The sequence below is a fragment of the Sapajus apella genome, unplaced genomic scaffold, assembly GCF_009761245.1.
Source record: "Sapajus apella isolate SASKATOON/1434 unplaced genomic scaffold, GSC_monkey_1.0 scaffold98, whole genome shotgun sequence".
NCBI lineage: Eukaryota > Metazoa > Chordata > Mammalia > Primates > Cebidae > Sapajus > Sapajus apella.
In genome coordinates, this window is record NW_022437038.1 from 7,620,288 (window position 1) to 7,692,376 (window position 72,089).

A 72,089-nucleotide genomic window follows, 5' to 3' on the forward strand; every position below is an offset into this window, starting at 1 on the left:
TTATATATTTAGATTTTCTCTCTTTTTTTCTGAGTTAATCTGGCTAAAGATTTGTCAATTTTAACTTTTCAAAAATCTGACTTTTTATTTCACACTTATTTGTGTTTTTTTTATTTCAAATTCATTTATTTTTGCTCTGATCTTTATTGTTTCCTTTTTTCTACTAATTTTGGGTTTGGTTTGCTCTTGCTTCTCTAGTTCTTTAAGATGTATCATTAGATTGTTTATTTGAAGTTTTTCCCCCTTTTTTGATGTAGGCACTTAGAGCTACACATTTCCCTCTTAGTACTGCTTTTGCTGTGTCCCATAGGGTATGGTATGTTGTGTTTCCATTATTATTTGTTTCAAAAAAAGTTTTTCTATTTCCTTCTTTATTTCTTCCCTGACCCAATTACTGTCATTCAGGAGAATATTGTTTAATTTCCATGTTTTTGTGTAGTTTTCCAAATTCCTTGTTATATATTTCTAGTTTTATTCCACCAGAAATTCATAGTCAGAGAAGATGCTTGATACAATTTCAGGTTCTTAGAATGTTTTAAGACTTGTTTTGTGACCCACATATGGTCTATCTTTGAGAATGATCCATGTGCTGAGTAAAAGAATGTGTATTCTGCAGCCACTGGGTGAAAAGTTCTGTAAATATCTATTACATCTATTTGGTCTATAGTTCAGATTAAGTATGATGTTTCTTTGTTGATTTTCTGTCTGGAAGATCTGTATAATGCTGAAAGTGGGGTGTTGAAGTCTCCAGCTATTATTGTATCAGGGCCTTTCCCTCTCTTTAGCTCTAATAATATTTGCTTTACATATCTGTGTGCTCCAGTGTTGGGTGCACATACATTTAAAACTGTTATTTCCTCTTGCTGAATTGAACATTTTATCATTATATAGTGACCTTCTTTGTCTATTCTTAAAGTTTTTTTTTTTTCTGGAAGTCTATTTTGTCTGATATAAGTATAGCAACTCCTGTGTTTTTTTCTTTCCATTGGCATATAATACATTTTTCCATCTCCTTATTTTCAGTCTATGTGTGTCTTTATAAGTGAAGTGTGTTTCTTGTATGCAACAGATCAATGGGTCTTTTATTTTTATCCTTTCAGGCAATCTATGTCTTTTGATTGAAGAGTTTAGGCCATTTACATTCAATGTTATTATTGGTAAGTAAGAACTTACTCCTGCCATTTTGTCACTGGTTTTCTGGATTTTTATGGTCTTCTCTTCCTACTTTCTTTCCTTCATGTCTTCCTCTAGTGAAGGTAATTTTCTCTGGTGAAGTGATTTTGTTTCTTGCTTTTTATTTTTTGTGTATCCATTGTGTGTTTTTTGATTTGAGGTTCCCATGAGGCTTGCAAATACCTTCTTATAACCCATATTTTAACCTGATAACTACTTAACACTATTTGCATAAACAAACAAACCAAAAGAAAACTAATACAAATTCCACACTTTAACTTCCTCTTCCCTTTGCTTTTAATCTTTTTGTTATATTTATCTATATCTTATTTTACTGAGTATGTCTTGAAAAGTTGTTGTAGTTATTATTTTTTGATTGGTTCATCATTTACTTTTTTATTTTATTTTATTTATTTATTTATTTCCATTTATTTATTTTATTGCATTTTAGGTTTTGGGGTACATGTGAAGAACATGCAAGATTGTTGCATAGGTACACACTTGGCAGTGTGATTTGCTGCCTTCCTCCCCATCACCCACCTCTGGCATCTCTCCCCTTGCTATCTCTCCCCAGCTCCCCACCCCCCACCGTCCCTCTCTTATTTCCCCCCAACTGACCCCAGTGTGTAGTGCTCCCCTCCCTGTTTCTACTTAGGATAAAAGTAGTTTATATATCACAGTTACAGTATTATAATATTCTGTGTTTTTTTGTGGGTACTTACTATTGCCAGTGAGTTTTACACCTTCAGGTGATTATTACTCATTAATGTCCTTTTCTTTCTGATTGAAGTACTTCCTTTAGCATTTTTCATAGGACAAGTCTGGTGTTAATGAAATCCCTCAGCTTTAGTTTGTCTGGAAAAGTCTTTATTTCTCTTTCATATTTAAAGGATATTTTTTGTCAGATATACTATTCTAGGGTAAAAGTTTTTTTTTTCTCTTTCAGCACTATAAATATGTCATGCCACTCTCTTGTTCTGTAAGATTTCCACTGAAAAGTCTGTTTCTAGGTATACTGGAGCTCCATTGTATGTTTTCTCTTGCTGCTTTTATAACCCTTTGTTTATCCTTGACCTTTGCGAACTTGATTATTAAATGCAGTGGGTTAGTCTTCTTTGGGTTAAATCTGCTTGGTGTTCTACAAACTTCTTGTGGCTGAATGTTGATATTTTTATCTAGATTTGGGAAGTGGTCTGTTATTATTCCTTTTGAATAAATTTTCTACCTCTACCTCTTTGTCTGCCTCTTTTTTTAAGGCCAGTAACTCTGAGATTTGCCCTTTGAAAGATATTTTCTATATCGTGTAGGTGTGCTTCATTGTTTTTTATTCTTTTCTCTTTTGTCTCCTCTGACTTTATATTTTCTAATAGGTTGTTTTCGAGTTTGCTAGTTCTTAATTCTGCTTGATCCAGTTTGCTATTAAAGGATTCTGATGCATTCTTCAGTATGTCAATTGCATTTTTCAGCTTCAGAATTTGTGCTTGATTTCTTTTAATTATTTCAATCTCTTTGTTAAATTTATCTGATACAATTTTGATTGATTCTCTGTGTTATCTTGAATTTCTTTGAGTTTCTTCTGCATAGCTATTGTGAATTCTCTGAAAGGCCACATATCTGTGTTTCTCCAGGATTGGTTCCTGGGCCACATTTAGTTTACTTGCTGAGGTCATGTTTTCCTGGATGGTACTGATGCTCATAGATGTTCTTCAGTGTCTGGACATTGAAAAGTTAGGCATTCATTGTAATCTTCACTGTCTAAGCTATTTGTAGCTGTCCTTCTTGGGAAGTCTTTCCAGATACTTGAAAACACTTGGGTGTTGTTATCTAAGCTGTATCTGCTTTAGGGGGCACCCCAAGCCTAGTAAAGCTGTGGTTCTTGCAGACTCTTCAAGGTATCACCATGATGGTCTTGGACAAGATCCAGGAGAATTCTCTGGATTACCAGGCAGAGAGTCGTGTTTTCGTCCCTTATTTTTCCCAAATATCTCTCTTTCTCTCTCTCTCTCTCTCTCCCTCCCTCCCTCTTTATTTTGAGCTGCCTAAAGCTGGGAGTGGAGTGACACAAACACCCCTGTGGCCACCACTGCTATGACTGTGCTGGATAAGGCTTGAAACCAGCATAGTGCCTGCTGTAACCCCTCCCTGACTACTGCCCATGTTCATTCAAGGCCGTGGGGCTCCACAATTAGCAGGTGACAATGCCAGCCAAGCCTAGGTTCTTCCATTCAGAGTAGCAAAGTCCCCCAGGCCCTGGGTGGGTCCGCAGGTACCATCTGGGAGTCAGGGACTAGGGCGAAAAACCTTAGAAGTCTACCTGATGTTCTATTTTATTGTGCCTGAGATGGCACTCAAACCACAAGGTGCAGTTCTTCTCACACTTCCCTTCCTTTTCCAAAGGCAGAGAAGCCTCACCCCATAGCTGCTGCCTCTTCTGGTCATGAGGAGTACTTCCAGACTACCAGTGATATTCTCTTAAGACCCCAAAGCTCTTAAGTCTGCTTCTGGTGAATGCTGCCTGCCCTAGGACTCATCCTTCAGGGCAGTGGGCTCCCCTATCTCCCAGAAAGGGTCTAAAAATACCTTCCCAGAGTCAATTCCTAGAATTGGATGCTTTACTCCCCTGTGGCCATGCTGGTACCTAAGGTACAAGACAAAGTTCCCTTGACTTTTTCCCCTGCTTTTCTCAAGCCAAAAGAGTTTTGCCCCATACGCACCACAGCTGATAATGTGCTGAGTCTCACCTGAAGCCAGCTAGTCTCAGAGGCTCACCCAAGGGCCTCAATTTAGTACCTGGGTATCACTGCTGGTTATTCAGGCCCCAAGGGCTCTTCAGTTAGCAGGTGATGAATGCTGTGAGGACTGGGTCCTTTCCTTCAAGGCAGTGGGTTCTCTTCTGGCCCAGTGTGTGTCTAGAAACATCATCCAGGACCTAGGGCTTGGAATGGGGGCTTCATAACTCTGAGAGGTGCCCTATCCTGCTGTGACTGAGATGATACCTTAGGTGGAAGACAGAGCCCTCTTCACTCTTCCCTCTCCTCTCCTCAAGCAGAAGGAAGGAGTCTCTTTTGAAGCCATTAACTGTTAAGCCTGGGGTTAGGCGAGAGGTGATGCCAGCACTCCCTTGGCTGCCCCAGCTGGTGTCTCAGTTAGTTGCATGCCTCCCCAGTCCACTGTCACTGGGCCTAGTTCATCACTAGGAGTTGTCTAAGAGTTGCAGTCATTATGACTTAGACTGCCTTTCAAGTCACTTGGAGACACAGAGCTGCAGCCCTTGATGGTGAGGTTCGTGAGCACTCCAGTTCTGACTTCTGCGATGGGTGATTCCCACTCTAGCTAGTGTTGATTTAAATGCTCTCTTTGTCAGCTAAGTTTGTTCTGGTTTTCCTTTCTGCTCCACTATGACAGCACTGAGTTGAATGCCTTATAATCAATTGCACATAATTGTGTTCTCCCTCCCCCAGTGCCCAGAGATGCTTTCTACACCAAACCACCACTGACCAGGGTTGGGGAAGGGTGGAGTTGGTGATTCAGGACTGTTTTGTCTATCTCTTCGGTGCCTCTTCCAGTGATATGAATTTAAAACTATATACTGTGAGTGCTCATCTGATTTTTGGTTCTTGTGAAGGTACTTTTCCGTGTAGATTTTAACTTCATTCCTTGCTCTGGGAATGGTCAGTGGAGCCTTGTATTCTGCCATCTTGTTCTGCCTCATTTCTACTGAGTTTTTAAATTGTTGGTGCAGAATCATATGTCCATTAGATCAAGCTTGTTAATTTTGTTTTTCAAGTTTTTTGTATCTTTACTTATGTTTTTCCCTGCTTGATCTATCAATTACTGAGAGGAGAATGTTAAGAACTCTCACAAATGGTAGATATGTCAATTTCTCTTCATAATTCGTTGATTTTTGCTCTGCAGTTTTGAAGCTATGTTAATAGGAGGCATAAAAGCATATAACTGTGATACTTTACTGGAGAATTATACCTTTCATCATTCTGTGCTGACCACCATTATCCTTAATAATGCTTTTTGCCTTAAAGACTGTTTTTTTCCTGATAATAATACAGCTATGCTGTTCTTTTTTTGCTCAATATTTTGCTGATGTCTTTTTCTGTCCCTTTACTTTAAAAATTTCTATGCTGTCATATTTTAGCTATAAATCTTGTTAACTCAGAGTATCTAAAATTATTTTCCCCTTCCTGTGTCATTTCATTTTAGCTGTATCTCTGGTAAATTACATATAACTGGACTTAAAAAATCAATCAGATGTTGTCTTTTTAAAAACTGGCTGAGTTAGTTTATACTTGGTATGATTTCCTATACATTTAGATTTATTTGTATCACTTTATTTTGTGCTTTATATTTTTCTACCTTTTATATGCCCTACTTTTTTTCTGTTTTCCTGGCAGTTTTTGAATTCTTTCAGGCTTTTTTTCTCCTCTCAAATCCTTGGTTTAATTCTACTCTTCTGTAAATTATGCAATAAGTTATGATTATTTTAGTCATTATAATTAAGATTTTTTTTAAAACAATATACTTATTTTAAAACCAGAAAGTTTGCACAGAGGGGAAGGGAAATAACCAAATGTGAACTGTTGCTGTCTTAGCTATTTTTAAATGTTTCCTGTTGTTTCTGACAAGTGTTCTTCTCTCAATGTTTCACCAACCTCTTCAACTGAGGACTAGTCTTAAATGTGATCTGTTTCCGCTCCGCTCCCCTTCTACCCAACTTGGGTTACTGGGATCTACTTTACTTACTGTCAGTCTGACTGTTTTTAGGTATTCAGTTCTATAACTTTGAAAAATGAATATAGTTGGCAACCATGAACATCACAGAGGCATAAACATTTCTATCACTGGTAAAGCTCAGTTGTGCTCTTGTAATGAATCCCCTTCTGCCTCCCACCAGTCCCTGGAAACCTCTGATGATTTTTATCTCTATAGTTTTATGTTTTCCACAATGTTATAAAAGTAGAATTATACAGTAAATATTCCTTTGTTTTGTCTGGTTTATTTCACTCAGCATAATATTTTTAGTTTCATCTGTATTATATCATATATCAGTCACTTAATTTCTTCTTAAGGCTGAATAATATTAATATTTCATTGTACGGATTACAGTACCATATATTGTTTATCCAGTCATCAATTGATAGACATTTGGGATTTTTCTACTTTCGTCTATTATGAATAATGCTACTATGAACATTCATGTACACATTTTGGTGCAAACATATGATGTTTTCAAGTCTCTTGGGTAAAATACCTTGGAGTGGGATTGTGGGTTAAGTACAATCTTTATGTTAAATTTATAAAAACTGCCAAATTGTTTTCCAAGGTAATTTTATCATTTGAATTCCTGCCAGTGCTATGTATGACAATTAAGTTGCTCTGAGCCTTTGTCAGCCTTTTGAATTGCCTTTTAAAAAAATATATTTAGTCCATTTCTAGATCCTCCTTCCATCAAAACAAAGCTAGATAAAAATTTAGTCTGTCTCATAATTTCCACTTCAGGGAATTTATCTTATCACTTATTTTTTTTTCAGCTATAGTACCTTTATTAAAGGAACTAGATCAAAACAATGGACTTTTAGAAATTATTTTTCACCTCAATTTTACAAATACTGTATCACAAATATTTTACAATACAAACTTAGGTAAAGCATCTTTTCACCTTCTTAAAAGATTCTTCACCTCCTAAATAGAAATAGAAGGGAAGCAATGCTATTAAGTATCATATAAACTAGTTGTTGCAGCAAAATAATCTATTAACATTCTCATAACACTAGTCTAGTGTCATTATTATTATTGTGAGAATTTAATAAGAATAGATGTCACTAGTCTAGTGTCATTATTATTATTGTGAGAATTTAATAAGAATAGAAGGAAGGGGCCTAGCAGATAGTAGAAACTGATTAAAATATCACTAACTGGTCAGGCACTAACTGGCTCATGCCTGTAATCCCAGGACTTTGGGAGGCTGAGGCATGTGGATCACCTGAGGTGAGGAGTTCGTGACCAGCCTGGCCAACATGGCGAAACCCTGTCTCTACCAAAAATACCAAAATTAGTTGGACATGGCAGCAGGTGCCTGTAGTCCCAGCTACTCAGGAGTCTGAAGCAGGAGAATCACTTGAACCCAGGAAGCGGAGGTTACAGTGAGCTTGTTATTTGTATTTTCTGCTACATTTATGAATGTGTTTTCTCCATTGTTTAGATTGAGGGTGAATTCCTGTTACATTCAGAAACAAACTCACGAAAGTATATACCGTAATCAAGATGTTCTTCAGTGTCTGGGCATTGAATAGTTAATTATTCATTGTAGTATTCACTGTCTGGGCTTATCTGACCTAAGTTGTTCATAGGTCCTTTGTGTGATGCCACAGCCATGAGAAATTTTGAGTGCACACTCATTGGACCCTTTCCAAATGAGAAAGTGTATCTGAAAATGGTGAAGCTGGTGGAGTTACTAGGTGGGTAAAGTTAATAAAACCATTAGAGGTTGGGTGCGGTGGCTCACACCTGTAATCCCAGCACTTTGAGAGGTCGAGGTAGGTGGATCATCTGAGATCAGGAGTTCAAGACCAGCCTGACCAACATGGTGAAACTCCGTTTCTACTAAAAATACAAAAATTAGCCAGGCGTGGTGGCGTGCACCTGTAATCCCAGCTATTTGGGAGACTGCGGCAAAAGAATCACTTGAACCTGGGAGGCAGAGGTTGCAATGAGCTGAGATCATGCCATTGCACTCCAGCCTGGGCAACAAGAGTGAAAGTCCATCTAAAAAAAAAAAAGCAGGATTATAGGATTAGGACTTACTGGGGAAGCTTCCCACAGGAAATGATGTTTAAACTGAGATCCGAAGAGCAAGGAGGCATTATCCAGGGAAAGGGTAAAAGGAGGAGATAATCTGAGATTGTAGCCAGATATAACAGACGGGAAAGCCTGTAAAACCTGGTTCATCCCTGGAGAAATCCATTGTGGAAATCCACTACTAAGTTGGGCATGTCCAGAAAACTGTGTGAAACTTAATGAAACAATTATAGAAAGTGGCTGAACACATTCTCCTCTCTTTGCTCTGACCCCAGCTCTCACAGCAGTGTTACCAACACTATTACTATATACTGTATGGGATTTGGAGATCTTCTCAGGATAGTGTGAAATGGTGGATTTTAGAATCAAGTTTGGAAAGTAAAGATGCTTGTGAGAGTGGCAAGAAGAAGAAATATTTATATTTGTGGAACCATAGAAAAGAAAACTTCTGAGTAAAGGGATTTGATCATTATTTTGATTTACACACTCTTGCACTATTTGCAACGCAAAATGACTTTTAATAGATGATTGTTTCATTTTCCCAAATGATATTTTTCATTGGAAAAACCAGAAATTAGAGATTAGTACCATCTAGTGATGAGTTCCAAAATGGCTACTTGTACATCATTTAGCAGAAACCATGGGGAGGAGAGGTCCCATCAGAAGGAACTTTCTAGAATTTACTCGGCAAATAAAGTGGCCCAGACAGAGCCTACGGAAATTGAATTATATTAAATCATGTGCCAGGAAGTTTTCTTCAGCCTCCTCCATGATAAAAAGAAAGCTCTCTGTGTATGTATGTTTGTGTGTGTGTGTGTGTGAGAGAGATGATGGTTATATATACATACACACACATACATAAATGCCTGCATACAGATGTATATTACAAAATGTTTTGTAACTTCTTTTTAAAAATTATGTGTGCATATATATATGTATATTTGATATATATATTTTTTCATGTCCAGAATTATATTTTGACAGAATTATTTTTGTGATCAAATTTCTAATGGGAAATATACAGTATTATAAAATTTTATCTCATTTTAATTTTTGCTGACTTCAAAATTATGTATTTGTTCCAAAAATAAATGCAGTGGGAAAATAAGTATTCATTGGAGACAATTTTTTAAACTTTTCTCCTGCTATGTAACAAGATGCCCATCCTTAGTAATGTAGTTTCTATTCTCCATATATATTTCCATGTTCATAGTAGTACATAGGTAGTTTCAGATGACATTATATATTGTTTTAGAAAATTTTAATCACTATATGTATAGTATAGTTACTAAATTCTACTGTTTAATATGCGTTTTTTACATACATTATACTTTTGTTCTTCCTTAGTCTTTATATGTTTGTGATACAGAATTATTACTTGAATTATTTCACTTCAGACCTTTGAATAAAAGTCTTTTAGGTATTCAGACTTATTTATATATTAAGAATATTAAATACCTGCCTGTAAAATATGCTGAAATTGTCCCATAATTCATATTTCTTTAAAATTATTTTTATGTTTTTGGATAGGCAAAGTCTTCTTTATCTTTCCCTTATCTTTTACAATTAAATTAATAATATAAATTTCTGTAAAGAATTTGGAACCAGTTAAAGTGTATTTATAACTTTATGATCATTGTTAAAAAGAAAGTTTTCCAACATATCTACAACCATCTGATCTTTGACAAACCAGTCAAAAACAAGCAATGGGGAAACGATTCCCTGTTCAATAAATGGTGTTGGGAAAGCTGGCTAGGCATGTGCAGAAAGCAGAAACTGGACCCCTTCCTGACACCTTACACTAAAATTAACTCCAGATGGATTAAAGACTTAAACATAAGACCTAACACCATAAAAACCCTAGAAGAAAATCTAGGCAAAACCATTCAGGACATAGGTGTAGGCAAGGACTTCATGACCAAAACACCAAAAGCATTGACAACAAAAGCCAAAATAGACAAATGGGACCTAATCAAACTCCACAGCTTCTGCACAGCAAAAGAAACAATCATTAGAGTGAATCGGCAACCAACAGATTGGGAAAAAATTTTTGCAGTTTACCCATCTGACAAAGGGCTGATATCCAAAATTTACAAAGAACTAAAACAGATTTACAAGAAAAAAACTAACAAGCCCATTCAAAAGTGGGCAAAGGATATGAACAGACACTTTACAAAAGAAGACATACGTGAGGCCAACAAACATATGAAAAAATGCTCATCATCACTCGTCATCAGAGAAATGCAAATCAAAACTACATTGAGATACCATCTCACGCCAGTTAGAATGGCGATCATTAAAAAATCTGGAGACAACAGACGCTGGAGAGGATGTGGAGAAATAGGAACACTTTTACATTGTTGGTGGGAGTGTAAATTAGTTCAACCATTGTGGAAGACAGTGTGGCGATTCCTCAAGGACATAGAAATAGAAATTCCATTTGACCCAGCAATCCCTTTACTGGGTATAATCCAAAGGATTACAAATCGTTCTACTATAAGGACACATGCACACGAATGTTCATTGCAGCACTGTTTACAATAGCAAAGACCTGGAACCAACCCAAATGCCCATCGATGATAGACTGGATAGGGAAAATGTGGCACATATACACCATGGAATATTATGCAGCCATCAAAAACGATGAGTTTGGGTCCTTTGTAGGGACATGGATGAACCTGGAAACCATCATTCTCAGCAAACTGACAGAAGAGCAGAAGATCAAACACCGCATGTTTTCACTCATAGTCGGGTGTTGAACAATGAGAACACGTGGACACAGGGAGGGGAGCACTACACACTGGGGTCAGTTGGGGGGAAATAGGGGAGGGACGGTGGGGAGTGGGGAGCTGGGGAGAGATAGCAAGGGGTGAAATGCCAGATGTAGGTGATGGGGAGGAAGGCAGCAAATCACACTGCCACATGTGTACCTATGCAACAATTTTGCATGTTCTTCACATGTACCCCAAAACCTAAAATGCAATAAAATAAATAAATGGGGGGGGAAAAAAAAGAAAGTTTTCAACCCTACTGAGAGTGTATGGGATTTGGGGATATTGTCAGGAGAGTGTGTGAAATGGTGGATTTTAGAATCAAGTTTGGAAAGTAAAGATGTTTTTGAGAGTAGTAAGAAGAAAGAAGTTAATGTGAGAAAAATATTTCATAGTAAGAATGAAATATTAAAATCTTCTGAAGGGCCAGATGCTGTGACTAACACCTGTAATCCCAGCACTTTGGGAGGCTGAGGCAGGAGGATTGCTTGAGCCCAGCAGTTCGAGATTACCTTGGGTAAAGTAGTGAAACCCTGTCTCTACAAAAAAATACAAAAATTAGCCTGGTCCAGTCTATCATCGATGGGCACATATACACCATGGAATATTATGCAGCCATAAAAAACGATGAGTTTGTGTCCTTTGTAGAGACATGGATGAACCTGGAAACCATCATTCTCAGCAAACTGACACAAGAGCAGAAGATCAAACACCGCATGTTTTCACTCATAGGCGGGTGTTGAACAATGAGAACACATGGACACGGGGAGGGGAGCACTTACACACTGGGGTCTGTTGGGGGGAAATAGGGGAGGGTCAGTGGGGGGTGGGGAGTTGGAGACAGATAGCATGGGGAGAAATGCCAGATATAGGTGATGGGGAGGAAGGCAGCAAATCACAGTGCCACGTGTGTACCTATGCAACAATCTTGCATGTTCTTCACATGTACCCCAAAACCTAAAATGCAATAAAAAAAATTAGCCTGGTGTAGTGGTGTGTGCCTGACTAGTCACAGCTACTTGGGATAGTGAGGTGAGAAGATTGCTTGATCAAGGGAGGTCGAGGCTGCAGTGAGCCATGATTGCACCACTGCACTCCAGCCTGGGTGACAGAGCAAGATCCTGTTCCCCCTCCAAAACATTCCCAAACAAAACAAAACTAAAACAAAACTTGGAGGAACAGAATTCATCATTGAAACCTTTTTATTCTATGTGTTTTTCTGTCTTTGTCATTTCGTCTTTTAGTTGAATGTTAAAGAAGCAATTTTCCATTAAGTCTGAGAAAGAAATGACAGTCATGAATCCACTAGAGAATGGTATCAACCTAGGTATCAACCTAGGCCTCAGATACCAGGTTCATCACTGATCATAGGACTTTCAGTGAGTCACTGCCCCTGTGCTGGTCTCTGTAACACACAATAATCCTTTATGTGGAAATAGGTCGTTGCTCAAGTGTCATTTCCATTAGTGAGAACTTCAATGATTATACTACTTTTAAAAGTTCACACCCCTTATGCACTCCCCGTCTCCCTTCCCTGCATTAATTTTTCCACAATAAAAAAGTTCTCTTTCTTAGCCATGCACTGTTTTCAGTGCTTTGTATGTACTAACACATTTATTTCTCAGATCAAGTTTAATAGGGAGGTACTATTATTATTATCCCTAAGGCCACACAGTTTTTAAGTGGCCAGAGCTGCGACTGAAATCCACCATCATGGCTCCTAAATCCCTTCTCTTAACTGTCAATCATATTGTGCCTGTCTAAATTACCTAGACCATATCATATACTCCATATTTTGCTTACTTGTTTATTATCTTTTACCAACCCCATTAAAACATTAACTTTGAAAGTGCAAGAACTTTGTTCATTTTGTTCATGGTTATATCCTGAGGCAGAGGCATAAAATGTCCTGTAGCTACCAAGTACAATATCTGATATTAATATCACCACCACAGCTTTCTCTTATGCTCACTATTTGTGTGGTACATCTTTTTCTTTCCTTTTACTTTCAGCCTATTTGCCCTTATAGTTAAACTGCATTTCCTGTAGACAACATATATTTAGATCTTGTTTTTGCATATATTCTCATAATCTTTGCCTTTTCCTTGGGGATGTTTATTAGCATTTAAAGTAACTATTAATAAAATTTGTTTTAATTCTAATATTTTTCTATTTTAATGCATCCCCTTAAAAAATTCCTCTATCCTTTGTTTGCTTTCTTTTTTGCCTTTTCCAGCTTTTAGGTTCAGAGGGTACATATGCCAATTTGTTACATGGATAAATTACATGTCGCTGGGGTTTGTTGTACAAATTATTTCAACACCCAGATAGTGTATTAGGGTTCTCTAGAGAGACAAAACTAATAGGATATACGTGTATATGAAAGGGAGTTTATTAAGGACAGTTGACTCACACGATCACAAGGTGAAGTCCCACGATAGGCCATCTGCAAGTTGAGGAGCAAGGAAGTCAGTAATGGCTCAGTCTGAGTCCCAAAATCTTAAAAGTAGCAAAGCCAACAGTGCAGCTTTGAATGTGTGGCTGAAAGTCTGAGAGCTCCTGGCAAACTACTGGTATAAGTCCAAGAGTCCAAAAGTTGAAGAATTTGGAGTCTGATGTTTGGGAGCAAGAAGTATCCAGCACCGAAGAAAGATGAAGGCTGAAAGACTCAGCAACTCAGTTTCTTCCACCTTCTTCTGTCTGCTTTTTCTAGCCTCATTGGAAGTTGATTGGATGGTGACCACCCAGACTGTGGGTGGATCTTCCTAAGGGTGGGTTTTCCTCTCCCAGTCTACTGACTTGAATGTTATCTCTTCTGGCAACCCAGAAATACCCAGATACACCCAGAAACAATATTTTGTTTCCTTTGATCCAATCAAGTTGACACTTAATATTAACCATCTCAAGTCCACCCCTTGTAAAATTGAACCCATACGCATTTCTTGAAATCATACTTAATCTCCAAATAAAGACAATCATAAAGTCATAATTAAGCCTAACATAATACAGCTATCCTCTGCTCAGTTGGAAGTGCACTAATCCTTAACCATACTACCTGATAGGTAGATTGTCAATCCTTACCCTTCTTATTTGTTATCCCCTCAAGTAGGCCTCAGTGTCCATTGTTCCTGTCTTTGTGTCCATGTGTATTCAGTGGTTAGCTCCCACTTATAAGTGAGAACATGCAGTATTTGGTTTTCTGATTCTGCATTATTTTGCATGGGATAATTGTCTCCAGCTGCATCCATGTTGTTGCAAAGAACATGATTTCATTCTTTTTCTATGGTGGCGTAGTAGTCCATGGTGTATATATATGACATTTTTTAATCCAATCCACCTTGATGAGCACCTAGGTTGATTCCATGTCTTTGCTATCATGAATACTGCTGCGATGAACATATGGGTTGGCACCCATTTAAAAATGGGAAGTTGAGTGAGGGGCTGATTCCTTCTTAATGTCATCCCAGCAACCCCATGACTTCTGAATTTATGACTTTTCTTTTTCCACAAGAGGAGCGATCCTCAGCACACCCTAGGATGTTCATCTTTCTTTCCATGTAAGTCCTCTACTCCTTCGCAATCACCCCCTCTGATTTCCAGTTGGGACAGCTGGACAGAATAAGAATTATGTTTCTGGGGAATTTTTGCTCAAAGTCAACAACCTACCATCTGTGCGCATACAATCGCCTGACTTTTAAACCCATTGTGCAGATCTCTCTTAATTAGTTTATGTATCCCCAAATAGGAATAATAGTTCATGTTTTGCATACATTGTAGGATTGTTTTGTTTAAAAACCTGTGAAACTGCACTTTAAACTGTAAGACATCATTTAATATAAGTTGCTCTAGGGTAGTGAATGTATTTCAAGATTGTAGGTATTTGCAGTGACTAAAAAGTGTGAACTAAGGAATCTTGCTGTCTATTGGCACAAAAAATGAGAGGAAAGCAAAGCAATGTGTACATCTAATTTGAACCCATTTTTCCAAATAAAGGAAAGATCAATTTCACCATTAGCATCTCTGAGGATCTCTTACTCTGAGAATGGTAAAGGGCCTCCCATATCACTGTTTTTTGAACTAAATTCTAAGTCCCTTGAAAGCGAGGGTTATTGTATATTAGGCTTTTCTTGGCCATCTTTTTCTTTCTTAATAAACATCAGCTGCTTGGCCTGGTGTGCCTCCTGCATTTGAGAAGTATAACAATCTGTCTAGTCAGTGGCAATTATCCCCGGATCTGTTGGCTTTACCATACCTGAATAATGAAAATAAAAACCTACATCTTATTTTACTTTTTATTTTATTTTACAATTTCAACTTTTATTTTAGGTTCAGGGGGTACATGTGCAGGTTTCTTACATGGATATATTACGTGATGCTGAGGTTTGGGGTACAATTGATCCCATCTCCCAGATAGTGAGCACAGTATGTAATAGTTTTTCATTCCTTCCCCCCCCCCCCCAACTACCTTCCTTGCTAGTAGTCTCCGGTGTCTATTGTTGCAATCCTTATGTTCATGTGTACTCAGTGTTTAGCTACCACATATAAGGGAGAACATGAGATATTTGGTTTTCTGTCCCTGTTCTAGTTTGCTGAGGATAATGGCCTCCAGCTCCTTCCATGCCCCGGCAAAAGACATAATCTCATTCTTTTTATGATGGCATAGTATTCCATGATGTATATGTACCATATTTTCTTTATTCAATTAATCATTGATGGGCATCTAGGTTGATTCTATATCTTTTCTATTGTGAGTAGTGCTGCAATTAACATACACTTGCATGTGTCTTTATGGGAGAATGATTTACCTTCCTTTGGGTATGTACCCAGTAATGGGATTTCTGGGTCAAATAGTAGTTCTGTTTTAGTTCTTTGAGAAATTGCCAAACTGTTTTCCACAGTGGCTGAACTAATTTACGATCTCACTAGGAGCGTATGATTGTTAACTTTTTCTACACAACCTTGCCAGCATCTGTTATTTCTTGACTTTTTGATGATAGCCATTCTGACTGGTGTGAGATGTTATTTCATTGTGATTTTGATTTGCATTTCTCTAATGATTGGTGATGTTGAGCATTTTTTCATATGCTTGTTGGCTGCATGTATGCCTTTTTTTGAAAAGTGTCTGTTCATGTCCATTGCCTATTTTTTAAATCAAGCTGTTTGTTCTTGCTTATTGATTTAAGTTTCTTATAGATTGTGGGTATTAGACCTTTGTCAGTTGCATAGTTTACAAATATTTTCTCCCTTTCTGTAGGTTGTCTGTTTACACTGTTGATTATTTCTTTTGCTGTGCAGAAGCTGTTTTAGTTTAATTAGGTCCCACTTGTCAATTTTTGTTTTTGCTGCTATTGCTTTTGGAGTCTGTCATAAAATCTTTGTCAGGGCCAGTGTTCATAATGGTATTTCCTAGATTTCCTCCTAGAGTTTTAATAGTTTTAGGTTTTACACTTAAGTCTTTAATCAATCTTGAATTGATTTTTGTATACAGTGAAAGGAAGGGATCCAATTATAATCTTATGCATATGCGTTTGCCTTCTTTTAAGTTAAATAAGTATGTTTTAGAATTCCATTCTGCTTTCTCTATTTACTTTATGGCTATACCTTATTGCATTTTAAAGTGATTGCTTTAGGGATTACAATATAAACCACTAATCTTTCTGTGTTCTCAGAGTTCATATTGTACAACTTCACATAAAATAAAAGAACATTGGTGTTATGCATTTGCTCTTACCACTGCTCTCTTTTATACTATAGCTATCATATGTATTATACTCACATACATTAATTCATAGTATGTTATAATTTTTGCTTTAAAGCAACTTGTATTTAAAAGAAATTAAAAGGAAAATAAAATATAGTGGTTTATATTTACCCACATATTGGCCATTTTTTAAATGCTTTTCTTTCCTCTTTATAGATTTCATTTTACATCTGGTATTATTTCTCTTCAGCCTAAAAAACTTCCTTTATCATGTCTTGTATTGCAGATATATTGACATTGTACTTTCTTAGTTTTGTTTATGTAACCCTGTCTTTGTTTACGTAACACTATCTTTGTGAATGATACCTTGTAGATCCAAATTTCGTTCCTCTACAGCAGGTGTCCCCAACCCCCAGGTCACGGACCAGTACTGATTCCTGGCCTATTAGGAATCAGGCCATACCTCAGGAGGTGAGCCATGGGCCAGCAAGCATTACCACCTGAGCTCTGCCTCCTGTCAGATCAGTGAAGGCATTACATTCTCATAGGAGTGTGAACCCTATTGTGAACTGAACAGGTGAGGGATCTAGGTTGCATGGTCCTTATGAAAATCTAATGCCTGATGGTCTGAGGTAAAACAGTTTTATCCTGAAATCTACCCCACACCCCATCGGTGGAAAAATTGTCTTCCATAAAACCAGTCTTTGTTCCCTAGTGCCAAAAAGGTTGGGGACCACTGCTGTATAGAGTATGAACTTGTTTGTTGGTTGAAGCAACAAACTAATCCAATCTCTGTCTCCTGCAGTTAGAATCAGATGAAATATTTTAGCTAAGTCTAAAGAACTGAAACTTACTGTTTCCCCCACTATGTATAGTTCAGGGGTCAGCCCAGATGTTTGAGCCACAGTTTTATATAGAATTTGTGGCACTCTCTTTGTGACTTTCACCTTTCAGTGTATTATTTACTTATTTTTTGGCTGCTATGGTTATCCCAAAATGTGGCTATTGATTCTTAAACTAGTAAGACTACAGATTTATCCGAGTTTTAGCCACTGCGCAGGTAACCAGGCAAAAAGCCATAAAAGCCGTCATCTAGAAACATTTCCTCTTCCAAATTCTACTTCCCTCTGATCTCTGCTTGCTTTCAATATTTCTCAAGTGCTTTAAAGTAATGAACAAAAATGTTAATTTTTCTGTGACACAGTTACATAATATAAGCACTACTAAATCTTAGCATGAAACAACTAGAATGCAGAAATATCATTATCAAGGTACCAAAATGTATACATCATACAGTACTCTAAGAAAAGAAAATCATGATATGAAAATATGTACTATGACAATCTCATAAATATTCTAAGGAGACAAATAGATACTAAAGGGAAAGTTTTTTTTTTACGTTTTATTGACACATAATGATTATACACATTTATGTGGTACATGTGATATTTTGGTACATACATATGTGTAATGATCTAATTAGGGTATTTGAAATATTCATTGCCTTGAAAATTTATAATTTCTTTGTGTTGGGGATATTTCAAATCTTCTCTTCTAGTTATTTTGAAATATACAATAAATTGTTAACCATAGTCAGCCTACTGTGCTATCAAAACAGTATGGAGGTTTCTCAAAAAATGAAACATAGAACTGCCATATGATCCAGAAATCACACTACTTGGGCATTTATCCAAAGGAAAGGAAATTGACATATCAAAGGGATACCTGCACCTCTTTATGTTTATTGCAGCACTATTCACAATAGCCAAGATAGGGGATCAAGTTAAGTGCTCATCAACGGATGGATGGATAAAGAAAATGTGGTACATATACAGAAAGAAATACCATTCAGCCATACGAAATAATGAAATCCTGTCATTTTCAGCCACGTGGATGGAACTGGAAGTCATTATATTGAATGAAATAAGCCAGGCACAGAAAGACGAATGCAACATGTTCTCATTTGTAGGAGGTATAAAATCTGATCTCATGGAGAGAGACAGTAGAATGGTAGTTAGCCGAGGTTGGGGAGGGTTGGGGGAATGAAGAGAGATGGTTAATGGGTACAAACATATGGTTTGATGGAAGGAATAAGTTCTCATATCCTCAAGTGCTTTTAGATACTTATTTTAATTTTTTCCCCCCAGAGTTTATAGTTGCTACCTATGGGAGGTTTGGTTCAACGGGACTTACTTTGCCATTACTGGAACTAAAACATGTACTCTGCGTTTAATTATGAAAAGGATGAGCCATTGACTTTCTTGCCTGAAAAGGTTGAATGCAATTCAATTGTGAAAGTGAGGGCTGTGTACTCCAGTCGACATAGAGAATACAATTAGGGATGAATTCTTTAGTTACCATAGGCAAAATAGGTTTAATACATAGGTCTATATATTTAGAAAACTGAAACATTAATTTAAATAAATCATGTTCTTACCAGAATGCCTTGATCTGAAATATGTGAATGCTTATAACAAGTTATTGGAATTGACTTTCCTCCATAGCATTCAGTGTTTTAAACCATAACATGTTCCCTTCAGCCACATTCTCAGCTGAAATAACTTTGCTTGTGTGTGTATACATACATATGTATGTATGAGGTATAAACATATAATAAATATATAGAGATATATTTTCAAAGGAAAATTTAATCTTATAATATCTCTTTGCAACATGCCTTTTTCATACAACAGCATATTTTTCAAGTAATAGAACACATTTCTAACACGTGATTTTTTTGGTTTGCTTCACAAACAGGCTTATCCTGTGTTTTAATTATTTTGTTTACTTTCCCTAATTATAAAATTAATGTATTTTTTGCCAAAACAAGTAATATACACACATATATATATATACACACACGTATATATTACTTATATGTATATATAAGGAAAGAAAATATTTCTGAATTTTAACTTATTTATCAGTAGTTGTTATCAACCCTAAACAGTCGCTAATCTCCTTTCTGTCTCTATGTCAATGCTTATTCTGGACATGTCATACAAATGGAATCATACAGTATGTGACCTTTTGCATCTGACTTATTTCAGTTAGCATAATGTTTTTAAGGTTCATCCATGTTGTAACATGGGCCAGTACTTTTTTTTTTCCCATTTATTTATTTTATTGCATTTTAGGTTTTGGGGTACATGTGAAGAACATGCAAAATTGTTGCATAGGAACACACGTGGCAGTGTGATTTGCTGCCTTCCTCCCCATCACCTACATCTGGCATTTCTCCCCTTGCTATCTCCCCCCACCTCCCCACTCCCCACCGTCCCTCCCCTATTTCCCCCCAACTGACCCCAGTGTGTAGTGCTCCCCTCCCTGTGTCCATGTGTTCTCATTGTTCAACACCCACCTATGAGTGAGAACATACAATGTTTGATCTTCTGCTCTTCTGTCAGTTTGCTGAGAAAGATCATTTCCAGGTTCATCCATGTCCCTACAAAGGACACAAACTCATCGTTTTAGATGGCTGCATAATATTCCATGGTGTATATGTGCCACATTTTCCCTATCCAGTCTATCGTCGATGGGCATTTGGGTTGGTTCCAGGTCTTTGCTATTGTAAACAGTGCTGCAATGAACATTCGTGTGCACGTGTCCTTATAGTAGAACGATTTGTAATCCTTTGGATATATACCCAGAAATGGGATTGCTGGGTCAAATGGTATTTCTATTTCTAGGTCCTTGAGGAATCGCCACACTGTCTTCCACAATGGTTGAACTAATTTACACTCCCACCAACAGTGTAAAAGTGTTCCTATTTCTCCACATCCTCTCCAGCATCTGTTGTCTCCAGATTTTTTAATGATCGCCATTCTAACTGGCGTGAGATGGTATCTCAATGTAGTTTTGATTTGCATTTCTCTGATGACGAGTGATGATGAGCATTTTTTCATATGTTTGTTGGCCTCACGTATGTCTTCTTTTGTAAAGTGTCTGTTCATATCCTTTGCCCACTTTTGAATGGGCTTGTTAGTTTTTTTCTTGTAAATCTGTTTTAGTTCTTTGTAAATTTTGGATATCAGCCCTTTGTCAGATGGGTAAACTGCAAAAATTTTTTCCCAATCTGTTGGTTGCCGATTCACTCTAATGATTGTTTCTTTTGCTGTGCAGAAGCTGTGGAGTTTGATTAGGTCCCATTTGTCTATTTGGCTTTTGTTGTCAATGCTTTTGGTGTTTTGGTCATGAAGTCCTTGCCTACACCTACGTCCTGAATGGTTTTGCCTAGATTTTCTTCTAGGGTTTTTATGGTGTTAGGTCTTATGTTTAAGTCTTTAATCCATCTGGAGTTAATTTTAGTGTAAGGTGTCAGGAAGGGGTCCAGTTTCTGCTTTCTGCACATGGCTAGCCAGCTTTCCCAACACCATTTATTGAACAGGGAATCCTTTCCCCATTGCTTGTTTTTGTCTGGTTTGTCAAAGATCAGGTGGTTGTAGATATGTTGTGTTGCCTCTGAGACCTCTGTTCTGTTCCATTGGTCTATATCTCTGTTTTGGTACCAGTACCATGCTGTTTTGGTTACTGTAGCCTTGTAGTATTGTTTGAAGTCTGGTAGTGTGATGCCCCCCGCTTTGTTCTTTTTGCTTAGAATTGACTTGGCTATGCGGGCTCTCTTTTGGTTCCATATGAAGTTTAAGGTGGTTTTTTTCAGTTCTGCGAAGAAGGTCATTGGTAGCTTGATGGGGATAGCATTGAATCTGTAAATTACTTTGGGCAGTATGGCCATTTTCACGAAATTGATTCTTCCTAACCATGAACATGGAATGTTTCTCCATCTGTTTGTGTCCTCTCTTATTTCGTTGAGCAGTGGCTTGTAGTTCTCCTTGAAGAGGTCCTTTACATTCCTTGTTAGTTGTATTCCTAGGTATTTTATTCTCTTTGTGGCAATTGTGAATGGAAGTTTGTTCTTGATTTGGCTCTCTTTAAGTCTGTTATTGGTGTATAGGAATGCATGTGATTTTTGCACATTGATTTTGTATCCTGAGACATTGCTGAACTTGCTTATCAGTTTCAGGAGATTTTGGGCTGAGATGATGGGGTCTTCTAGATATACAATCATGTTGTCTGCAAATAGAGACAATTTGACTTCCTCCTTTCCTATTTGAATGCCCTTTATTTCTTTTTCTTGCCTGATTGCTCTGGCTAGAACTTCTAATACTATATTGAATAGCAGTGGTGAGCGAGGGCATCCTTGTCTGGTGCCACATTTCAAGGGGAATGCTTCCAGTTTTTGCCCATTCAGTATGATATTGGCTGTTGGTTTGTCATAAATAGCTTTTATTATTTTGAGATACGTTCCATCCATACCTAGCTTATTGAGGGTTTTTAGCATAAAGGGCTGTTGAATTTTGTCAAAGGCCTTCTCTGCATCAATTGAGATAATCATGTGGTTTTTGTCTTTGGTTCTGTTTATGTGGTGAATTACGTTTATAGACTTGCGTATATTGAACCAGCCTTGCATCCCCGGGATGAAGCCAACTTGATCAGGTGGATAAGCTTTTTGATGTGCTGTTGCAATCGGCTTGTCAGTATTTTATTGAAGATTTTTGCATCTATGTTCATCATGGATATTGGCCTGAAGTTTTCTTTTCTTATTGAGTCTCTGCCGGGTTTTGGAATCAGAATGATGTTGGTCTCATAAAATGATTTGGGAAGAATTCCCTCTTTTTGTATTGCTTGGAATAGTTTCAGAAGAAATGGTACCAGCTCCTCTTTGTATGTCTGGTAGAATTCAGCTGTGAACCCATCTGGACCTGGGCTTTTCTTGGGTGGTAAGCTCTTAATTGCTGCCTCAACTTCAGACCTTGTTATGGGTCTGTTCAGGGTTTCGGCTTCTCCCTGGTTTAGGTTTGGCAGTAGGCAAGTGTCCAGGAATTTATCCATTTCTTCCAGGTTTATTAGTTTGTGTGCATAGAGTTGTTTGTAATAATCTCTGATGATGGTTTGAATTTCTGTGGAATCTGTGGTGATATCCCCTTTATCGTTTTTTATTGCATCAATTTGGTTATTCTCTCTTTTCTTTTTTATTAATCTGGCTAGTGGTCTGTCTATTTTGTTGATCTTTTCAAAAAACCAGCTCCTGGATTTATTGATTTTTTGAAGGGTTTTTTGTGTCTCTATCTCCTTCAGTTCTGCTTTGATCTTAGCTATTTCTTGTCTTCTGCTTGGCTTTGAGTTTTTTTGATCTTGCTCCTCTAGCTCTTTCAGTTTTGACGATAGAGTGTCAATTTTTCATCTCTCCTTGCTTCTCATGTGGGCCCTTATTGCTATATATTTTCCTCTAGACACTGCTTTAAATGTGTCCCAGAGATTCTGGTATGTTGTGTCTTCATTCTCGTTGGTTTTGAAGAACATCTTTATTTCTGTCTTCATTTCATTGTTTATCCAGTCAACATTCAAGAGCAAGTTGTTCAGTTTCCATGAAGCTGTGCGGTTCTGGGTTAGTTTTTGAATTCTGAGTTCTAACTTGATTGCACTGTGGTCTGAGAGACTGTTTGTTATGATTTCCTTTCTTTTGCATTTGCTGAGGAGTGATTTACTCCCAATTATGTGGTCAATTTTAGAGTAGGTGTGATGTGGTGCTGAGAAGAATGTATATTCTGTGGATTTGGGGTGGAGGGTTCTGTGAATGTCTATTAGGTTTGCTTGGTCCAGGTCTGAGTTCAAGTCCTGGATATCCTTGTTAATTTTCTGTCTAGTTGATCTGTCTAATGTTGACAATGGGGTGTTAAAGTCTCCCACTATTATTGTGTGGAAGTCTAAGTCTCTTTGTAAGTCATTAAGAACTTGCCTTATGTATCTGGGTGCTCCTGTATTGGGTGCGTATATATTTAGGATCGTTAGCTCTTCTTGTTGCATTGATCCTTTTACCATTATGTAATGTCCCTCTTTGTCTCTTATGATCTTTGTTGCTTTAAAGTCTAATTTATCAGAGATGAGAATTGCAACTCCTGCTTTTTTTTGCTCTCCATTTGCTTGGTAAATCTTCCTCCATCCCTTTATTTTGAGCCTTCGTGTATCCTTGCATGTGAGATGGGTTTCCTGGATACAGCACACCGATGGGTTTTGTCTTTTTATCCAATTTGCCAGTCTGTGTCTTTTGATTGGGGCATTTAGTCCATTTACATTTAGGGTTAATATTGTTATGTGTGAATTTGATACTGCCATTTTGGTGCTAGCTGGGTGTTGTGTCCTTTAGTTGAGCTGGTACTTGTTGTTCCTTTATATATGTAGAGCCTCTTTCAGGAGCTCTTGTAGAGCTGGCCTGGTGGTGACGAAATCTCTGAGTACTTGCATGTTCCCAAAGGATTTTATTTTTCCTTCACTTATGAAGCTTAGTTTGGCTGGATAGGAGATTCTGGGTTGAAAGTTCTTTTCTTTAAGGATGTTGAATATTGGCCCCCATTCTCTTCTGGCTTGTAGGGTTTCTGCTGAGAGATCTGCTGTGAGTCTGATGGGCTTCCCTTTATGGGTAACCCGACCTTTCTCTCTGGCTGCCCTTAGTATTTTCTCCTTCATTTCAACCCTGGTGAATCTGACGATGATGTGCCTTGGGGTTGCTCTTCTTGACGAATATCTTTGTGGTGTTCTCTGTATTTCCTGGACTTGAATGTTTGCCTGCCTTGCTAGGTTGGGGAAGTTTTCCTGGATAATATCCTGAAGAGTATTTTCCAGCTTGGATTCATTCTCTTCGTCGCATTCGGGTACGCCTATCAAACGTAGATTAGGTCTTTTCACATAGTCCCACATTTCTTGGAGACTTTGTTCATTCCTTTTTACCCTTTTTTCTCCAGTCTTGCCTTCCCGTTTTATTTCATTGAGTTGATCTTCGACCTCTGATATCCTTTCTTCTGCTTGGTCCATTCGGCTGTTGATACTTGTGCATGCTTCACGAAGTTCTCGTGTTGCGTTTTTCAGCTCCATCAATTCACTTATATTCCTTTCTATTTTGTCCATTCTCATTAGCATTTCCTCAAATCTTTTTTCAAGGTTCTTAGTTTCTTTGCATTTGGTTAGAACATGTTCTTTAAGTTCACAGAAATATCTTACTACCCATCTTCTGAAGTCTGATTCTGTCATTTCATCACACTCGTTCTCCCTCCAACCTTGTTCCCTTGCTGGTGAGGAGTTGTGATCCCTTTTAGGAGGAGAGGTGTTCTGGTTTCGGGTGTTTTCATCCTTTTTGCGCTGGTTTCTTCCCATCTTTAAGGATTTATCCACCTGTCGACTTTGTAGTTGCTGGCTTTCAGATTGGGTCTCAAATCTTTCAGATTGACGTTCTGTTTGTTGATGGTGAGGTTGTTTCTGTTTCTTGGTTTTCCTTCTGACAGTCTGGCCCCTCTGCTGTAGGTCTGCTGAGGTTCACTCCAGGCCCTGCTTGCCTGGGGTTCACCTGCAGCAGCTGTTGAACAGCAAGGGTTGTTACCAGTTTTCTTCTTCTGCTGTCTTTGTCCCGACGGATACCTGCCTTGTGTCAATCTGATCTCTCTTTTATGAGGTGTCTTTTTGGATATATAGGGGTCAGGGAGCTGCTTGATGAGACGGTCTCTTCTTTATAGGAGCTCAAATGGTGAGCTGTTAGCTCTGTTGTTGTTCATTCAGAGCTGCTGGGCAGGTACTTTTAGGTCTGCTGCAGCAGAACTCATAAACTGCTTTTTGTTCCCAGGTGATCTGTCCCAGGGATTTAGGGCTTTATTTATGAGTTTCCATTGTGCTGCCGCCTTCTTTTTTTTTTTTTTTTTCCTTCAGACCTGCCCTGCCCAGCAAGGAGGCAGCCTAGTCACTGTCGGCCTATAGCAGCTTTGCTGAGCTGCTCTGGGCTCTGCCCCACTGCCGAGTGAACTTCCCTGCAGTCCTGTTTATATGGGTGTAGTTAGAACTGCTTTGGTGATGGTGGCCCACCTCTGTTGAGGCAGAGTCTCTTTGCTGTGGCTGGTTGCCTTGGCAACGGCGGGCTGCCTCTGTTATGGCGGACGCCCCTCCCCCGCAGAGCTGGACTGTCCCGGGTTCAGCTGCGCTTGCTGTGAAACTCTCAATCCAGAGTTTCTTGTTGCTGTTCTTTTGCAGGGGTGGGGCCAGCTGAGCCTGATTGCCTGGCTCCCTGCCTCAGAGCCTTTTTTAAGCTGGTGTTCCAGTCGCCTGTTGAAGAGGCGCCGGGGTCTGTTTGTTTTCCCCTGCGGCCACTCACTGCGCTGGCTTAAACAGCGGCACTGAGGTTTGTGGCGCTTTTTTTTTGCCCTGGAATCTACTAATCTACTGTCCTGGTTCTCTGCTCAGTCCCCTTTTTGAACCGGCGAATGGGCGACTTCCCGTGGCTCCAATCGCCAGCCAAAAGGGCACCCGGACCGGTGTATTTTGTATGGAGAACCGCGGCTCTGGGGCGCCGACAAAGCAGCCGCGCTGGCCGAAACAGCTGCTCTGGCCACCGTGGAGCTCCTTCGCCTGGGAATTTCCTAGTCTGTGGGCAATAAAAACGTGACTTACACTCACCCTCTGCGCTTTCACTGGGAGCTGCGATCCTGAGGTGTTCCTAAACGGCCATCTTGGATCCGACCCCGGGCCAGCACTTTTTTATGGCTGAATAAATATTCTATTGTATAGATGTACCACATTTCACGTGTACATTTATCAATTGATGGGCATTGGATTGTTTCCATCTTTAGGCTACTATTAAAAATGTTGCAGTAAACATTCATGTAAAAGTTTTTGCTTGAACATCTGTTTTCGATTCTCTCATGCATATACCTAAGAGTGAAATTACAGGCCATATGTTCATTTTTAAACAAAGCTAATAATATCTGTGCAAAATCGATGGAAACAAATAGACAAAAATAAACAAACCTATTTATGGTTTTACCAAATGGCTGCATAGGAGCAAGGACTATCAGGGAATATGGATGAATAAAATACTTGAACCTTTGAGAGAGAGTGTTTACCAGTTAATGGTTTTCTGTGGTTGCAAATAAGTATTACAAATGCAGAAGGCAGCAGGTGTTGCTTCTGCTACTGGAAATCCAAATCCATTAAATACATTCTCTAGGCTTTTAGGCACTTAGAGTTATGTTGACTATTTGTGATACAGCTCTTATAAAGGCATAAAGCATACCATTCTGAAAACAGACAAAGACTGTTCAGACAAATATCTATGTCTAATGTGAGCCGGTTCAATTGAAATGCTGTCCCCACATCACTCATTGGGTCAGTTGAAAATATCATGGCCAGAGGCAACTTGGCACAGAACTGAATTTATCCAAGAATTATTATCCTTGAATACTCCATTGTAACCTGCCCGCTGGAGGTCATTTAAGAAAATATGACAGTACTAAATATGGCAAACAAAAGTTTATTATATCCTATCAAACATTTTTCCAATGTGGTGTTAGAAAGTTTCTTCAAATATGCATTTCCTTTATTTGTTTAGAAATGGAAAAATGCATATTTATCATATTCATCTCAGAATGACTATGTGGCACAACAGTGGTATGATGTAGAAAACTTTTAACTTCAGGAAACCCAAACTCAAAAGCCTATGGAGTCAAGTTGATAATGTAGATAATATAAGCAGGGGCATATAAAAATAACAAGAACTTTTGCTACCACAAGTTATTACTCTCTCTCCAGTTTTACTGAAATGAACAGTATTCTTAGTTTTTTTTTTTCACCCACGTTTTGCAATTTTTATTTTTTAGCCGGACATGATGGGATGTGCCTATAGTCCCATCTTACTTCGGGAGGCTGAAGTGTGAGAATTCCTTGAGCTCAGGAGTTTGAGACTACCCTTAGCAACACAGTGAGACCCTGTCTCTAAAACAATAAATACATAAAATTTTATTTTTAAAGAGAAGTAATAATTGTATTATTTATGAGGTACAATGTGATGTTTTGAGATACATATATATACACACACACAAACACACACAGATTGTGGAATGATTAAATCAAGTGAATCAACATACCCACCACTTAACCTAAGTATCATTTATTTGTAGTTAGAATGTTTAAAATCTGCTCCTTTAACAAAAAATATTTCACTTTTCTCTTTACTGTAATAAAAGCAACAGCAATAACAGTACAGTAAAAACTAACATTCTGTGTATGTGTGGGGATAGGAAGTGACAGGACCCACAGTGACTGAGGGTAAGGAAGCTGCTACTCAGCTCCAGCCTGTTGTTTCCTTAAGGGCACGCAGGAATGTAGGCCCTGTGTGGCAAAACCTTCTCATTTTTCAAGATAAGCCAAGGAGCTGTATTTATATATGAAATCTTCCAATTTTTAGACGTTGGCAACTGTTTAAAAATGAAATGTTAAGTGGATAAAATTGTATTCCCCAAATCATCAATTTTTACGCTCCGTCACAAATTAATATTAATTGAAGGAATATGATATCTAAAACCAGGTAAGCTAAATTTAAAAGATTAAAGACTGAAATGATTAATGTTTTACAATTAACTTTATATAAACAAAAAGTCCACTTAAAGAATTAGAAAAAGAAAGGCAATACAATTAGGAGCAGACACACAAAGAAGCTTACATTATGCACTTTGTCCAGACATAAGGAATTGAGAAGAGTTTTTTTTTTTTTTTTTATTGCCAAGGTTATTATGGAGGTTAATGAAAATGTTTACCCAAAAGGTGGAACTACCAAGGATGAATATAATATTCATAAGAAAAATGAGGACACTATGATCAGTCCCCAAGACCCTTTCTAAAATTATAACAGCTTTCATTTTCAGCCTGCCATGCTAATATCACTGCCTTGTGTTTACAGGGATTTTCGGTTTATATGGACTCTTGTTTGGATGGCCACAGTACCCCTTTTGGCAAAGAGTAATGATCTGCATTTCATAGATCAGGAAATCAAGGGCATAAAACATGTTGCTGAAAAAAGACTAGGAATAAAAAACCTTTTATTCATGCAAATCTCAGTTGCAAATTCACATAGTGGAGGCGGAAATGTCAACCGGATGTCTAGACTATAGAAAGAACTAGTCTTTGCTGAGCCTCAAATACTATTTTTAAAGTCCTATTAATGTGAAAGACTGAGGACTCCTTGTAACCTTATTTAAAAAGTTTTATTACTGGGTATATATCCAAAGGATTATAAATCATTCCTCTATAAGGACACATGCATATGAATGTTCATTGCAGCACTGTTTACAATAGCAAAGACCTGGAACCAACCCAAATGCCCATCGATGACAGACTGGACAGGGAAAATGTGCAACATATACACCATGGAATATTATGCAGCCATAAAAAATGATGAGTTCGTTTCCTTTGTAGGGACATGGATGAATCTGGAAACCATCATTCTCAGCAAACTGACAGAAGAGCAGAAGATCAAACACCGACCTCATGTTCTCACTCATAGGTGGGTGTTGAACAATGAGAACACATGGACACAGGGAGGTGAACACTACACAATGGGGTCTGTTGGGGGGAAATGGGGGAGGGACAGGGGGTGGGGAGGTGGGGAGAGACAGCATGGGGAGAAATGCCAGATATAGGTGAAGGGGAGGAAGGCAGCAAATCACACTGCCATGCGTGTACCTATGCAACAATCTTGCATGTTCTTCACATGTACCCCCAAACCTAAAATGCAATAAAAAAAATCACCCCACAGCAACCAACTTTTAAATCGTGAAGAGCAACTCTGATGTGGCTACTAACACACATGCCACCACTGTTTCTAAACTTCTATATAGACAGAGAATTTTAAAAATCAAACAACAAATTTTAACACAGGCCCAATCTAGTGTAAAAGCTAAAACCAGATCCCTGAAGGGGTTATCCTGTATTCACAGGCAGCATTTCTCAATTTCAGAAAGAATTTAATCAATTTTCTTTTCCATCAACCACACATTTACTTGGAGCTCGCCTATTAAACTCTGCAAAGAAGGGCACAAAATAAAATGCTAATTTGTGCAATAAAAAAAATAAAAAAATAAAAAGTTTTATCTGCTAATACATGGACAGTGTTTGCTGAGAGAAATATATTTGTTATTTGACTCTAAAAAAATCACCTATGCAAAAGTTTCATTGTCAAAAGTAGACAGACAGCACACACACAAAAAAACCATAATTTTCCACTGAATGATTTTCCTTGAAATTAAACATTTTTATTTGAATGCAATCATCAACATAAGACTGAATGACAATATATTTAATTATGAGTAATATAAAGTGAAACCATACAAATTGAGAACAAAATTAAGTTGCCTTGGTAATTATTCAAAAAGTGTTTGACCAAAACAGACCCCTGTCCCAGTCTAAATACTCTCTATTAAATTCTCAAAATAAATATAGCTAACTACAAAGAAATCCTTATTATGCTTTTGAGATGACCCATTTTCATGCTCTGGGAAAAGAAATGATTTTGCAGAAGACATGAGAATGGTGTGTTATTTTAAAGTGAAGATGTGAATGTCTATATGGAAAGGCAAGATGAACTTGGACATTAAACCATAAACTGAGAATTCTGATTTGGTTCCCTTTTAGCACAGTGCTGCCGAAGCACTGCCAAGTGCACCTTGCACTCGGATGTGTAATGTATCTCTATAACTGGTCTGATCATCCTCATGGCTCCATCTACACCTGCATTTTCTGGCTCTCCTTTTGAGAATGCTCACAATCTCTCAGGTTGGCCTTGCCTTATGCCCAGCCATTTTCCGTCATAAGGTTTTGGGCACATGGTTGGTTATGGGATGGGGAAACAAGGGGCTGTGGTAGCTTGCTTGTCCCTGTGGTACTAAGTTTTTCCCTGCACTGGTGACTGTTAAGGTGTGATGAATCTTATTCATGACCTTTCTGCTTTGTTCTCAGCCCTTTCATTAGCACTGTGTTTTTATAGATAGCCAATAAATTGATCTTTACTTTCATATATGCACATGCATATAGTATCATACAAATAAATGGTAAATAATTAGAAAAGAAATAGATTATTGTGAAGTAGCAAAAATTCTGCCTAACAAGATTTTTAAAAGTAAAACAAGATAATCTATAGACAGTGTCTGGTGATATGATTGTATGCCTGTAAAACCCCATAGTCTCTGCCCAAAAGGTCCTTGATCTGATATACAACTTAAGCAAAGCTTCAGGATACAAAATCAGTGCACAAAAATTAGTAACATTTCTGTATACTAATAACATCCAAGCTGAGAGCCAAATCAAGGACACAATCACATTCAGAATAGCCAAGAAAAGAATAAAATACCTAGGAATACAGCTAACCAGGGAGATGAAAGATCTCTACAATGAGAATTACAAAACACTGCTCAAATAATTCAGAGATGACACAAACAAATGGAAAAAGGTTCCATGCTCATGGATAGGGAGAATCAATATTGTTAAAATGTCCATACTGACCAAAGCAATTTACAGATTCAATATTATTCTTAACAAGCTACCAATGACATCCATCACAGAATTAGAAAAAAACTATTTTAAAATTCATATGGAACCATAAAAGAGCCTGAATAGCCAAGAAATCCTAAGCAAAAAGACCAAAACTGAAGACATCGTATTACCTGACTTCAAACTATACTACGCAGCTACAGTAACCAAAACAACGTGGTGCTTGTACAAAAATAGACACATAGACCAAGGGAACAGAATCGAGAGCCCAGAAATAATGCCACAAACCTACAACCATCTGATCTTCAACAAAATTGACAAAAACAAGCAATGGGGAAAGAATTCCCTATTGAATAAATGGTGCTGAGATAACTGGCTAGTCATACACAGAAGACTGAAACTGGACCCCTTTCTTACACCATAGAGAAAAATCAACTCAAAATGGAATGAAGACTTAAATGTAAAATCTAAATGTAAAACTATAAAGACCATGGAACATCACCTAGGAAATACCATTGTGGACATAGATCCGGGAAAATATTTCATGATGATGTCAAAAGCAATTTCAACAAAAACAAAAATTGACAAACGGGACCTGATGAAAGAGCTTCTGCACGCAAAATAAACTATCAACAGAGTAAACAGAGAACTCACAGAATGGGAGAAAATATTTGCAAACTGTGCATCTCATAAATAACTAATATCCAGAATCTATAAAGAACTTAAATCAACAAGCAAAAACCAAATAACCTCATTCAAAAATGGGCAAAGGACATATAGTAAAATGAACAAGCACTTTTCCAAAGAAGATATACACACAGCCAACAAGCCTATGAAAAAGCTCAACATCATGAATCATTAGAGAAATGCAAATCAAAACCACAGTGAAATACCATCTCACACTAGTCAAAATGGCTATTATTAAAAAGTTGAAAAATAAAAGGTGCTGGCAAGGTTGCAAAGAAAAATGAACTCATACACTGCTAGTGATAATGTAAATTAATTCAGCAACTCTAAAAATCTTGTAGAGTTCTCAGAGAACTTAAAACAGAGTTAGCATTTGACTCAGCAATTCCATTATTGGGTATATACCCAAAGGAATATAAATCATTTTATCATAGAACACATACACATTAGCAAAGCACTATTCATAGTAGCAAAGACATGGAATCAACGTAAATGCCCATCAATGGTAGATTGGATAAAGAAAATGTGGTACATATACACCATGGAATACTACACAATCATAAAGAAGAATGAGATCATGTCCTTTTCAGCAACATGGGTGGAGCTAGAGGTCATTATCCTAAGCAGACTAATGCAGGAACAGAAAACCAGATATCACACGTTCTCACTTATAAGTGGGAGCTATATATCTAGTACATATGGATATAAAGAAGCGACAGACACTAGGGCTTACTTGAGGGTGGAGGATGTGGAGAGATTGAGGATCAAAAAGCTACCTATTGGTTATGATATGGTTTGGCTTTGTGTCCACATCCAAATCTCATCTTGAATTGTAATCCCCAGGTGTTGAGGGAGGAACATGGTTGGGGGGGATTGGATCATGGAGGTGGTTTCCCCAATTCTTTTCTCATGATAGTGAGTTCTCATGAGATCTGATGGTTTTATAAGTGTTCGGAAGTTACTCCTTCACACTGTCTTTCCCTGTCACCTTGTGAAGAAGGTGCTTGCGTCTCCTTCACTTTCCACCATGATTATACGTTGCTTGAGGCTCCAATCACCACGTGTAACTGTGAGGCAATTAAACCTCCTTCCCGTATAAATTACCCAGTCTCAGGGAAATTCTTTATAATAGTGTGAAAATGGACTAATACAGGATACTATGCTTATTACCTGGATTATGAAATAATCTGTACCTCAAACCACAGTGACACACAATTTTCCTATGTAAGAAACCTAAACATGTACCCCTGAACTGAAAATAAAAGTTAAAAACAATAAAAATAAAACATCTGGAACATACCACTCCTTTAGGCAATATTATAAATGTCAGTTCCAGAGTTCTTCATTCCTTCAATGGGGGGATTTTGATGTAAAATGAATGGCATAACTATATTAAGGATTATTTGAAAATATACACCCACATGCTGTGTACATGTATTTATGTAACTTGTGACCTTTGATGTTATTTTTTGTAGCGTATGCTTTTCTTTGGAGTTTCGAAGAGAAGAAGATATTTGTGCCATTTCTTATTATTATTTAATGAGTTATTCTACCAATTCTTTACTCTTCAGTTTAACATTGGAGAAACACACACTCAGCTCCACATATGCAGAAACAAATTGTAGTCGCCTTTCTCCAAATGAATATGTCCGGCAGGCAGTTGAAAATTAGAGTCTGGGACTCAGAGAAAAGAGTGGTATAGACAAATGGACTGGAGTTGGCAGTGTTTCTCCCTCCCCACCCTTACCCCCCACCATATGTACTGAATGAAAGAATAATTGTGAGATACCCAGCTTTGGAAGCCATTATCAAAAAATAAAACAGAAATACACATTCAATTGTTTTTCTCTTTACATGAATTTTTCAAATATATTTAGTACTATTTATTTCATAGTATCTTTGTCTCTCTTTGCAAAAACTGTTACTTTTCCATCTCAGCAGAGGTGGAATATTGAGATAATTGCCACCTGCTGGTCAAAGCCAGAACTACATCTCTGAATGTCTGGGAGGAGGCTCTGTAAGGATTTGGAAAGGGCGGGGCCTCTGATTTCACCCACCAAACAGGGCTTGCTGGAGGCTTGAATGGCACAGGCAGCCCTTCCTGCTTAATTTATTGCTGCCTGGCTGGCTGAGCTCCTGGCAGGAAGTTCCACCCCTGTCTCAAATAAAGAGAAAGCCAACAGTGTGAGTGTCTTTGAGAAACTGTATATCAGCGCATGTGTGTGCGTGTGTTGATATTTTGTATTTTAGGTTATATCCTTTTAAGCACATTTTTAAAATTGTATTTTAAGTTCTGGAGTACATGTGCAGATTTTGCAGGATTGTTGCATAGGTACCCACATGCCATGGTGGTTTGCTGTCTCCATCTCCCCCGTCACATACATCAGGCATTTCTCCCAGTGTTATTCCTCCACAACCTCCCCATCCCCCAATGTCCCTCCCCTAGCCCCCCATCCCCCAACAGATAGCAGTGTGTAATGTTTCCCTCTATGTGCCCATGTATTCTCATTGTTCAACACCCACCTTTGAGTGAGAACATGCAGTGTTTGCTTTTCTGTTCATGTGTCAGTTTGCTGAGAATGATGGTTTCCAGATTCATCCATGTCCCTACAAAGGACACAAACTCATCCTTTTTTAGGGTTGCATAGTATTCCATGGTGTATATGTACCACATTTTCCTTCTCCAGTCTATCATTGATGGACATTTGGGTTGGTTCCAGGTCTTTGCTATTGTAAACAGTGCCTCAATGAACATATGTTCATGTGTCTTTATAATAGAACAATTTATAATCCTTTGGATTTATACACAGTACTGTAATGGGATTGCTGGGTCAAATAGTATTTCTATTTCTAGGTCCTTGAGGAATCACCACACTGTTTCTTCCACAATGGTTGAACTAATTTACACTCCCACAAACAGTGTAAAAGCGTTCCTATTTCTCCACATCCTCTCCAGCATCTGTTGTCTCCAGATTTTTTAATGATTGTCATTCTAACTGGCATGAGATGATATCTCAATGTGGTTTTGATTTGCATTTCTCTAATGAGCAGTGAGGATGAGCATTTTTTCATGTTTGTTAGCCTCATAAATGCCTTCTTTAGAAAAATGTCTGTTCATATCCTTCACCCACTTTTGAATGGGTTGGTTTGTTTTTTCCTGTAAATCTGCTTTAGTTCTTTGTAGATTCTGGATATTAGACCTTTGTCAGATGGGTAGATTGCAAAAATTTTTTCCCATTCTGTTGATTGCCAGTTCACTCTCATGATTGTTTCTTTTGTTGTATGGAAGCCCTGGAGTTTAAATAGATCCCATTTGTCTATTTTGGCTTTTGTTGCCAGTGCTTTTGGTGTTTTCGTCATGAAGTCCTTGCCTACACCTATGTCCTGAATGGTATTGCCTAGGTTTTCTTCTAGGGTTTTTACGGTGTTAGGTCTTATGTTTAACTTTAGTGTAATTTTAGAGTTAATTTTAGTGTAAGGTGTAAGGAAAGGGTCCAGTTTCAGCTTTTTGCACATGGCTAGCCAGTTATCCCAACACTATTTATTAAACAGGGAATCTTTCCCCATTGCTTGTTTTTGTCAGGTTTGTCAAAGATCAGATTGTTGTAGATGTGTAGCATTGCTTCTGAGACCTCTGTTCTGTTCCATTAGTTTTTATCTTTGTATTGGTACCAGTACCATGCTGTTTTGATTACTATAGCCTTGTAGTATAGTTTGAAGTCAGGTAGTGTGATGCCTCCAGCTTTATTCTTTTTGCTTAGGACCATCTTGGCTATTTGGGCTCTCTTTTGGTTCCATATGAAGTTTAAAGTGTTTTTTTTTTCAGTTCAGTGAAGAAAGTCAATGGTAGCTTGATTGGGATAGCATTGAATCTATAAATTACTTTGGGCAGTATGGCTATTTGCACAATATTAATTCTTCCTAACCATGAGCATGTTTTTCCATCTGTTTGTGTCCTCTCTTATTTCCTTGAGCAGTGGTTTGTAGTTCTCCTTGAAGAGGTCTTTTACATCTTTTGTTAGTTGTATTCCTAGGTATTTTATTCTCTTTGTAGCAATTGTGAATGGGAGGTCTTTCATGATTGGGCTCTCTTTAAGTCTGTTATTGGTGTATAGGAATGCTTGTGATTTTTTGCACACTGATCTTTTATCCTGAGACTTTGCTGAAGTTGCTTATTGGCTTAAGGAGATTTAGGGCTGAGATGATGGGGTCTTCTAAATATACAATCATGTCGTCTGCAAATAGAGACAATTTGACTTCCTCTTTTCCTAATTGAATACGCTTTATTTCTTTTTCTTACCTGATTGCTCTGGGTAGAACTTCCAATACTATATTAAATAGCAGTGGTGAGAGAGGGCATCCTTATCTAGTGCCAGTTTTCAAAGGGAGTGCTTCCAGTTTTTGCCTGTTTAGTATGATATTGGCTGTGGGTTTGTAATAAATAGCTTTTATTATTTTGAGATACATTCCATTGATACCTAGTTTATTGAGAGATTTTAGCATAAAGGGCTGTTGAATTTTGTTGAAGGCCTTCTCTGCAACTATTGAGATAATCATGTGGTTTTTGTCTTTGGTTCTGTTTATGTGATGGATTGCATTTATAGATTTGCACATGTTGAACCAGACTTGCATCCCCAGGATGAAGCCTACTTGATCATGATGGATAAGTTTTTTGATGAGCTGTTGCATTTGGTTTGCCGGTATTTTATTGAAGATTTTTGCATCAATGTTCATCATGGATATTGGCCTGAAGTTTTCTTTTTTAGTTGTGTCTTTGCCTGGTTTTGGTATCAGGATGTTTTTGGTCTCATGAGTTAGGGAGGATTCCCTCTTTTTGTATTGTTTGGAATAGTTTCAGAAGGAATGGTACCAGCTCTTCTTTTTACCTCTGGTAGAATTTGGCTGCGAACCTGTCTGGACCTGGACTTTTTTTGATTGGTAGGCTATTAATTGCTGCTTCAACTTCAGACTTTGTTATTTGTCTATTCAGGGTTTCAGCTTCATCCTGGTTTAGTCTCGAGAGGGTGCAAGTGTCCAGGAATTTATCCATTTCTTCCAGATTTACTGGTTTATGTGCATAGAGTTGTTTGTAGTAATCTCTGATGGTAGTTTGTATTTCTGTGGAGTCAGTGGTGATATCCTCTTTATCGTTTTTTATTGCATCTATTCCATTCTTCTCTCTTTTCTTTTTTATTAGTCTGGCTAGCAGTCTGTCTATTTTGTTGATCTTTTCAAAAAACCAGCTCCTGGATTTATTGATTTTTTTGAAGGGTGTTTTGTGTCTCTATCTCCTTTAGTTCTGCTCTGATCTTAGTTATTTCTTGCCTTCTGCTAGCTTTTGAGTTTTTTTTATCTTGGTCCTCTAGCTCTTTCAATTTTGATGATATGGTTTCGATTTTAGACCTTTCCTTACTTCTAATGTGGGCATTTATTGCTATAAATTTCTCTCTAGACACTACTTTAAATGTGTCCCAGAGATTCTGGTACATTGTGTCTTCGTTCTCATTGGTTTCAAGAACATCTTTATTTCTGCCTTCATTTTATTGCTTATCCAGTCATCATTCAGGAGCAAGTTGTTCAGTTTCCATGTAGTTGTGTGGTTTTGAGTGAGTTTCTTAATCCTGAGTTCTAATTTGATTGCACTGTGGTCTGAAACGCTGTTTATTATGATTTCCGTTTTTTGCATTTGCTGAGGAGTGATTTACTTCCAATTATGTGGTCAATTTTAGAGTAAGTGCAATGTGGTGCTGAGAAGAATGTATATTCTGCGGATTTTGAGTGGAGATTTCTGTAGATGTCTATTAGGTCTGCTTAGTCCAGATCTGTGTTCAAGTCCTGGATATCCTTCTTGATTTTATGTCTCATTGATCTGTCTAATATTGACAGTGGAATGTTAAAGTCTCCGACTATTATTGGGCAGGAGTCTAAGTGTCTTCGTAGGTCATGAAGAACTTGCTTTATGTACCTGGGTGCTCCTGTATTGGGTGCGTATATATTTAGGATAGTTAGCTCTTCTTGTTTCATTGATCCCTTTACCATTATGTAATACCCTTCTTTGTCTCTTTTGATCTTTGTTGGTTTAATGTCAGTTTTATCAGAGACTAGGATTGCAACCCATGCTTTTTTTTTTGCTCTCCATTTGCTTGGTAAATCTTCTTCCATCCCTTTATTTTGAGTCTATGTGTGTCTGCATGTTAGATCGGTCTCCGGAATACAACACACTGATAGGTCTTGACTCTTAATCCAATTTGCCAGTCTGTGTCTTTTGACTGGGGCATTTAGGCCATTTACATTTAACATTTATATTGTCATGTGTGAATTTGATCCTGCCATTTTGTTACTGGCTGGTTGTTTTGCCTGTTAGTTGACACAGTTTCTTCATTGATTGAGTCTCTGGTCTTTACATTTGGCATGTTTTGGCAGTGGCTGGTACTGGTTGTTCCTTTTCATGTTTAGTGATTCCCTCAGGAGCTCTTGTATGGCAGGTCTGGTGGCAATGAAATCTCTCAGCATTTGCTTGTTTGTGAAGAATTTTATTTCTCCTTTGTTTATGGAACTTAGTTTGGCTGGATATGAAATTCTAGGTTGAAAGTTCTTTTCTTTACGGATGTTGAATATTGGCCCCCACTCTCTTCTGGCTTGTAGGGTTTCTGTGAAGAGATCCACTGTGAGTCTGATGGGCTTCCTTTTGAGTGTGACCCTACCTTTCTCTCTGGCTGCCGTTAGCATTTTTTCCTTTATTTCAATCCTGGTGAATCTGACAATTATGTGCCTTCGGATTGCTCTTCTTGAGATGTATCTTTGTGGTGTTCTCTGTATTTCCTGGATTTGAAAGTTGGCCTGCCTTGCTAGGTTGGGGACGTTCTCCTGGATAATAACCTGAAGAGTGTTTTCCAGCTTAGATTCGTTCTCCTCGTCACATTCAGGTACGCCAATCAAGTGTAGATTAGGTCTTTTCACATAATCCCATATTTCTTGGAGGCTTTGTTCATTTCTTTTCACTCTTTTTTCTCTAATGTTGCCTTTTCGTTTTATTTGAGTTGATGTTCAATCTCTGATATCCTTTCTTCTGCTTGATTGATTCAGCTATTGAAACTTGTGTATGCTTCGTGAAGTTCTCCTGCTGTGTTTTTCAGCTCCATCAAGTCATTTATGTTCTTCTCTAAGCTGGTTATTCTAGTTAGCATTTCATCTAACCTTTTTTCAAAGTTTTTAGTTTCTTTGCATTGGATTAGAACATGTTCCTTTAGCTCAGAGAAGTTTGTTATTATTCACCTTCTGAAGCCTGCTTCTGTCAATTTGTCAAACTCATTCTCCATCCAGTTTTGTTCCCTTGCTGGTGAGGAGTTGTGATCCATTGGAGGAGGAGTGGTGTTCTGGTCTTTGATAATTTCATCCTTTTTGTGCTGGTTTCTTCCCATCTCCATGGATATATCTACTTTTGATCTTTAAAGTTGGTGATTTCGTATGAGATCTCTGAGTGGACTTCCTTTCTGTTGATGTTGAAGCTACTTCTTTTTGTTTTTTACTTTTCCTTCTATCAGTCAGGCTTCTCTGCTATAGGACTGCTGGAGGTCCACTCCAGGCCTTGATTGCCTGGGAATCACGCATGGGGGCTGTGGAGCAGCAGGGATTGCTGTCTGATCTTTCCTCTGGTAGCTTCACCCTAGAAGTGTACCCACCAGGTGTCACCCAGAGCTCTCCTGTATGAGGCATTTTTTTGGTTATACAGGGGTCGGGGAGCCGCTTGAAGAGGCAGTCTGTCCCTTGTCTCCCTGCAGAGGCACCACTGGGCTGCCTCAGACTCAGCCCAGCTGCTGTGTAGGCTTCCTCTGGCTTTTGTTTACGCAGGTGAGATTAGATCCACCTTAGCAATGGTGGATACCCTTCCCTCCACCGAGCTCAATTGTCCCGGGTCGAGTTCAAACTGATGTGATGGCTGTGAAACTCTCAAGTGAGAGGGCTTCAGTTTGCTTATCTTTGTGGAGGTGGGACCTGCCAAGCCATATCACCTGTCTCCCTGCTTTCAGCTCTCCCTCTTTCTGGGTGTGGGTAGATCCATCCCACAGGCATTCTTGGTGTTAGTCAAAACTTCCTCCCAGATCTGTACCAATAACTCGTGGCACCTGGCTGGCCAGAGCTGTCGCTCAGATCTATGTTGGTAACTCGTGGAGCTTTTCAGCTTGGCGGCATTCTCCTGGACTGTGGGTTGCAAAGGTCATGGGAGATGCACAGTATCTGAACCAGAGTGCTGAAGGGTAAAGTCCCCAATCCTCTGGTCAGTTGCATTGCCTTGGTTTGCCCCCCTCGGTTTGCCCCCTTTGGGCTACACCCACTGTCCAAGCAGTCCCATTGAAATGAATATGGTACCTCAGTTGGAAATGTGGAGATAACTCACCTTCTGCATATCTCTCACTGGGAACTGCTCTCCAGAGCTGTTCCTATTTGGCCATCTTGGTGGGAGTCACTTTTAAGCACATTTGATTTATGACATGTACTTCTACACACAGGAGTATTATCAACAATAAGCGGGACCAATCATATTGTAAATACAATGTGTAATTTGCTCTTTTAAAAAACTCACCATTAAGTATGAATTCCTTTTGAAAAACTAATTTTATTGTAAATTGTAAGGTGTACAACATGATGTTATAAGATACATATATATATAGTACAATGGTTACTAGAGTGGAACAGATTAACATCTGTCATCTCACAAAGTTTCCTATTTTCCTCCTTGTAGCAAGAAAAACTGTAATCTACTCATTTAGCACAAATTCTAAATACAATACATTATTATTTACTATAGTTCTCGTATTGGACATTAGATATTTTGACTTGTTTGCTCTACATGTTTGTTGCTTTGTATCTTTGACCTACATCTTCCCATTTCCTTCTCCCACCATAACCCTTGTAATCTCTATTTTCTCATCTCTCTCTCTATATTTGACCTTTTAAAAATATTTGACACATAAGTGGGACTGTGCAATATTTGTCTTTCTGTGTCTGGCTAATTTCATTTAGTATAATGATCTCCAGGTCCATCCATATTATGGCAAATGGCATGATCTCTTTGTTTATTTTATATTGCATTATTTACATTACTAAGTGCAAATTGCTTTCTAGGCCAGTAGACTTATAAAAAATAAATTACTGAGATTAGATCATAACAAGTTTTTTATCTCATTTTTTCACAAATTTATAACAATTACTTTTCTAAATCATAAAACTAATATATGTTCGTAATGAAAAGAAATTGAGCAAAAGATATGTTTATGTGGGAAAAGAAATGATCCTGTATCTACCTCCTTCACTTTGCTGATGTATCCTTTGTTAATAGTGTGGAGCATATTCAACAGATGATTTTTTTTCTCCATAGAAAATGTTCATGATAATATATTTACATGGTTATATATATATATATATATATATACACAATATACGTAAAGATGTATAATATGTATGAACATGTGTTATGAGATGAATGCTTCTGTCTTCTCAAATTTATACATTGAAGCCCTAGCTTTCTACGTGATAGTATTTGGAGGTGGGGCCTTTGGGAGATAATTAAGTTTAAATTAGATCACAAGAGTGGAACCCTCATGATGGGATTGATGCCCTTATAAGCAGAAGAAGAGAGAGAGAGGTCTCTTTCTCTCTTCACAAGTATGCACCAAGGGTCATGTGAGCAAACAGCAAAAAAGTGCCTGTCTAAAAGCCATGAAGAGAGCCCTCACCAGACGCTGAATCTGCTGACACTTGATCTTGGACCTTTCAGCCTCCAGAACTATCAGAGATAAATGTCTGTCATTTAAGTCACTCAGTCTGTGGCATTTTGTTAGATCAGCCTGAACAGACAGCATATATACACATATTCTTCATGAAAACGGGATGACTGCAAATTTTATCATGGAATTTATCTTTCTTAGCTGAGAATAAAGGTACCTAGACTTATATTTGTGTGTTCATTACTGTTGGATATCTTCTCATTAGTTTAATTGCATTCCTCTAATTCTCTATGAGATTTTAAATTTTCATGTTTCTCTTCTGGTTAAAGAGAGTTCCTGGCATATAAAGTGGTTTCTGAGGTATATGTGGATAATTTCCCCTCCAATTTTTAATGCAACTTTACTTGTTAAAATATCATGATTTTAATGAGAAGAAATCAATACAGTTCATTGTGAAAGTTTTGAAGAATCACAGGAGCGTAGAGATTGCCACTTTAAGAGAAGATTTTAGATAGAAACCATTCAAAGTCCAAGAAGACACCCTAGTGAGAAATGGGTTTTAGAGTCCCTGGCCTGTGTTTTACAGGCTTGGCACTAAGGGCAACTTGCTTAGCCTCTAGAATCTTGGATTTTCTCATTTCTTATAAGAGATCGTTATTATCTACCTTGAATTTATTATCATATTTAGAAGAGATACAATCTGAAATTCCTTATACATAACTCAAGCTTTGATAAATAAGAATTTCCTTCTTCCATGTCACTTTCCCAATGACTAAGACCTGTACTTTCATCTGAATTATTCACCACTTCAGGAGCTGCCAAGCAACATGCCTCCTAGCCTAGGACAGGATTTCTTCTCCACAAACATCATCACTAAGGGGATTTGTCTAGTATGTTCCCATACGGGCATGACAAATCTCAGTTGCAATACCAGAAAAGTTTACAACTACCATTTCTTACCCCTGGAAGCCCACATCTGCTATAGAAGTTGCTGGGTATACTCTGGGCAGGTCCGGTGGCTGAATTTCATTGTTGCCTCTTACCTGGATGTGTGGTTTACCATTGGCAAGCCTGGAGCTGATCATCAGTAAAATGAAAATAATGATGCTGTCTTCTCAGAGTTGTTTCAGGGAAATGAGAAATCCATGGGAAGCTTTAGTGGTTACTGTCTTAGCCACACCCTGCCTTCTCTGCAGAAGAGATGTCTGTGATAAAAACTAACTCTAAGAGAGAAGAGTTGGGACCCTAAGTGTATGGAGGGAAATGTGTGCAGACTTTCTTGATGTATTAACAACCATGGTCACTGTCCAGTATTTTAGGATGAGTTACCTAAGGGGCTTTGGAAGCAAACAGAAAAATCCTCATGCCATTTTCTGCCATCATATGTGCTTTCCTGTCCTTAGTACTTTGTCTTTTACGTTGTAAGGGAAGAAAGACTGTAAGAGGTGCAAGATAAAGAGATTGCCTTTGAGTCTTGGAATGAAGAGACAATGCAGAGGAACCAGTCCTAATAACAGATCTGCTGTAGAGGTGGCTGCAGTCAAAGGAATTGTGTCCTGATAGCAATCTTATCACTTCCACAGAAACAGAAGTCTCTTATCCAGAAATGTTAGTATCTATTTTTTGTGGGCATACAATAAAGTAGAGAAAAAATACTATAACTAAATACACCAAAATGTTAATTGTGTTTACCACGAAGGGGCATGAGTGCTGGATATATTTTCTTGTCTGTATTTGAAAGTATTTTCCACATGGTCCAAAATGACCATTTATAATAATGCTTTATTTTTAACTAATTAAGAGCACCAGGTCTGGAGATATAGTGGAAGGAACAGGGCTTGGTCAGGTGAGATCTGAGAAGTTACTTTAGATGCATGAGCCTCAGGGAGCCTGGAGTTTGATTCTTCACCCACAGGGTTCCTTGGGGTGGAAGATGTGATGAAATCACCACATTGTCCACAGACAAGATCTATATTGTTATATTGATTAGTGACTGGTCCCTTCATGCTTTAGAGAGAGTGATATTATGGCATTCACTGCTTTAGTCTGTGGTCCACTGCACACTATAACCCCATTCGTTGATCCCAAAGCACCTTTACCAGCATTCTCAGCACAGTGTGATTCTCCAGGTATTCTATAAAGGGTAAGGTGCTGTTTTGTTTTGTTTGTGTTCATCTTTATGATCTGCATTGGTTGTTCTCAATGTTTGGTTCCCAGACCAGCAGTGTCAGTATCACCTGGGAACTTGCTAGAAAGTGCTAATTCTTAGGTTCCATCCTAGACCTACTGAATCAGAAACTCTTGGAGTTGGTTCTAGCAATATTTTCTTTCTTTGTTGTTTGTACAAATTTATGGGGTATATGTACTCCCCAGTTTGTCACAAGCCTCCCAAGTGATTCTGACGCAAGCTGAAGTTTGAGAACCATATTCTCTACAAAATTTAAAGTAGTAAATGAAAAGTGTTGATTGTTGAGTTAAGGAACAAATCTTGATTTTATTTCCATACTTGTCATAATATCCATTCAAAGTACAATTTATTCATTTTGTGAAATGACTTTTTTCATTGAAAAACTAAATTGAAATTGAAGGTCAGTCAGTGCCATCTGCTGACCCAATCCAGAACTGCAGCTTGGATATCACTGTAGCAAGAGACCTAGGAAGGAGGGAAGGAAGAAAAGGAGGGCTGTGGAAGCCCATCAGAATAAACTTTCTGGAAGTTACACAACAGATAAAGCATTAAGTAGAGATGGAGACAGAGCTCATAGGCATTAATTAACAGGATGTTTCCTTTGACCCCTCTCTCAAATTAAACACAGTTGAGTGAATGTGTATGTGTGTCGTTATAAATATAATATGGTATGTAAACTTCTTTTTATGCTTTAGGATATTTAACATCTTTTAATGTTCAGAAATATATATTTTTCAAAATTAGTTTTGTAAATCAAACCACAGCTAGGTTTATTTTATGCTGTCATAATTGTATCTTGGTTATTCTGCTAATTAAAAATCAGTGTGCTGTATATGTTCCCCCAGCTCTTGAAAACATTGGAGAAATATACAATTTTAAGAGTAATTATCTTGTTTTTTCCCTATTACTATGTTCTTTCTCAAGATAATAATTCAATTGATTTGTAATTATTCTCCAGATTAGTTTCCGTGGGCTCATTTATATTTTAAAATATGACACATGTGGTCAGGCATGGTGGCTCACGCCTGTAATCCCAGCACTTTGGGAGGCTGAGGTGGGTGGATCACCTGAGGTCAGGAGTTCGAGACCAGCCTGACCAACGTGCAGAAATCCCATCTCTACAAAAAATACAAAATTAGCCGGGTGTGGTGGTGTGTGCCTGTAATCGCAGCTACTTGGGAGGCTGAGGCAGGAGAATCACTTGAACCTGGGAGACAGAAGTTGCAGTGAGCAGAGATTGTGCTATTGCATTCCAGCTTGGGCAAGAAGAGCAAAACTCCATCTCAAAAAATTATATATTTCTGGACATTAAAAGATGTTAAATATCCTATAGCTTTGTGCTGCTTCTCTTAAGTTTGTTCCTACTTATTTTATTTTTTTCGATGCTACTGTAAATGGACTTCTTTCCTTAGTTTCATTTTTTTGGATTGTCCATTGCAACTACATAGAAGTGCGAATGATTTCTGTATATTGTATCTTGTAACCTTGCAGAACTGGTTTATTAGTAGTTTGTTGTGCTGGATTCTTGCAGATTTTACATGCGGAAGGTAATGTCATTTGGGCATTGTGTCATTTGAACACTTATTTACCTATACCAGTATAAAAGCATGATACCTTTTTCATGGGCCCACTTTTTTTTTTTTTTCTGAAGCAAAATATCCAGGTTGTTATTTTTCCAAATTGCACGTGAGTCTCCACTGCTCACTCCTATGATGTCCCAACTCCCCTCATCCCCATGTACTCCCAGCACTCACTTCTGAGACCATTCCAGCTTCATCCCAGACTGGGCAGAGAAAGCCTGCACCATTTCCTGCTGCTCCCGGGAGAGGGAGGGCTCAGAGCTGGAGGAGGGTGTGGACACTGGGATGGAGAAGGCACTCTGAGTCTCTTGGGGGCTGGCGTCCCTCACAAACAGCTCGTCATTCACGATGCACAGACTGGAGGAAAGAAAAATGCACCCTCAAACTGGACAGGTAGACAACTCTACACCCCCGACAACAGGATCCTTCTTAACCACTGCCACTCAACAACCAAATTCCTTCCATATCCCTACTGTGCCTGCCTCCCGGATTTTTTTGGCTGGTACCCTCTAACCCTCCCATGGAGTCCACTTTTGGAGAGACTACCAGCTTCACTAGATTTTCAGATCTAAGCCCAACACGTTTACCCTGTACGAGAGCCCAAGGAAGTGGATAGCCTTATTCCGCTTTTCAGAGAAAGACACTGAATCACAGAGAGGTCGGCTAAGTTGATGAAGGTCACACAGTTTGTGAGTGTTGCGGTGAGGAAGAGAACCCTACTCCGACTCCAGGGCCCATACTCTTAAACACTAGGCGAGGCTGCCCCTTGGATCTACCTGTTGGCCTTCCACCATATTGAGAACACCCCGAGGACTGCACCCACCACATTCCCACAACACTATCCCCAGGCTGGGATGGGTGCTCCCACCCACAACACAGAACTAACCTGGAATTGCTACCAGGGGTAGCAATGAAGGTCCGGGTGAAGGCGAGAACAGAACCCTGAGACTGTCCTTCCACTTCAAAGACAACAAACACCACCACCTTAGAGTTACACAGGCTTTACATGCTCACACGGTGATCCCCAGTCAGAGCCTCGCTTGACACTCACACAGAAGCGGGGCAGACCAGGACAACTGTTCACATGGAGTCAGGAGGATGTGGCAGGAATGGGGAGGGCAACAACGGGAACAATCTGCTCCCAGTGATAGGGCCCCGATCATGTGTGGGGCCCTGTGAAAACCACAAGTTCACTTGATTCCTATTTCACAGTAGCCCAAGAGATGGGTCATTGTTGGCCCCATTTTGCAAATGAGGAAACTGAAGGGTTAAGTAACCAGCACAAGTTCACAGGGTAAGAACCTGGGATGAGAGCTGTCAGACTCCACAGTCTGTGTCCTTAAAGCACGCCTGAGCTGTGCAGGGCAGACAGGCATGGACCTAGTTCAGACCAGGGTGGTTTGCGGGCACAGTGGGGGTGGGAAAACATGGAGGGAAGACAAGGAGGGAAAGGGACAAAATCAGGGAAGCTGGGAGAGTTCTGAGAGGGAGCCCAGCCAGAGGGGGGAAGCAGTGGGGATCTGGGGAGGGGACTCTACAGACACTCACCTTCCTTGAACACCCCGTTGACAGAAAAGCAGAGCATCCATTTCTGAAAGGGAAGAGCTCTAAGTGCTCAGGATCCTCCTTAACCTCCTTACCCACCTCTGGCTCTCTGGGCCTGCCCGAGGCAAGAAGCAGGTGCTCACCGTCTGGTACCACATGTCCACCAGGATGGAGCTGAGGTCATGCTGAGTCTTGGGCAATGCACTGAGGAAGTCCACAATGTCACGTTTTGTGTGTTTCAGCAGTTCCTCCCTCAGGTCTGTAGAGGAGAGGAGAAGGAAGGAATGGGGGGGGGCGGGGGCTGCCACACTCTGATCTGTGGCCTCTGTGATTGTTCCTGCCACACCCCCTTACCTTGCCCACTCTTCCCCCTCACACACTTACAGGGGTCCTTGAGTGTTTTTATATTCCTGCTATCCTCGAAGTACTGGCTCAAGCTCTTCCTAGGAGAGAAAGAGGAGCAGGTGTGGGTGGTCCGGCCAGTGTGGACATTTCCAGGAGCTGGCCTGTGTCTGCTGGGAAGACACACAGCCACGGAGCAGGGTCTGAGCCCCGATACTCACGGGGCTGAGTCCTCGGGGTTGAAGGGAATAGTCACGGAGAAGCAGGCCTCCTCATGGTAAGCACCAAGGAGGCCCCGTCTATCTCCAGAGTCATAGATCGAGTAATACCTGTGGGGAAGCAGTGAGGATAGGCTATCCCTGTGGCCTGGGCCCCAAATGAGACTGGAAAACTCCCGTGAACTGATCTGTTCATGGGTGGCCCAGTCTGCCTCAGCCCTCCACTTCCTCATGGTCCCAGGGATACTCACTGCTGCAGGAACCGCAGGACTATATGCTTTAGGGTCTCAGATCCATTACAGCTTTCCTGAAATCAAAAGACAATTTGGACCTATGCAGTGGACAAAGCCTCCCTTACAACACTCCAAATCTTGTCGTTTGGTCCTTCTTCCTCACCTCGCAGGGTTTCATTAACTCAGAGCTGTCAATGTCAACAGTCGTTGCTGAGGATAACTCTCGGCCGTCCTGGAGAAGGAAACAGGAAGTCGGCAGTGGAGACCAAGGAGGTGGAGCTGGATGACCCATAAGATGAACATGCCCGGGGAGAAAAAGCATCAGAAGCCAGGTGGGAAATGGCCCTGGAATTTCCAGTGGGCGGCTTTCTCATGAGGTGCCAGACATCTCTACAATTACATGCCAGCATGGGTGTTTGTGCACCTGTGTGTTTATGGACACATTTTTCCAGGCAGAATATTCTTGTCCTTTTCCAGAATCCATGCCTCTAAAATGGATGAGGGTCTGACACAAGCATGTAGTCTAGGCAAGATCCAAAGGACTTGAGGGCAGGTGTGGAGGTCATGTTCTGGAGTAGGAGACTGACGGTATGATAGATACTTACCAGGCGTAACAACTTGGGGAAACAATCCTGGATGGCGCTGTCCGAAACCAAAAATAGAATGAAGTGACTGACAGTTCAGGGTTGTGTGGCCTCTCTCCCTCTCCTTTCTCCTGGTTAGCTTCCACCTAGACTGCCCTGACTCCCTTTTCTCCAGTGCCACAAGAAGCAGCATTGGGAGCCCAGGCTCCAGGGCTTTCTTCCCCTCCCTCTCTTCCTCGCCTTTTTCCAAGCCAACATGGAAGGCTCTGCAGGGAGCAGGAAATGGGGTGGGAACCCAGGGCTCTGCTACCTCACTGGCTGTCCATCAACCTGGCCAAGAGCAGGTAAGCCCTTAGGGATGGCCAAGGGTGCTGGGACAGGGAGGTGAGTGAGGCCGGGCTCAGGAGGCAGGAAGGCGGGGGGGGGATGACAGTAGAAATGGGGTGAAGGTAGGGGTGGGAGAGACGGGGGAGACATAGGAGATGAGAGACAAAGGAGAAGCAGGACGCAAAGCAAAGGGAAGGGAAAGATGCTCTACTGTGGGGGTGGATTTCAGGGAGGAAGAGAGGAGAAAAGGGCTCCCCTGCTGCAGCCCTTTCCCTCACCGTCCCCTGGCTGGCCCTGGGGACCGAGGCAGGAAAGGAAAACATGTACCTGTTGGGCCAGGGCCCGCTGGATGCAGCTGGAGCCTTTCTCACCTGTGTGAGCTCAGTCTGAGCTGGGCATGGGAAACAGAGCAGCCACGGGGACAGGAGACCTTCTCCCAGGAGGAGTGAAGGGTCAGGCCCCAGCTCAGCATGGGGTTCAGACTCTGGGGACCCCCTCTCGCGGCCACTGCATTCTCTTCTGATGGTCCCTGGAGCCTGCGCCCCAATGTGCTGACACCTTGACCGAGGAAGGCTACCCGTCTCTGGCTACCCAGGGCTCCTCTGAGGGCCCAGGCAAGACAATGTGAGGTGTGGAAGGAAGGAGGGGCAGTGGCTTGAGAGGTCTGTCTTTCTGTCTCCTCAACCTCCTCTGCCCAGTGCCTTCCACTCCTGACTCGGGAATGTGGCCCACTTCTGGTTCCCTGACTCGTTAAAGCCAGGTTTCTCCTCAAGGAGGGCCCAGCTTCTGGCATGCGGCCAGAGGAAGAGATGGCAAGACAGCAGCCACCCAGGACCTCGGCCCCTAGCATGGGACAGGGAAGCCCTCACGCCAGCCCAGGACAGGGGCGTGGACCTTTCTGGAGCAAGAGAAGGAGAACCCCTATCGGGAGAGTGGAGGGAACTCCCATCTCACCATGGAGGCAGGAAGGCCTGTCTCAGCATGAGGCCCAGGGCCACAGGACTCTTCTCGGTCCAGGGCACCAGCATCTGAATACTGCTGGTCCTGGGGAGGTGGGGGAGCCCCACTTCCTGGAGCACACTCACAGAAGACGCGCTGGAGGAGGCCGGGCAGAGACAGGAGGGAAAGGCACCCCAGAGCAGGTGAGAGGAGCATGTCAGAGGAAGGAAAGGAGACAGCTAAGCACAGATGAGTCAGTGATGCCAGGAGGTAGGGGGGGGAGGGGGGGGAGACAGGGAGAGAGAGGGATAGATAAGGAGAGAGAGAGAGAGGGAGAGTGTGTGGTGTGTGTGTGTGTGTGTGTGTGGTGTGTGTGTGTGTGGGGGGGGGGGAGGGTAGGAGGTCTGTGGTCCTCCCAGAGGACCAAGGCTACCTCTTCCTGGAAAGGGGCACTTTCAGATACAGTTCAGTCATCCAGGGAGCAAAGGTGCCCAGGAAGGGCAACAGGGGTTGTCACTGACCTTACATAGGCGGACTCGTCAGAGAAGGTGCTGCACAAAGGGTTCCCTTCTAGCCACAGCTCTTCGAGCTTCAGCCCTTTGACCTTGCCCAACTCCCACACCGACTTCAGCTAAGAAAGATGGGGAGGAAACTGGAGAAGGAGGGCCAGGGAAAGACAGACACCCGGGACCCTGGGCCCCAAATTCCCCCAGCCCTCACAGTCACCTACAGACACCAGACACCTCTGCCTGCCTATTGCCAACATCCTGATGTGTACTGCCATCCATCCTCCACCCAAAGTTGATCTGGCTCCCCCTTCTCACCTCATTTTTGGAGAGGTTCAGGATCTTGACTTTGGGGGCCTTCTCTGTAATGTCGGACAGGCCATCCAGCTGGTACAGTTTGTTGTTGCACAAGTTCAAAGACAGTAGCTTTGGGTCAAGAAGAGTTAGTGTGGCAGCTACTGTCTTGCGCCTCAGAGACAAATCTGCCCTCCACCTTTTCTCTTCCACCCCTCTAACTAAAAACCAGCACTTGGCCTAAGGCTTCACCTCAGGGAAATTCGATTCAATGATCTTCAGGGTGGCAGCCATGCAGTTTCTTCGATTCAGGATTATATCAATATCACGGCCCGTCAAGTCTTCAGGAAGCCAAGAGAAGAGAATCAGAAGACTGGGAGGGCCCTGGCTGGACCAGAGCCAGCACCAACCCCTCCCTAAATTGCCATCCCTAAGTTTCCCTCCCGGGCAGACTGCTCTGCCCCCACTTGCCTTAGAATTGCTGCTGTCAGCCATACCTGGGTCAAAGCGGAGACTTTGGAGATCAAGAGCTTGCTGGAAGACATCATATCGTTTGTCCATGGTCAGCTATAGAGACAGAGATGAAGACAGAGACTCTGAGGCTCTGGTGGTGGTGGTGGTGGTGGTAGTGGTGGTGGTGGTGGTGACAGGGAAAGAGGGGGCCAGGGGAAGAAGAGGTGCATCCAGGAAGTGGGCATGCAATGATCCTGGAGTCTGTATTACCTTTAGCAACTCCATGTGGCTTGGCTTCAACTTATTCTTCACAGAGAAGGGCGCAGTAGAATGATTGACAAATATACATATCTGCAGGAAGGAGACGTGGGGTAAGTACCAGGACCTCTAATCCCAATGAGGATGACCAGCCTCCTGGCCTGTCCTCCTGCCCAGAGACTAAGGACAGGGAATGCCCTCCGCACACACCTTCCGGTTGTGGTCATCACAAATCGTATAGTTGACATCCTTCAATGCAGAGGCAGTACTAGCACCTTGCACAAAGAAGTGTGCCCGATTTTGGAAGTAGTGGAACTACAGGGAGTGAAGGCAAGAGCAACGGTGTCAGAGGCCAATGGCCCCTGCTGAGCCAGGCCTCTCCCCGTACCCCGTGCCCACTCATCTGGCTTCACCATGCTCTCTTACATCAAGCGGAGTGAAGGGGACACTGCAATGGCTCTGGATTGAATTCATTAGCCATGCCTTGTCATACTTTCCCCCGTACGGAATCTGAGGGTAAAAACAAGACACAGGAGAGAAGGGAGAGACAACATGGAACAAATGATGGAGAATAGAACCAACCAGCTCTTTTTTCTTTCTTTTTTATTCCAGCCTTCTACTTAGCTTGGACTTTTAAAGAAGCGACCGCTGACATGATTTCTTATTTATTTGTGTGCCAAATATGGATTCCCGAAACTCCCTTTCCCCCCATTCCGAAGCTCTCCTGCAAATAATCAATTTAGGGTGTTTTAAGTGGTCTTCCTTCTATCAGTATCAGGTTCCAGAGTAGTCCACCTAATGCAGACCTCACCAAGATACTCACTGTGACCTTGAACCAGGCCCTCGTTTTTCCATCTTGCGTGTCCTCCATCATTTTTCTCTCTGGACGTTTTCTGTTTCTCCACGTGGTAGTATGGATTTGGTCTTCACTATGCCATTTCACTAGCTTCCTGTTGCGTTCGATACTATAAGGAGTGCTGTGGGGAAGAGGCGAGAAGGTGGGTATCCATTAAATCTAAGAAAGCCTTCTATACCCGCCCCCCTCACTGACACCAGTGCTACAGTTAGGATTGCCTAGCCATTATTCCGCTTCCAGCATTCCTCAGTTCTCTAATGAGAGAAAAAAAGGAAGACCACGGAGAATAACAGGGTTGCACAGTCCCGGGGGACTGCTACGTGCAAACCAGGCTGCCTGGTCACTTACTGTCTTAGTTGGCGGTCCTTGTGGACATCCCCCATCTCCAGGCTTCCATCATTCTCCTGGCGCTCTGAAGGCGGAAGCTCATGCCCACCGTGTTCGTAACGAGGGTTCCTCTTGTCAAAATTATCCTGGAAAGAACTCCCACCTTTCTTTCTTCCTTGAAAAGTGCTACCATGGTCATGGCATCCTGCAACTGGGAAGAAGAAGACAAGTTCGAAGACATGTCAATGGGTCAATGGCCCACTTACCACGTACCATGCCGTGGGCTAACTCCATGGTAGGGCAAACAGAGTGCCAACCCGCCCCAAGGGATCAATCACACAAGCCCCAGAAAACAAACTCCTCTGCCTGTCCAGATACAAGGGCCTTATCTCACAGGTGGCACAATCAGGGGAGGAATCTTGGGAGAGGAAGCAACTGTGGTGAACCTCTTAAAAAAATGGAGCAGGAATTATACAGAACAGAGGTGCGTGTGTCCATGGGTTAGACTACATACCAGACGCACACCTGGAGGGGGTCCTAATCTTGCCTTCTCTCAGGCTTCTCCAATCTAACACACCAACCACACCAACACCTGGAGACAACCTCTCTCGCACCTCCCAAATCCAGTCCCCCAAATGCATTCTGTGAACCATCAGCAAGCTGTACTTCTTTGCCGGTGTAGCACAGGCTTTAATGACAGGTGAGACTGAGGTAACAGCTTCCGAAGCTACCCCCCTACCTCCAGCCTTGCCCTCAACAATACTCAGTTGGAAATATCCAGAGCAGGCTTTCTTTTTGTCCAGCCTGAAATGCTTTCAGCCCAAGAGACAACTCTTCCCAAGCAAGTGACAGAATTCCCATAAAGAAAGAAAATCAGCAAAGATATTGAAAACCACTACAGTAACAGGATGTAAAGGACATAAGTAAAACACTGTGCCCAACAACGAAAGCAGAGCATGCTTTTCTTTCCCCCCCTACCGTCTTGTAGCATTCACGAAGGTAGACCATCTCCTGGGCCATCAAACAGACCTCAACCAATTTCAAAATGTACCCGTCGTCTCGGGGCACCCGTATGAATAAAATCTCGGTCACTGCTGATCTCTCTGCAATGTACTACTGATTACGGCCAGGCCTCAGATGAACTTCTGTGGGGGCTGGGGAAGGCGGGTCATTTCTTTCACTGTGTGTGACCCACTGTCAGGACAGTTCTGCTCCTCTCGGCTGCTTTGGGACTTTCCCTGTGTGCCATTAGAAGTGATATTAAAGGCCAGGCGCGGTGGCTCACGCCTGTAATCCCAGCACTTTGGGAGGCCGAGGCGGGTGGATCACGAGATCAAGAGATCGAGACCATCCTGGTCAACACGGTGAAACCCTGTCTCTACTAAAAAATACAAAAAATTAGCTGGGCATGGTGGCTCCTGCCTGTAATCCAGGCTACTCAGGAGGCTGAGGCAGGAGAATTGCCTGAACCCAGGAGGCGGAGGTTGCGGTGAGCCAAGATCGCGACATTGCATTCCAGCCTGGGTAACAAGAGCGAAACTCCGTCTCAAAAAAAAAAAAAAAAAAAAAAAGAAGTGATATTAAATGTAGGCAGAGCGTTTGACCTAGACATTCCTGATGCTCGGTCCCCAGATCTTGGAGGTGGACCTGGAGTGCTCACTTTCTCTCACACTCTACATCCAACCGATCAGGATGGATGTATCTTCTCTTGGCTCTACCTTTAAAATATATCCAGAGTCTGGCCACTTCTCACCCCCTCCATTGCTACCTACCCTGGCCAGGTCACCAACATCTGTCTCCTGTATTATGCTGCCTTCCAACTTGTCCTTCCGCTTTTGCCCTTGGCTCCCTTACCATCTATTTTCAACACAGCAGGCAGAGGGACCTTTTTAACGCCTAAGTCAAATCTTGTCATTCCTCTACTCAAAATCCTTTAAACGGGGTTTGGGGCCCATCGGTATGTTAAAAAGCTATGAGTCCATAACAATACGCAGCTACAGCGACAACAACGACGACAACAACAAAGACCCCTATTGCTGACATTTGGAGGATGCCCAGAAACCAACTCATTTTCACAAAAGTCCATAAATGAAAGGGAAAAAAAATCGAAGATTAAAATGAGGGTTAAGGGCACGTGGTGAATATATGGAGCACAGGATGGGTCAGCGTCATTTTTGAGAAGCAGCATTACTTCAGAAATAATGTCACTGAGGGGAAGAAGGGGTAAAAGTGAGCTATTCAACAGCTACAGCTACAGCCTCAGGCAAGGCTTTGAGTTGGAAGAGAGCACAGATGATAAAAAGCCACAGAGGTACGCGACAGAGAGAGATGCTGAAGACAAAGCACACACAGGCGCACATCCACTTGCTGAACTCTGGCATCTCAGCACAATCCCTGTCTCGCAGTTGTGCTGCCAGAATTACAGGCGACCTCAAGGGTACTGTAAAGCAGCTAGTGCTTCTCACCCAGACCGCCTGGGCTTCACCTCGGGCCCCACCATGATGTACTGGCTGATCCTCCCACACAGACATAGTAGTGAGTGTCCTTTATGACATCACGTGCGCTCCTACTGGTACTTCCTGTGTTATTTTGGAATTCTGCCTACGTCACTGCCATGCCACTCAGTGCATCAGCATCCCTGCTACGGCACAGAAAGAATGGGGTAAGAAGAAAACCAACACTTGCCCAGTGGCAACCAACAGTTGCTCCGTGTTGGGCAGACTCACTAGGTTTCTCTTGACCTCCTCACAGAAATCCCATGACAATTGTATCCACAGTCTCTTTTCAGATCATGGATATGACGCTCACAGACGTCGGGTACATTTCCCAGCCAAGTAAGTGGCAGAAGAGGAATTATGTCGTCACCTATATTGGTCTGCCTCTACACCCCGAGTGCTCCTCCAGCAACTGCACTGGTTCTCCCTTAAATGGCAAGCTTTCAGGTCTCAAGGACAGACTTTGCTGAGCAGGCCAGGGATGATGTTTTGTGTTAGTCACTCCTGTTGGGGTGGGAACCAGGTGCCTTGGACAAGGTGGAGATCTCTGTCTTTGACCAGATGGGTGAAATCTGTTTGGGCCACGGGTTTTCAGATTAGGAGTCACTCTGGGCGGGTGGTGTCTGGCACAGAAGAAGGGCCTCATTAATATTTGTTAAAAGAATGCATGTGATGTAGGTTTGGGTTCATCGGCAAAACCACTTTTGAGGATACATCCATCTCAACCATTTCCACCGACGTCTATTTGTATTTATTCCAGACCTATTCGGGCCGCAGAACTATTTCATAACCTGCTTGCAAAACTAGAACGAACTACTTTTTCCTTCTGTAACATTAATATTTTTTTCATTAATGTATCCTTAGAAATAGAACTAAGCACCTCCCTGCAGACTAAGGCTAGAACGGCAGCTTTGAGGATCTCAGAGAAGGAGGCTTTTGCAAATAGTAGTGACGGAAATGAGGAGAGGCGTTCCCTGAATCCAGCAGACAGAGCTTTCTGGACATGTGGTCCCTGTAGGAAGAATGTTCTGGACCTACAGGCATGTTGTGTTCACTCAGCCTTCTGACAGACAGGAAGTACCATCCCTGTCTCAGGGAAAGGGAAGAGTGTGGGTCTGTGTGTCTGTGGAGCCCATGCAAGCAAGTGTTTGTATTTTGTATTCCATGCTTCTAGAATTAGGTTACAGATAGGCATGACTCCAAGTCATGTTGGGAAACGCATCGCCACACAATACTGGAGCCCACTGCACATTTCTTTTCATGTGTCATGTGTTATATATGGCCAAATTTTGTTTCTTGTTCAGAATATGCTTTTTTCTTTCTTCTTTCTTTCTTTCTTTTTTTTTTTTTTTTAAACCTCTCGGTGTTTTAATATTTGAGTTGACGGTTTTAAAATAAGAAAGTAATAGAGTTCTCTGCACACAAAAGTAATGGAACAATATCCACGGGTTGACCAGGGTTACAGAGCACCCCCAGTGGGGGAGACCAAAAAACCCAGTGGAACACAGCCAGAGCTTCAAAGTGGGTGTAAGATTTTAAGTCCCCGATCCATCTTTCCCAGGAGAAACACATGAATACTTTTAAGCGTAAAGTGATATTTTCCATGAGATTTACACCAACATACCCTGCCAGTAGCCGTGTGTGAGTCTAATTTTCTGCGATATGCCTAACCATTCAGAAGTCATTCTTACAGTTTGATCCAGACATTTCACTTTTTGAATTTATTACATAAATCGCTCTCTGTCTAAATATATACATATAATTATATGGCTGTGCCTTACAGGTGCCTTGGGACAGAAGGATGACGGGACCAGAGAGTGGCTGATATTGTCCTGGGAGAAGCAGAAATGACTGTCCTTGGAATCAAGTAGACATGGCAAGGAAGGGGCATGACTGTACAGAGTGAAAAGGCCAAGGGATGGATGTGTGGGTTAGAAAGGAGAGGGTGAGGTGAATACAGAGAGAAGACAATGAAACACACATTGAAAAAGCCCCCCAGGGAACTGAATTCATCTTGGCGATATGCTCCCCTCTGGAAGCCCTCCTTCTTTCCTGTCCATGTACATCTTGTCTGTCCCTGTTACTTCACTTCAAGTTGAACACCAGAGAAACAGTTTCCACACAGTCCAAGAAAGGAGAGATGGTACAGGGCAACAGTGTGCAATGACGAGCTTCTTGCCCAGAAGCCTGCAGTCAGGGCTCACTGGTTCCAGACACCACACCCATCATTGCCCACCAGACTCTGAGTGGGCCCTCTCACACCACTCATTTCAGCCTTGACACAGAGTCGCACAGGATTGGTTATGGGCACAGGATTTGAAATCAGATCCATCAGGATTTCAATCCTGGTGCTAAACTGCATGATCCAAAGCAAGAAACTTGCTGTGACTCAAGTTCTTTTTGCTCCTTTTCCCCTTGACTCAAAGAATTTAGTAACAGTTTCAACCTTGTGGGCTACTGTAAAAATTAAGTGAATTAATACACAGAAATACACGAAAAACACCTGGAGAAATGCCTGTGACCTAACAAGCCCTATAAATAAGTTTTCTATTGCTATGTCATGCACTTAGTACACCATCTGGCATTTATTGAGGAAGAAATATGTGTTAGTTGCATTTGTTGTTATTAATCCTCCTGGAAATGAGAAGGAAAACAGATGGGTGTATAGGGCCAAATTGTTGTGTTGGCCATTAATGTGTTTTATGAAGTGGCAATATTAAAACAAAGAAACCATGTTGGAAAATAATCTGGCATACTGATTAAGGAAACCAGAATAAGAAGCTCAGAGACTGAAATACGTATATGGAAAGCTTCAGTGGTGGTGGTGGTGGGGATTTAAGTTTCTCATTTCCAATTTCATTATTCAAGAAATTGTTCTGGTTTAAGTGGTAAACTTTGAAAATAAAGCTAGAATATTTCTCATACTACATGATACAATGTGAAAAAATGTCAGGATATAAAACTGTATATTACAGACTGATGTCAGCATGATCTTAAGCTAGAAAGCTACAAGTTGTCTTTCTATATAAATCCTGAGTTAACAATATATGGATCAGAATACCTCTGAGAATTCTAGAGACAAGTTGAGAAGCTACAGCACTTAGGCTATTGGAAAACCAAGAGGAATATTGCAAACGGGGTAAGAAAATTTGTGGTATTTAGGGCATCCATTCATGCTTCTTCTCCTGTGTGGCATAGCATGGAATGACTGTGAGAAACTTCTATACTGGGGTTCCTTCCCCATAGTGAAAACAGTAGTGGGCTATATGTCCAACGTTCTGGTTCATCTGGAAGCTTCTCTAGGAGCTAGTTTCTGTCTTGCCTGACTCAAGAGCTGATGGGACCCAGGCAATATTTTGGACACGGCTGAAAACAGAAGTAAGGAGCATATTAGAGCTTTCGTTCCACAGGCAGAAGCCAAGGGAACAATAGATTAGAAAATGCTTGAGAGATCCTAGAATCTCCAGCTGGACTGTTTATTGATGATCTTTTGCACAATGCTAGTATACAAAGGCTGTGTGAGATGGCTGGTTTTCTAAATACTCAAATTCTAACAAAAGTAAGAGGACAAACAGAGGAACATGGCCCAATCAAAAGAAGAAATTAAACTCTAAAAACCAACCTAAAGAAACACAGATCTATGAGCTGCCTGACAGAAAATTTAAAATAACTGCTATAAAGATACTCAATGAACTAAAAGAGGACACAGATATACAGATAAGTAAAATGAATAAAAGAATAGATTAACAAAATGAGAATATGAAAAAACAAATATAAACTGTTAAAAAAGATAAATTTTAGAGCTAAAAATACAATAATGAAACAACTGTTTATTAAAGGGGTTTAACAGCACAATAGATCAGGTAGAAAAAATAATCAGCAAAGGTAAATATCGGTCATTTGAAAAACCAAGTTAGAGAAGGAAAAAGAAAAATCAATGAATAAAAGTGAAGAGAACACTTGGGACATGATCAAGCATGTTACTTTTTTCTGGAATTTATTTAATCTGAATTTTCAAATTATCAGCGTATCTTTTTAATAACATTATCTTATCCTTTAACTCTCTGCTATAGCTACAAGTGTGACAGCCTTTCATTCCAAAAATGGTTTATTTGTGCCTATCTGTAATCTGTGCCTATCTTTAATTTAATTTGTGCCTATTAATAATTTAATTTAATTTGTGCCTATCTTTAATTCATTAAATTTGCTGTTATTTTCATTATTTGTTCCTTGACAATAATGGAAAAATGAGATAATTTTATTAGACATATCATAAATGAACAGTAGTCTTTTCAACTACCATTAGGTTTTGCCTTACAATGTTTATCTGTGAATAGATACACAAATATTCAATACATTTATTTACTTGGAAAAGACTTGTGGCTTACCAATCCTTGAGAGTTTAGCCAAATCCATCATGTCTATTTAATTCCATTACTGGAATATCAGCCACTGGGATTTAGAGGTTGCTGATAAGCACAGCATTACTTAGCCTCTCCTGACTCATATAATTTTTCTGTAAATTAAAATGACACCCTGTCAGAATTTTTCTGAGAGTTAAATGCAGTCACTTTCATGATGAGATTATCATAGTGCATGACATATAATAGGGACTCAAAATGGCAGCTATAATTATTAAATAATAAAATTATTTTTAGAAATTGTAGAAAATTTTATAAAATGAACAAATTTGCATCTGTTAATCCTGACAGGTAAGTTGTATCCTGATTTCAAGAGTGAGGCAGTTTATTTATTGCTATAGACAACACTTACTAATGAAATGTTAAGCACTTATTTCTTGAAGTACTTATGCACTTATTTCTTGCATCATGATATTAGAAACATGCTTGTAAGTTGGAGGTGCTAATAAAGAAAAGACAATTGGAAAGAGTCAAACAAGAGAGAGATCGACTAATAAAATGAGCTAAAGAGCAATAAATAAATTCTTAGAATAGATTATAATTATTATTTTTATAATTACTAGTAAACATACATTCCATTGTTTGTTGTAAACAAAAGTATGAAGTATTAATGTGGTAGAAGATATTTTGTTTGAACAGGATTTTCCACAGTGTTTTGTAAAGAGCAGTAGCACCTCAACTACTTTTTGGAAAAATATTCCATAACCATATAAGTTGGGGAAACTATCCCTCCTTTTGAAATTCATGTTCCATATTAGCATATTATCTTAAAAAATGCTATGATATGGAAATATTTTTACCCTCATATTTGTGTATCCTACATTTCTTTAATGGTAGAGTACAGTTTTGTTGTTGCTGTCTCTCAGACCTAGTGTTTTCCAGAACAAACCTGGAAATGCTGAGATGAGAGAAAAATAGAGTGGATTATTTAAGCTACATGTAATGTAAAATATCTCAAGTTTAACCTTATTTCAAATAACAGTTAAATCCACCATAAATGAAAACATAGTTCTTTATTTGGTGAGCTTTATTCATTTAGTACCATCTTCACAAATCTTGTGAAATGAGAATATCACCTATAATTTTGCTTAAATCTTTTCTGAAATTGATTCACTATTTTTTTTCCACATGGAGGAAAAGTGAGAGTTTTCAAGGAGTCTAAAAAGCAATTGTTAGAAAAATCAGAGGACTGGGTTGTGATGCAGAAGACAATAGTGGTGTCGGCTGGACTAGTTTAAGCTAATTAGAGATCCTAAGCACAACAGGGTTATGGCATCTTACTCCATATGTATTTCGAAAACAAATGGCTTTCCAAGTAAATGTAAGAACAAATTTAGAATCTTCACCTGCTGGCTACTTTCACATTTTTATCAATATATCAAATTCTTTTTTAAAAAGGTCTTTCTCCCTCCCTCTCTCTCTCTTTACAAAATCAAGTAAGACATATAAATTAATATTGGATTGGGAATCATCTATACAAACTGGCATCTAGGGAATCTCAAGTGTCCTTAACAACAGCATGGTCAGAGGAGGAGAAGAGGACAACATCATCCTGATTCATCCAGCATTGAATCAGGAAGGGCTTTACTGTGTGTGTTGGGAGGGGGTTTCTCACCTAGCTTCTACAGCCCAGTGGCTGAGATGAATTACCTTCCCTAACCCACCTCACCCCAACTCCCATAGCCCCACCTTCTGCCCCAGTGCTTTCTTCTCCTCCACTTCATTTTCTGCCAACAATAGCTCCTATGAGTTCAGGATCAAGACAGGTAGAGACGCGTGTACGCGCGCACACACACACACACACACACACACACACACACAAACACACACTGCCAGGCATACAAAAGTTTGGCCACATTCGGAAAGCCCTCTCTGTCTCCACTTAATCACCTCTCAGGCTCTCTGCTGTTTGGAGGACACTTGGCCACCCCTTAAAGTTTAATTCTATGAGTAATCATCTAGTACTGGCCAGAATACCAAAATACCACCTAATGTGGTAGAATATGAGTTGGTGGAAAAGTTGGGATTGGAGCCAGAGTCTGATTAATGTTCAGCCTGAGCCAGGGCTCAGATCATAATTCTAAAGATATTCTGCACCTGTAGCTCAGACTCATCAGAAGGCCAAACACAGCTACAATACTTAATGGGCGGGATCTGGTGCATGACCACAGGGAAGATCACATGACTGCAGGATCCATGTAACCCACAAGTGTGGGGCCCTACCTGGCTGCTGGGTGCTTGCCTGGCAAGGGCCACATGATTGCAAGAACTACGTGACCTCAGGGTTCAGGAGTGCTCAATGTTTATGTGCCTGAAGGGTTGAGCCACATGATGATAGTGTGGCACATGACCATAGGATTCACATGTACAACAGCCATAGTGAAGCTCTGGTGCTCACATGACTGAAAGGGCTTTGTCTGCTATGTGATGGTAGGAGCTATGTGGCTGCCAACACATGGATCTGCAGAGTTCAGTTGCTCACAATCTTCACATGAGAGAGCTGAGCCTGACACTGGGTCTGTTATGGGGATGGGCGTACGAGACCATACTATTTACATGACCCTAAACAGTAGGCCATATATAGGACTTTGAAGGCTGAGACTTCCACATGCTGGTAGTTAGTGATGGCTACCTGACAGAATTCATGTGAATTGCAGGTTTCAGGACTCTAGTGACCCAAACAGCTGGACCCACAATGTGACCATACTTGCAACATGACCAGAAAGATCATGTGACTTCAGAGTTTAAAAGTACATGGGATCTAATTAAACTTAAGAGCTTCTGCACAGCAAAAGAAACTATCATTAGAGTGAACTGGCAACCAACAGAATGGGAAAATTTTTTGTAGTCTACCCATCTGACAAAGGGCTAATGACAAGAATCTACACAGAACTTAAATAGATTTACAAGAAAGAAAACGCCATCAAAAAGTGGGTGAAGGATATGAACAGACACTTCTTAAAAGAAGACATTTATGCAGCCAACAAACATATGAAGAAAAAACATCATCATTGGTCATTAGACAAATGCAAATCAAAACCACATTGAGCATGTCAGTTAGATTGGCGATCGTTAAAAAACCAGGAGACAACAGATGCTAGAGAGCATGTGGAGAAATAGGAACACTTTTACATTGTTGGTGGGAGTGTAAATTAGTTCAACTCTTGTGGAAGAGAGTGTGGTGATTCCTCAAGTATCTAGAAATAGAAATACCATTTGACCCAGCAATCCCATTACTGGATATATACTCAAAGGATTATAAATTGATCCATTATAAAGACACATGCACACATATGTTTATTGTGGCACTGTTTACAATAGCAAAGACTTGGAACCAACCCAAATGCCCAACAAAGATAGACTGGATAAGGAAAATGTGGCACATATATACTATGGAGTACTATGCAGCCATAAAAAAGGATGAGTTCATGTCCTTTGCAGGGACATGGATGAAGCTGGAAACCGTCACTCTCGGCAAACAGACACAGAACAGAAAACCAAACACCACATGTTCTCACTCATAAGTGGGTGTTGGACAATGAGAACACATGGACACAGGGAGGGGAACATCACATGCTGGGGTCTGTCAGGGTAGGGGGACTAGGGGAAGGATAGCAGCGGGTGGGGAGATTGGGGAGGGATAACATCAGGAGAAATACCTAATGTAGATGATGGGGAGTTGGATGCAGCAAACCACCAAGTCACGTGTATACCTATGTAACAACCCTGCATGATCTCCATATGCACCCCAGAACTTAAAGTATAATAATAATAATAAGATAAATCCTTTTCCTGAAAAGCTTTATATTAAATCATAAATATCCAGTGAGAGGGTTATTGTTGTCATAGTTAGGCACATGTACATTTCACCAGGGAAAAGAAATGATTGTCTAATGAGTCAGTATCACTGAATGGTTTCTTAGAAGTTCTTCCTTTGAATACCTTTAAAGATGTTCGCTTCATTTAAAAATTGTTTCTAATAAATTATTGTATTGTGCACATTATAATAAAATGTTTAAAAATTCTTTAGTTAAAAAAAAAAGTCCATGGGTGCTGACATGAGCAGTAGGGCTCTAGCTGTAGGGCTCATAGTTGTACTGTCCACATGATGGCAACTTTCAAGTGATCTACAGCCTTAGGGACTGACAAGGCTCCAGTGCCCAGGAGGGATGATCAGCTTGGGTTAGCTTCCTGACAGTAGGGTCCAGTTACAATAGGGTTCTTCTGATCTGCTGTTGGAGGAAGCAGCAATGGAGGAAGGGTTTAGAGTGTGCCTAAATAAACTGGTTATAAGTAATGTATAAAAGAAATCAGGAACAATAAACTGCAGAAGGCTGAAGAGGCCTCTGGGGAGGAAGGCCTCTCTATGCCAGCATGTTCCCAGGAACAGAGTGTCCTAAGCTCTGATATTCTAAACATAGTGCCCAAGGGCATAACACTCCCTTGAAGCACTGAAATGTAACCAAACATGTAGTTACCTTGCTAAACCTGCTCCTACCAGTTGCATTGTCTATTGATAAGCATATGCTTTTAGTTCTTGAGAAACTCACGTAAACTGCCACTGCCACCGCTATCAATTTTATGTTTGATGCACAGCCTCCCCTTCACCGATTCACCCTACCACCTGCACTATAGATAAAAGTGATTGTGTTCAATAAATATTGTGGAAACCAGAGCTTGGGGCCTTCACTGGCTCCAGTACAAAGTGATGGTCCTCTGGTCCCACTTTCATTCTTAATCTGTCTTTTTCTCATTCCTTTGTCACCACCTAACTTGGGGTACCCATGGGTGGGGTGTGAGGGCTGGTTCCCTACAATCTTCGGCCTTTAGGACCCCATTCTGTTCATAAGACTTGGACCTCTGAGATTGCTCACATTACTGAGATGGTGGTGGCATACAAGCTTGGGCTTTAGCTACCTTCCCCCCTCCTTGATGTGTTAATTTTATTTTTTTTCCCTAATAACACATGAAATATAATACATTCAAATTCATACATAACAATGTAATAGGTCCTCCCTAAATCAGTAATCCTTGCCATGCTGTAGAAACTACTTCAAGAGCCTAAGAAGTGAATACAGCTAAATAATGTTGACTTAGTTTCCTGTGGGTCTAAAGGAAATTAAAGCAAACCTAATACGTGAGTTTAGTTGATAATTTGAAAAAAATTATATCTAGTGATTTCTATGTGCCAGGTACTTTAAAAGGTTACTCCTTTTAGTAGAGACAACTGTACAAAGTAGGTATTCCAAATTTTATAGATTAGGAAGTTGAAGCATTAAGGTGTTAAGTCACTTGCTAAGAGGTCACAGAGCTTGTAGGTGGTCAGGAATCAGGGGCAACAAGAATAGTCTCTCCTTCTCATACCCCATAAGGAACTCAACTTGGTCAGAGTATCACTGGGGCTCTGGGAGGGCAATTTCCCTTATGACAACTACCCACAGGAAGTGTTGATGCTGGCATAGGCCAACCTATGGGATCTGTCTGGGTCTGCTATCCATTTTCCACCTCTGACTTGTTTAATTGGAAAAACAACATGTTCACTTATCAGGAGGATCCAAAGCAGATGGAGAACATGTTTTATTCCGTACTTGCTACTCATAATCCCACCTGGGCAGACATCCAAAATTTATTTAACACACTAACCTCAGAAGATGGGAGAATTATTTTAGATAAAACTTGGGAGGAGCTGATTGAATATGTGCTGACTCTCCTGACAATCTGGTAAGAGCAGCTTCCCAAGTTTCAGTGCCCACCATTGACCCAAGATGGAATGTAAACACTGGAGATAGATACAAAATTATACAATACCAGGATTGCATTTTGGCTGGTCTCTGCCAAGGAGTGCCCAAGCAAAGAAGCCTCAGTAAGGTACAGGAAGTTAGACAGAAGCCTGAAAACCACTAGAGGCCCTAGAGTGGGTTTTCAAGGCCTTCAGATAGTACACACATGCTGATCCAGAAGCCCCAGACAACTAAAAAGTGGTAGACATGATGTTTATTAACCAAAGTGCCCCAGATATTCAAAAAAGCTGCAAAAGCTGGATAGAACTTTAGAACTGTCTTTGTCTCAATTGGTAGATAAAGTATTTACTGGTCAAGATGAAGAAATGTAAAAAAAAGCAGAAAATGAAGAGGCAGGCCAATTTACTGGCTGCAGCTTTAACTCAAGAGTCCCTGGGCTGTGATGCACTTCCCCAGCAGGCACACCATCTAAGGTAGGAGCACTCAGGCCCCAAAGTGTCAATAAAAGGAGACATCCCACTGAAGGTTCCAAACAGTGTGCCAATTGCAAACAGGAAGTTCACTGGAAAAAAGAAAAAGAAAAAGAAAAAGAAAAAGAAAAACATTGCCCATACCTCAAAAAGCCCAATGCTGGGAAAAGTCAGTCTTCAGTCCATCTAATGCACAGGATGGCTGAAGGGCTTGAGGCAGATCAGGAATGACAGGGAGGATGGCTGAAGGGCTTGAGGTAGATCAGGAATGACAGGGCCCAGGGGTTCCACCCAACCCAGAGCATACCCTATTATATTTCCCACATGGAGTCCTAGGTTGCAATGATGGAGGGAAATCAGCTTTTAGACTTTTTAGTAGACACTGGTGCCTCTTACTCAATATTGAAAACCTGCTTGTCCAAACTTTCTTCACAGACTATGAAAGTGACTGGCGTCTTGGGAAAGACTTTGACAAGATCATTCCTTCAACCTGTGGACTTTCAACTAGGACAAGCTCATTTAAAACAGTTTACTATACATGCTTGAATGCTTGATCCCTTTGTTGGGATAAGACCTCCTGACTAAATTAAATGCTAATATTATCTTTTCCCTGAGACAGCTGAACATCTAGGTGCCTCTGGAACATACCTGTTCTCTGAGGACTGCTTTGTTACAACTAGAAGTTCGTGAAAACACCTGCATCTCTGAAAAGATACTCCAAAAGGTGAGTCTGGAAGCCTGGGTGGATAGGAGGCCAGGCAAGGTGAAAACTGCATACCCAGTGTGAGTTAACATTGGTTCAGAATTAACACTGCCAAACCTAAAATGGTACTCTCTGAGAGAATAGGCATTATGGGACATTCAGCCTCTTTTGAGGCAAAATAGTGATGATTTTTTTCTGGTTTTTAGTCTTATATCTAAAATATACCTTTTTCTATATTCATCTGAGTCCAGAGTCCCGAGAACTGTCTGCCTTTGAATAGGAAGATCCAGATTCTAAAGCCTGACAACAGTACTGTTAGACAGTGCTTTCTAAAGGTTTAAAAACTCTTCAACTACCTTTGGGGAAATATTTGCCAAGGACCTCCAGTAGCTCCAATTAAAACATAAGAATTTGTTACACTATGTCAATGATATGTTAATAGCCAGCACTATTAAGACAGACCCTGAACAGATCACTATACTTACTTCAAATTACTTGGCAGAATGAGCATACCAGGTATCCAAGGAAAAGGTACAGATCTCACAGCCCTTGGCCAATTATCTTGTGTTTGAACTTTCCCAGGGGAAGAGAAATCTGCTACTAGACCAGAGGGAAGCTCTTGCCAGGGAGGCCAGACCCATCACATGGTGGCAGCTGTGAGGTTCTCAGGTATGGTTGGGTTTTGACACATCTGGATTCTTAATCTCGGACTTACAGCCAAACCTCTATATGAAGCTTTAAATGGAATAGATACTGAGCCTCTAGAAAAGACTGGAGAATGTCAAAAATTCTTTCAAACCATTAAAGGAAGATTGTTAGCAGTTTCAGCCTTGGGACTCCCAGACATAAGAAAGCCATTAGATTTGTTCATGCATTAGAGATAAAGAATGGGTTTAGGAGTGCTAATCCAAAACCTGTGAAACTAAGAGGCCTGTAGCCTACTATTCAAAACAGCTGGACATTGTCACAAGGCTTGGCCCTTTTACCTCTGAGCAGTTGCTGCCACCTATGACCTCCAGGAGGCAGAAAATTTCACTTTGGGGCAACCTACCATGGTGAACACCCCTCACTGTGTGCTCTCTCTATTAGAACAGAAAGGGGACTACTGGCTGACCTCTGGAAGCTTGGGTAGATATCAGGCCATCCTCCTAGATAACCCCCCAATGTGACTTTGAAAGTTGTCTTCACTCTAAATCCTACCACCTTGCTTCCTCAAACCACAGCTGAACCTGTACATTATTGTTTACAAGTTATTGAACAAGTTTAGTCTAGTCAGCTAGACTCGACTGATATTCTTCTGGAAGATTTGGACTTAAAAGTGTTCAATGATGGGAACAGCTTTGTGGATCAAGGGCAACAGAAGGCTGAGTACACTGTGGTAAAATTCTGACAGATTCTGGAAGCAGAGGTACTTCCTCTTGGTATGTCAGCACAGAAGGCAGAATTCATAGCACTATATAGGGCACTCCAACTAGGGAAAGATTTCCAGGTGACCATTTACACAGATTCAAAGTATGCCTTTTCCATTGTTAATGCTCACAGGACTATCTGGAGAGAAAGGGGGTTCTTAACCTCCAGTAACAAAGAAATTAAACATGTTAGAGAAAACCTGGCCTTACTAGAAGCAGTCTTAGAGCCCAAAAAGTAACTATAATACATTGTTTTGGGCCGCAATGGACATATAACTTGGTGGCAAAGGTAACAGTTGAGCAGATTAGGCCACTGGGGTAGCAGCAAAGAAAAAGACCTCCAAAGCTCTGCTAATGCCATTAACACCTGAAATAGACCTGGTTATAAAACCACCTAATTCTTCACAAGACTTAAAAAGAGAACTCGAGTGGAATTTTGGCCCCAATCAAATAACCAAAGACTGATGGATCTATAATGAAGAAGAAAAAGTCCTGGTACCTAAATATAGTGTGATGGATATTATCAAACATACACATGACGCCACACACTATGACAGAGAGAACAATCCCCAGTGGATTCAAAATTACATTTTTGGGGCATACTTAAAGAGGACTATCCAAAAGGTAATAGAAAAATGTTTTATCTGTGCCCAAAACAACCCTGAGATGGGGGTTCAAGCAAGAGGTAAGGGCTGATGGAAGACTGGCAAATTGACTTTACCACGATGCCAAAGGTAGTGGAAAATTTTAAATATTTAGTTGTTGTTGTAGATATATTTTCAGGATGGGTTGAAGTGTTGGGAAAAGCAGAAAAGGAGAAAGTACTTACAGAGTGCCTACATAAATTGGTTATGACTAACACATAAACAAGGAACAACAAACTGTGGAAGGTGTCAGGAGGCCTCTGAGGAGGAAGGCCTCTCCATGCTTCATGTTCCAGTGCAGGGTGACCTAGGTTCTGTTACCATAAACATTGTGCTCAAGGACATAAAACCCCTTCATAGCACTATGACGTAGCCGGACTTGTAGGCTCCTTGTAAGGACCACGTTCCATCAGCTGCACATAGATAATAGGTTAAAGACAACCACATGTTCTTGTTTTGTGAAACTCCCAAACTAGCCACTGTTATCAATCCTTAGGATGACACCAGTTCCAGCTTACTGATTCAGTTCTGGCTCACTGATTCACTCCAGCATCACCCTCTCTCCACCATTACTCCACCCCTACCCTGTAGATCAAAGTGATTGTAATCAATAAACAGTGTGGATGATCAGAGCTCGGTGCCTTCACTGCCTCCTCCAGAGTAATAAAGTGATGACCCCCTGGTCCCACTGTCTCTTTTAATCTGTCTTTTTCTCATTCCTTTGTCACTCCCACACTCGGGGTACCCATGGGTGTTGTAGGGCTGGCTCCTTACATTCTGGTGCCCAATGTGGACCTCTACATTGAAGCATATCCCTGCAAAACTGAAAGGACATCCAAAGTTGTTAAGGATCCATGAAAGGAAATAGTCTCTTGGTTTGGATGGCCTGTCTCCATTCAGAGTGATAATGTTGTGGCCTTTGTGGCCTAAGTTACCAAGGATGTATCTCAGATCCTCAGAATAACGGGATATCTCCATACAACCTGGAGACCACAGTCTACTGGAAAAACGGAAAAGGTGAACCATACTATAAAAAAGAAATCATTAACTAAGATTTGTCAAGAAACTAACCTGACCTGGTATAAAGCTTTGCCTATTGTTCTACTCAGAGCAAGAGTGGCCCCAGAAGTGGGCTTAACTTAAGCCCTTTTGAAATCTTATATGGAAGACAACTCCTCTGCCCTCCTTGTGAATGCAAAGATCCCCATATATACATTTAAAAGACTTAAATATTATTAGATAATTGCAATCTTTAGGTCTGACTTTAACTACTATTCATGAGCCTGATGATCAGCTAAAACTCCAATAGAAAGGGCCATATGAAGTACCACTGGTCACCCATTCTTCTGTTAAACTTGCGGGAATTAGGCCTTAGATTCAACAAAGCCATATAAAACCAGCCCCACCAGACTCTTGCCTTAGCAAGAAATGTCAGAAAGGCATTTCAATTCTAGAACCAATCTGAACCCTGCCTGAATGGATAAGTGAACATTTGACAAACCATAAATATGTCTTCAAGAAAAAAAGTAGATAAGTAACCAGTTTTAATATAATTAAATGAAAATTCACATCATTTTGATCACAATTCATTATTGTTGTTGCTTTATGCAAAAAGGTGGTATAGCCTCCTAGTCTTTCCTACTTAACTAGATGCTTAATCCATATGTTTACTTCATGGTTGTTTTGGTCATTGTAATTTCTAAAATTATATATATTTTAATATCCTATTCCATACTAAAATAGTTCCTTGCCTCCCTTTCATTTAGACACCACTAAACCTGCAAAATGTCTTCCCTTACTCTTAAAACTCTAATCACCCTTTGTTCTTATTTCCATTATTGCAATGTTTAGATTGGCATGATAATACTATAGTTAAACTGTCTCAGAGTATTACTGTTGGAGGAAACCTGTCAGATTGCTGGATCTGTCAACAAGTCCCCTAGACCATTCAAGATAAACCTTTTCCATTAGTGGTACCAATCACTAAAATTTTAGATATCTCAAATGCTACTACACATCTGTACCAGCCACTCTCAATGTCCACCTTCCAGGTCCAGTTCGTTGTACACCAGGAAATCCCCACCCCTTGTTTTAACTTGTCTCACCCCATCATAATTGAAAAATCCCCATTGCTTGTTTTTGTCAGGTTTGTCAAAGATCAGATGGTTGTAGATATGTGGTGTTGTTTCTGAGGCCTCTGTTCTGTTCCATTGGTCTATATATCTGTTTTGGTATCAGTATCATGCTCTTTTTGTTACTGTAACCTTGTAGTATAGTTTGAAGTCTGGTAGTGCGATGCCTCCAGCTTTGTTCTTTTTGCTTAGGATTGTCGTGGCTATGTGGGCTTTCTTTTGGTTCCATATAAAATTTAAAGTAGTTATTTTTCCAGTTCTGTGAAGAAAGCCAATGGTAGTTTGATGGGGATAGCATTGAATCTATAAATTGCATTGGGCAGTATGGCCGTTTTCATGATATTGTTTCTTCCTATCCATGAGCATGGAGTGTTTTTCCATTTGTTTGTGTCCTCTCTTATTTCCTTGATCAGTGGTTTGTAGTTCTCCCTGAAGAGGTCCTTCACATCCCTTGTAAGTTGTATTCCTAGGTATTTTATTCTCTTTGTAGTAATTGTGAATGGGAGTTCACTCATGATTTGGCTCTGTCTGTTATTGGTGTGTAGGAATGCTTGTGATTTTTTCACATTGATTTTGTCTGCTGAAGTTGCTTATCAGCTTAAAGAGATTTTGGGCTGAGATGATGGGGTTTTCTAAATACACAGTCATGTCATCTGCAAACAGAGAAAATTTGACTTCCTTTTTTCCTAATTGAATTCCCTTTATTTCCTTCTCTTGCCTGATTGCCATGGCCAGAACTTCCAATACTATGTTGAATAGGAGTGGTGAGAGAGGGCATCCTTGTCTTGTGCCAATTTTCAAAGAGAATGCTTCCATTTTTTGTCCATTCAGTGTGATATTGGCTGTGGGTTTGTCATAAATAGCTCTTATTATTTTGAGATATGTTCCACTGATACCTAGTTTATTGAGAGTTTTTAGCATGAAGGGCCATTGAATCTTGTCAAAAGTCTTTTCTGCATCTATTGAGATAATCATGTGGTTTTTGTCATTGGTTCTGTTTATGTGATGGATTATATTTATTGATTTGCATATGTTGAACCGGACTTGCATCCCAGGGATGAAGCTGACTTGATCATGTTGGATAAGCTTTTTGATGTGCTGCTGGATTTAGTTTGCCAGTATTTTATTGAGGATTTTCGCATTGATGTTCATCAGGGATATTGGCCTGAAATTTTCTTTTGTGTGTGTGTGTGTGTGTGTGTGTGTGTGTGTGTGTGTGTGTGTGTCTGCCAGGTTTTAGTATCAGGATGATGCTGGTCTCATAAAATGAATTAGGGACCAGTCCTTCTTTTTCTAGTCCTTGGAATAGTTTCAGAAGGAATGGTATCAGCTCCTGAATCCGTCTGGTCCTGGAAGTTTTTGGTTAGTAGGCTGTTAATTGTTGCCTCAATTTCAGAACTTGTTATTAGTCTATTCAGGGATTCAACTTCTTCCTGGTTCAGTCTTGGGAGGGTGTATGTGACCAGGAATTTTTCCATTTCTTCTAGATTTTCTAGTTTATTTGCATAGAGGTGTTTATAGTATTCTCTGATGGTAGTTTGTATTTCTGTGGGATGGGTGGTGATATCCCCTTTGTCATTTTTATTGTATCCATTTGCTTCTTCTCTCTTTTCTTCTTTATTGGTCTCGTTAGCTCAGACGTTGCTCACCACCTGTGGAGGTCTGATCTGCAGACCCTGACTCAACGATGGATGAATGAGCGCACTCTCACACCATTACAGTGTTTTAAGTGGCCTAGGGTTGGCCGTTGGCTGCTTTCAGAGGGCGAATTGTAACCAATTGACCAAGACCCTCTGTCTATCTACACTTTTATTCCCTCAAGACTTTGCAAGAGAGGTTCTTTTTATTTTTATTTTTATTTTTTATTTAAAAGATTTATTTAAAAGCTAAAAATAACATTTCTTTTTTTTCCCATTTATTTATTTTATTGCATTTTAGGTTTTGAGGTACATGTGAAGAACATGCAAAATTGTTGCATAGGAACACACGTGGCAGTGTGATTTGCTGCCTTCCTCCCCATCACCTACATCTGGCATTTCTCCCCTTGCTATCTCTCCCCAGCTTCCCACCACCCGCTGTCCCTCCCCTATTTCCCCCCAACTGACCCCAGTGTGTAGTGCTCCCCTCCCTGTGTCCATGTGTTCTCATCGTTCAACACCCACCTATGAGTGAGAACATGCGGTGTTTGATCTT

The 72,089-nt window shown here is 40.4% G+C and overlaps 1 protein-coding gene across 1 annotated transcript; it reads right to left on the minus strand.

Moving 5' to 3' along the window:
* Positions 1-25,716: 25,716 nt before the first annotated feature.
* Positions 25,717-52,088, minus strand: LOC116536109 (nuclear RNA export factor 2-like). Its single transcript, XM_032257756.1, has 19 exons — positions 51,903-52,088; positions 51,522-51,675; positions 51,125-51,208; positions 50,909-51,013; positions 50,711-50,791; positions 50,485-50,554; positions 50,240-50,328; positions 50,012-50,119; positions 49,709-49,818; positions 47,943-47,979; positions 47,501-47,569; positions 47,356-47,411; positions 47,108-47,215; positions 46,929-46,987; positions 46,688-46,803; positions 46,548-46,590; positions 45,886-45,958; positions 45,174-45,356; positions 25,717-25,921 (listed from the first exon to the last, which is right to left on the minus strand). Exons 1-19 carry the CDS (start codon positions 51,935-51,937, stop codon positions 25,717-25,719), a joined length of 1,785 nt encoding a protein of 594 aa, XP_032113647.1. The 5' UTR covers positions 51,938-52,088.
* Between the last annotated feature and the right edge of the window lie 20,001 nt (positions 52,089-72,089).

What these genes read in the sequence shown, in the direction of transcription:
- LOC116536109 (XM_032257756.1), bottom strand. Translation starts at nt 51,937, where the DNA reads ATGGGGGATGTCCACAAGGACCGCCAACTAAGACA. An exon ending in GCCACATGGAGTTGCTAAAG is followed by an intron (nt 50,555 to 50,710) that starts GTAATACAGACT and finishes CTGTCTCTATAG; the next exon opens with CTGACCATGGACAAACGATA. An exon ending in TCCCCAAGTTGTTACGCCTG is followed by an intron (nt 47,570 to 47,942) that starts GTAAGTATCTAT and finishes TTCCTTCTCCAG; the next exon opens with GACGGCCGAGAGTTATCCTC.